Source organism: Nerophis ophidion, linkage group LG02, assembly GCF_033978795.1.
Source record: "Nerophis ophidion isolate RoL-2023_Sa linkage group LG02, RoL_Noph_v1.0, whole genome shotgun sequence".
NCBI lineage: Eukaryota > Metazoa > Chordata > Actinopteri > Syngnathiformes > Syngnathidae > Nerophis > Nerophis ophidion.
Window position 1 is genome coordinate 1,707,016 of NC_084612.1, and position 71,740 is coordinate 1,778,755.

At 41.5% G+C, this 71,740-nt stretch overlaps 4 protein-coding genes across 6 annotated transcripts in view; 3 read left to right on the forward strand and 1 right to left on the reverse strand.

The window, feature by feature from the left end:
- Nucleotides 1–5,815: 5,815 nt before the first annotated feature.
- LOC133569594 (C-type isolectin Sp-CL4-like) lies at nt 5,816–6,862 on the forward strand. Its single transcript, XM_061922049.1, has 6 exons — nt 5,816–5,896; nt 5,959–6,039; nt 6,113–6,243; nt 6,319–6,450; nt 6,520–6,631; nt 6,706–6,862. Exons 2-6 carry the CDS (start codon nt 5,976–5,978, stop codon nt 6,771–6,773), a joined length of 507 nt encoding a protein of 168 aa, XP_061778033.1. The 5' UTR covers nt 5,816–5,896; nt 5,959–5,975; the 3' UTR covers nt 6,774–6,862.
- Nucleotides 6,863–16,522: 9,660 nt separating this feature from the next.
- Nucleotides 16,523–17,570, forward strand: LOC133569601 (C-type isolectin Sp-CL4-like). Its single transcript, XM_061922060.1, has 6 exons — nt 16,523–16,604; nt 16,667–16,747; nt 16,821–16,951; nt 17,027–17,158; nt 17,228–17,339; nt 17,414–17,570. Exons 2-6 carry the CDS (start codon nt 16,684–16,686, stop codon nt 17,479–17,481), a joined length of 507 nt encoding a protein of 168 aa, XP_061778044.1. The 5' UTR covers nt 16,523–16,604; nt 16,667–16,683; the 3' UTR covers nt 17,482–17,570.
- Nucleotides 17,571–23,788: 6,218 nt separating this feature from the next.
- On the reverse strand, nt 23,789–52,201 carry katnb1 (katanin p80 (WD repeat containing) subunit B 1). 3 transcript variants are annotated; one of them, XM_061875737.1, is made up of 21 exons: nt 52,065–52,201; nt 50,644–50,771; nt 47,908–48,023; nt 47,676–47,806; nt 47,479–47,596; nt 45,310–45,410; nt 45,190–45,231; nt 45,038–45,121; nt 44,846–44,961; nt 44,640–44,711; nt 40,370–40,520; nt 40,118–40,293; nt 39,900–40,048; nt 39,779–39,829; nt 39,653–39,714; nt 34,367–34,594; nt 31,963–32,112; nt 31,814–31,890; nt 31,669–31,743; nt 31,492–31,608; nt 23,789–29,835 (listed from the first exon to the last, which is right to left on the reverse strand). In XM_061875737.1, the coding sequence occupies exons 3-21, from the start codon at nt 47,945–47,947 to the stop codon at nt 29,694–29,696; spliced, it is 2,082 nt and encodes a 693-aa protein (XP_061731721.1). In that variant the 5' UTR covers nt 47,948–48,023; nt 50,644–50,771; nt 52,065–52,201; the 3' UTR covers nt 23,789–29,693. The 3 variants fall into 3 exon arrangements, with proteins under 3 accessions (XP_061731721.1, XP_061731730.1, XP_061731712.1); XM_061875746.1 differs by lacking the exon at nt 50,644–50,771 and having other exon boundaries at nt 47,908–48,014; XM_061875728.1 differs by lacking the exon at nt 50,644–50,771.
- A 6,183-nt stretch (nt 52,202–58,384) lies between these two features.
- The window catches only part of cog8 (component of oligomeric golgi complex 8), a 16,824-nt gene continuing 3,468 nt past the window's right edge, over nt 58,385–71,740 (forward strand). The window contains exons 1-4 of the mRNA XM_061875755.1: nt 58,385–58,908; nt 67,295–67,502; nt 67,575–68,399; nt 70,724–70,892. Coding sequence (XP_061731739.1) covers nt 58,580–58,908; nt 67,295–67,502; nt 67,575–68,399; nt 70,724–70,892 — 1,531 coding nt within the window. The 5' untranslated portion in view covers nt 58,385–58,579. The remainder of the gene's footprint in view (nt 58,909–67,294; nt 67,503–67,574; nt 68,400–70,723; nt 70,893–71,740) is intronic.

A 71,740-nucleotide genomic window follows, 5' to 3' on the forward strand; every position in this document is an offset into this window, starting at 1 on the left:
AACACAAGAGGTAATAAAGGAAAAAACTAACAATTGAAATAAACAGACTACTATCCAATAAAAATAATAAGCAATCCTGTACAATATACAAAACACTATAGAAATACAAAATACTGTACAATATACAAAACAAGACGAGAGTACCGAAGTAATAAATAACAGAGCGGTGAAGCGAACATGGTTTCCGACCACATGTCAACCGACAGGTTTCGGTGCGAAAATTGTGGTAATAAGTCGGCTCTTACCGTAGACATGAGCGGAGCTTGCGTCCTCCTGCAGCTGCGGACTCCCTTACCTCCTCCCACCGGAGACACTGGCGGTCACCACACCCGTGGCCACACCCCTCCGACTTTCAAGTACCATATAATCTCACTAAAACAGTAGTAACACAATAAGCAGATAAGGGATTTTCCGGAATTATCCTAGTAAATGTGTCTAATAACATCTGAATCGCTCCCACTGCCCTGTCTTTTTTTAAATAAATTGAAATAAACAGACTACTTTCCAATAAAAATAATAAGCAATCCTGTACAATATACAAAACAATATAGAAATATAAAATACTGTACAATATACAGAAGAAGACAAGAGTACCGAAGTAATAAATAACAGAGCGGTCAAGCAAACATGGTTCCCGACCACATGTTAACCGGCAAGTTTCGGTGCGAAAATTGTGGTGATAAGTCGGCTCTTAGGGAACACATATGGAGTGAAATAAATAACACAAGAGGTAATAAAGGAAAAAACTAACAATTGAAATATCCAATAAAAATAATAATAAGCAATCCTGTACAATATACAAAACACTATAGAATTACAAAATACTGTACAATATACAACACAAGACAAGAGTACCGAAGTAATAAATAACAGAGCGGTGAAGCGAACATGGTTCCCGACCACCTGTCAACCGGCAGGTTTCAGTGCGAAAATTGTGGTAATAAGTCGGCTCTTACCGTAGACATGAGCGGAGCTTGCGTCCTCCTTTACCTCCTCCCACCGGAGACACTGGCGGTCACCACACTCGTGGCCACACCCCCTCCGACTTTCAGGTACCATATAATCTCACTAAAACACTAGTAACACAATAAGCAGATAAGGGATTTTCCAGAATTATCCTAGTAAATGTGTCTAATAACATCCGAATCGCCCCGACTGTATATACAGTAGTCTTTTTTTTTTCTAGTCCTTCACTCTCACTTTCCTCATCCACAAATCTTTCATCCTAGCTCAAATTAATGGGGAAATTGTCGCTTTTTCGGTTCGAATCACTCTCGCTGCTGGTGGCCATGATTATAAACAATGTGAGGATGTGAGGAGCTCCACAACCCGTGATGTCACGCGCACATCATCTGCTACTTCCGGTACAGGCAAGGCTTTTTTATTAGCGACCAAAAGTTGCGAACTTTATCGTCGATGTTCTCTACTAAATAATTTCAACAAAAATATGGCAATATCGCGAAATGATCAAGTTGACACATAGAATGGACCTGCTATCCCCGTTTAGATAAGAAAATCTCATTTCAGTGGGCCTTTAATACAAAATATCAGGGTTTCTGCAGGTAAATCTATTTTAATGCATTTAAATGCCAATTTTTAATGTCACTTTTAACAAATTTAATACCCATGTCCTACTACAGATAGTTATTGTATATAGTCAAAAGCTTACAATTGTCTGTATAGATCGGAGGTCAGCAACCCATGGCTCTAGAGCCACATGCGGATCTTTAGCGGCGCCTTGGTGGCTCCATGGAGCTTTTTCAAAAAATGTATGGAAATGGAAAAAAAAATGGGCTGAAAAATATATTTTTTGTTGTAACATGGTTCCTGTAGGAGGAAAACACAACACAAACTTTCCTAATTGTTAGAAAGCCCACTGTGTGATATGTTTGTGTCTATGCTTCACTGATGAGAGTATTAGGCGAGCGCCGTTTTGTCCTACGAATTTCAGTGGCCCTTGAACTCTCTGTTGTGTGGACTGTGACTCAACAGTTTGAAAGACGTGTTTTATGCCACTCCTTTTTTCGGTCTCATTTTGTCCACCAAACGTTTTATACTGTGCGTGAATGGAAACAGGTGAGCTTTGTTGATATAATTGACTTGTTATGGAGTGCTAATCAGGCATATTGACATCATGTGTTGCCATCGTTATAACACTTATATAAGTCTTTTAATTTTCTTTTGCGGCTCCAAACGGATTACTTTTTTGTATTTTTGGTTCAATATGGCTCTTTCAACGGGTATGGACAAAATTGTAAGCATTTGACAATGATCATTTTGAATAGTTGACAAGGTTTACATTAACTGTTACTCTCTAGTGAATTAAAATTGGCTCACAATACTTGTTAATCTGACCATTTGTTTTTATTTATTTTTCTGTCGTGGTCACAGCAGCTGCCAGTTGCGGTGGCGTCGTGGCGACAGCATTAGTTGCTTTGTTGGTCACACCCAAAAAATGTGGTCCCGTTTATTGCTGCCAGCCTGCCAATTTCTGATTATTAGCTAATAGCATTTGGGATTTCACCGCATTCAAATTAAAAAAAAAAATCCTCTAAGGTCTTAATTTTTTAAAATCTATATAATGACCCACGAAACCCCTGACTGATAGGCTGCAGCACCCCCTGCAACCCCAAAAGCGACAAGCGGTAGAAATGGATGGATGAATGGATGAAAAAACAACAACTCACAATCGTTTGATAGAAATAAAAAAATTCTGCATAGGGACCCAATTAAGCCTGGCGTGGCCATAGTTGGGGTGGAGCAGTATTGGTGTGTGGTGTGTGTGCACAAAAAGGATGGGAAAACTCCGCCCCTTTTGAGTTTCATTTCAAGAGCTTCGGCAAAACAAAAAACTGCAAACTCCTTTGGTACACATATACTCCTCATTAGCTTCTTTACTTATTCGGGTGTTACCGATTTAGTGGTCAATTGTAGGGAATATGTACTGAACTGTGCAATCTAACAATAAAAGTTTCAATCATTCATGGCTCCAACACGAGAGATGTCAATTGAAACACATGAGATGATGATTAAACTTCCTCAAGAAGGTAAATCATCGCGCAATGTTGCAAAAGATGTTCAGTCAGCTGTCTAAAACTTGGACCAAGAACAAACACGGGAAGGTTGTAAAAGGTAAGCATACAGGTAGACCAACAAAAACGTCAAAACATGTACAGCAAAACAAATGGGCGGTAACAAGTGTCACCGTTTGTAAATGGGATGCAAACACAGAAAATCTCAAATAAAAGCATCAACACCTAAACATAAAAAACAAAAACAAAGTTATGATGTGCTATGGAAAGGCAATCGTGGACTATGGATTACTAAATGAAAGTCATATTCAGTGTTAGAATAGTTATGTATATATAATCACACAACTCTTATGCTTAAGGGCTGTTGCTATAGTTAGTATCAATTGTGCTGAAATTGTATTTTTCTTTGTCTGTGCAAAGCTGGCAATCCAAAAGATTGCAAGGCAGTCTCGTATCAGTGTCTGTGTCCAAGAACAGCCTGCTGACTGCCAAGGCCAACAGAATAGGCCTAATATGATCAAACTTTCTTGTTCTTGTCAAAAGTCTAGCAGACGCATTTTGTACCAACTGTAATCTTTTAATGCTAGACATAGGGAGACCCGAAAATAATACACTACAGTAATCGAGACGAGACGTAACGAACGCATGGATAATGATCTCAGATGATACAGGACTACCTCAAGGGTAAGCGGAAAGTCTGACAATCTATTCACAAGCAATGCATGCAAGTATGTCCAAATTCGACCCTCCAGGAGAAGGACAAAAGTCCCGGTATACTTAGATGACATATTATTACCATCACCGGATAAGAAAACCTGTAGAAAAGATACATTAGCGTTATTAAATCATCTACACAGTGAATGACATAAAGTAAGCAAAACAAAAATCCAGTTATGCAAAACAGAAGTAAAATATCTAGGAGATTCTCTAAACAAAGATGGACGCACTATTGTGGGAAACAGAAAAACAGCATTATCACAAGCACCAAAACCACAAACAAAGAAGCAAATTATGTCATTTGTAGGATTAACCAATTAATGTAGAAGTTGGATACCAAATTACGCTGAAATAGTTGCTCTATTAAGTAAATTAATGTCTGAAAAAGATCTAAAAATGTCATCACCTGTAGAGTGGAATTCATAAGCTGAAGCAGCATTCTGTGAGATAAAACTAGAACAGGATGTGCGGTTGTTACAGCCTCCTCTCTGAGCTGCCACCTTATCGTGGTCGAGGAGTTTGCGTGTCCCAATGATCCTAGGAGCTATGTTTTCCGGGGGATTTAAGCTCCCTGGTAGGGTCTCCCAAGGCAAACTGGTCCTAGGTGAGGGACCAGACAAAGAGCAGCTCGAAGACCTCTATGATGAACACAAAGAAAGGACTCAGATTTCCCTTGCCCGGACGCGGGTCACCGGGGCCCCCCTCTGGAGCCAGGCCCGGAGGTGGGGCACGATGCGGTGCGCCTGGTGGCCGGGCCTGTTCCCATGGGGCCTGGCCGGAAACAGCCCGAAGAGGCGACGTGGGTCACCCCTCCAATGGGCTCACCAACCATAGCAGGGGCCATAGAGGTCGGGTGCAATGTGAGCTGGGCGGCAGCCGAAGGCACGGCACTTGGCGGTCCGATCCTCGGCTACAGAAGCTAGCTCTTGGGATGTGGAAGGTCACCTCACTTGGGAAGGAGCCTGAGCCAGTGCGCAAAGTAGAGAAATTCCGTCTGGATGTAGTCGGACTCACTTCAACGCACAGCAAGGGCTCTGAAACCACTTCTCTTGAGAGGGGCTGGACTCTCCTCCACTTTAGCGTGAGAGGCGACGTGCTGGGGTGGCAATTCTTGTTTCCACCTGGCTCAAAGCCTACACCAGGCAGATCGGTGCGGCGTCTTCAGTAATGCAGACGTTGTACCGATCCGTTGTGGTGAGGAAGGAGCTGAGCCGGAAGGCAAAGCTCTCAATTTACCGGTCGATCTACGTTCCCATCCTCACCTATGGTCATGAGCTTTGGGTCATGACCGAAAGGATAAGATCACGGGTACAAGCGGCCCAAATGAGTTTCCTCCGCCGTGTGGCGGGTCTCTCCCTTAGAGATAGGGTGAGAAGCTCTGTCATCCGGGAGGAACTCAAAGTAAAGCCGCTGCTCCTCCACATGGAGAGGAGCCAGATGAGGTGGTTCGGGCATCTGGTCAGGATGCCACCCGAACGCCTCCCTAGGGAGGTGTTTAGGGCATGTCCGACTGGTAGGAGGCCACGGGGAAGACCCAGGACACGTTGGGAAGACTATGTCTCCCGGCTGGCCTGGGAACGCCTCGGGACCCCCCGGAAGAGCTAGACGAAGTGGCTGGGGAGACTTCCCTGCTTCAACTGCTGCCCCCGCGACCCGACCTCGGATAAGCGGAAGAAGATGGATGGATGGATGGCATGTTGAAGCCGATTTGAAACGGGTCTCTAAAAGTGACGGACGGGTTTCTGGAATAAACATGTAGAATCTGGATGTGCACTTCTTCCACTGCATGTTCCATTTGCCATCCACCCAACATGCTCCACTAGTGCTGGTGGACTCTGCAAACTCATTAACAGTTCCGATGTGTGATTTAGGTTGTTGCTGACGCACACAAATTCCCAGGCTCTCGTGCCAACAAGGTGGCTTTTTTGGCAAAGCTCAGCTGCTCGGACGCTTGTCACAACAAATATTTTGTCTGTATTTGCCTGATCAAATATGACTTAAGATCAAAAAGGTGGCGCCATGTTAATGTGAACAATCTTCATATGTAACAGTGGCATGCCCTCAGGCGTCACGGTGAGTATTTAGGAGTGGAGAACTTGGGGTGAAGTTGAAGACGGTGGAGCGAGATTGAACACCACACATCTCTGGTGAGTAGAAGAGAAAGACGGCAGAGGTCGATGCAGTGCAATTAACATTGTTCCGTTCGCAGGTCGGCCATTCTGAGACATGCCTTCTGCTGTGACAACTATCCTCCTGATGGGGGCGCTGATGGTCGCCCCTGCTTATTCTTGTAATAAACAAAGCGTCAGTAATATTTCCTCAGACCAGCAGCGGGTAAAAGCTGACAGTATTTTGTGTCACAGGGACTCGTGAAGAGGTGGCTGCCCTTTGTGCCACCATGGAGCTGCAGCCATGTGATGCTGGGGAGTACCGCCTGAACGATGACAGCTGCGTCAAATTCTTACCCTCCCAAATGAATTTCCGGGAAGCACAGGTGAGACACCAGCAAAGAAAAGCGGCCACAGTAAACATCTTCTGGTCCTGATCTTCTACTTTGTCCATCTATCAGGAAGGGTGTCAATTAGTCGACGGTGCTGTGGTCGAATTGACAAACGCTGACGAGCACAAAAAGCTGGTGTGTATGATGTTTGCTGCGTTTCCGTTTCGATTGCACTACTGGTTGGGTGCCACAAGAGGACCGGTAAGCAGCCAACACACCGGTGATGATCATTTAATGAAGAGATGTTCAGCTTGTTTGTCTTCACTTCAGGATGATTTTGAATGGGTCCGTCGAGGTGAACCACTGAAGACTGTTCCTTGGCGTGAAGGTCAGCCTGATAACTTCGAGGACAATGAGGACTGCGTGTGGATGAACTCTGGCTGTAAGTTGAACTAAACATCTCGCATAACGTCCGTCTCAGCATCACACTGAATGTTGTCTCCGGTCTTTGTCCAGCTTGGGGTCCATTCAACGACGGGCCGTGCTCGGAGTTAAGCTCTGTGCCGTGTCAGATCCCAAAGTGATCGTTTGCTTCTCCGAGGGCACTGTTTGTCTACTCAAGAACACAAACACGCTTTTACTTTCATTTCAATAAACTTCAAGCATCAGACAATTTGTTTCTGGTTCTGCTTTCATTTGACGTTAACGTTTTATCTATTGGGTGCAGAATGTAAAATTTAAATCAAACTTTTCGAGCCAATGTATTTTGAATCTTTAGCTCACCTTTCTCGCTTGCAGCTCATTTTCTTTACATGTGAGGGATACATTTAATGAGGAATATACAATAAATGTGAAATCTAAATGTTAAATATACATTTTGACTACAAACATTAAATATAAATGTTAAGTCTAAAATTGCAAACTCCTTTGGTACACATATCCTCCTCATTAGCTTCTTTCTACTCAACATTTACAAGAGATTAAGTTTGTTTATGCGTCGTCTGTTCTCTGTGCCAATGCTCTAGGTCAGGGGTCGGCCACCTTTACCACTCAAAGAGAACAATTTGACCCGTTTCACAAAGTAAAGAAAACAATGGGAGCCACATAACTCTTTTGAAATTATAATGAAACAATACTGCATACAGAGTTTTTTTTTTGCTTTATGCTATGTATAAACCAGGGGTCTCAGACACGCGGCCTGCACCTTAATATGACAATTTAATGTTAGTGCGGCCCGCGAGTTATATATGAATGCCGCTTGACCGTCCCAATTTTCTTGGGAGACTCCTGAATTTCAGAGTAATTATTCTCTCGCAATGTACGCTGGTGTTCACCCAATGAACAATAATAAGGGCGTACAATGATGTCACTACCGCTAGCGCCCTCTACAGCTTGTACAAATAGCTTGCCAGCCCAAAGAATTGTTTGACGAGGCTTTTGCAGACACACGTAAGAGACTGCAAGGCATCCTTATTCCACAGCAATACAGGTTACACTGAGGGCCCTTTAAATAACTTTAGCACTCTTACTAATATGCGCCACACTGTGAACACACACCAAACAAGAATGACAAACACATTTCAGGAGATAATCTGCACTATAACACAACATAAACACGACAGAACAAATACCCAGAATCCCATCTATTCTGACTCTTCCGGGCTCCATTATACACCCAGCTACCACCAACCCAACCCCCACCCCCACCCCTCCGTGCGTCGGTTGAGGTGGGCTGGGTTGGGGAGGGGTATTAGGAAATAATTGAATCATATTTGACAGTTGTCCTTTAGTTTCACAAAGGTCACTGTCAGTAGGTTTTGGTTTTGAAGGAAAACTAGGATTTTTACAAAAAGTGTGTGAATAAATCAGATCTGACATGACACAAAACTATATTCATCCCAAAAGGCAACACTAAATCAAATCAAGGAAATAAATTGTGTTAGTAACAGTTTCCTTTTAGATCAAACAGTTAAAATGGACAAGTCGCCACCTCAACATCCACACTCACATTCAACATATCAACGTCTCAGCATCTTGTCTTTTTGTTGGTTTGCTTATAATGTGTTTGATTTTTCTGTAAAGGGCCCTCGGTAGAAATGTTTGGACTAGCCTGGTTTAGAATGAAGAAGCAAAAGAAAAAAAGCCCACACCAACGAAAAGACATGGTACATTTGTATACGACCATTGATTAAAAATTGTAAGAGACTGCAGATAGGCGCAGGTAAACTGTCATTTTCTCCGGCTTCAAACAGAGAACTGAGTCCTTCATTTTGTCAAGAAAAGAAAGAACAACAAAATGATATGCCTTAATAATAATAATAGATTTCATTTGTAAAAGCACTTTACATTGAACAAACATCAAAGAGCTACAGTGCATTTAAAAAATAAACAACAACAACGCTAGAACCACAAATAGCTGCCCCCAACAAGTAAAATAAATAGTAAAAAAATAAAAACTAGAATAGCCTAATAGCTAAAACTAGCACGCATATATCTAAAAAAAGGTTTTTTAAAAAGAAGGGTTTTTAAGCCTTTTTTAAAAGAATTCACAGTCTCTAGTGCCCTCAGGTGGTCAGGGAGAGCGTTCCACAAACTGGGAGCGGCGGAGCAGAAAGCCTGGTCTCCCATAATTCGGAGCTTTATCTTCAGAGGTTGTAGAAGGTTGGTTAGCCTGTCCGTGTGGTAGTTGTAGCTATTAGGCTGTTCTAGTTTTTATTTTTTTACTATTTATTTTACTTGTTGGGGGCATCTATTTGTGGTTCTAGGGATGTTGTTGTTTTTTTGTTTCTTTTAAATGCACCGTAGCACATTGAGGTTGTTTGTTCGATGTAAAGTGCTTTTACACATTAAGTAAAAGCACTTCACATCGAACAAACAACCTCAAAGTGCTACAGTGCATTTAAAAAAACAAAACAACAACGCTAGAAACAAAAATAGCTGCCCACAACAAGTAAAATAAATAGTAATAAATTAAATATTAGAACACCCTAATAGCTAGAACTAGCACACATATCTATATAAAAAAAGGCTTTTTTAAAAAGAAGGGTTTTTAAGCCTTTTTTAAAAGGCATCCACAGTCTATGGTGCCCTCAGGTGGTCAGGGAGAGCGTTCCCCAGACTGGGAGCGGCGGAGCAGAAATACCGGTCTCCCATAGTTCGGAGCTTTATCCTCGGCGGTTTTAGGAGGTTAGCCTGTCCGGAGCGAAAATGTTTAGTGGAGGACTTGGGGGCGAGCAGTTCTGTGAGGTAAAGGGCGGCATTTTCATGCCTTTTTCTTCTTCTTCATTTTCAAATTGGAAGTTACGGTTTCCAGTAGAAGTGTGTACAATTCTTCAGATGTTTGGGCATGTGTTGGACAGCCAGGCCACAGTACTGTCATGTGCCCCATTTGGAAGACGGTAAAGAGGTCAAGATATTATGATGTGGTCAATTTGATTGATTGAAACCTTTATTAGTAGATTGCACAGTTCAGTACATATTCCGTACAATTAACCACTAAATGGTAACACCCGAATAAGTTTTTCAACTTGTTTAAGTCGGGGTCCGCGATAATCAATTCATGGTATTAATCATTTCATGGTCAACCTGGTGTTCCTCTGCACCACATTCCCAAAACACCATTTCTGCATTAATGACTGGAATTGTCAAAAAGATGGGGTCGCAGGTTACTGCGGAGTCGTTCTCCCAGGAAGGCAGACGGACTACTCGGGACATGGCGTTTTGGTAAAAACATGATTTAATTTTAACAACAAAAAGTTACAAACGAAAAGCGCTCACAGAGGAGGCACAACTTGGGCTAAGGAACAAAACTAAGGCATAAACAGACTATGAACATAAACCAAACAAAACTTACTTGGCATGGCATGAAGCAGGAAACTATGGCAAGGCAGGAATAAAGTCAGCACAGAGCAAGAAAAGGTCACAATGACGCCAGGCCGACCAACAGAAAAAGACATGCTTAAAGGGGAACATTATCAGCAGACCTATGTAAGTGTCAATATATACCTTGATGTTGCAGAAAAAAGACCATATATTTTTTTAACAGATTTCCGAACTCTAAACTGGTGAATTTTGGCGAATTAAACGCCTTTCTATTATTCGCACTCGGAGCGATGACGTCACATAGGTAGTCAATCCACCATTTTCTCAAACATATTACAAACACCAAGTCAAATCGGCTCTGTTATTTTCGTTTTTTTTTACTGTTTTCCGTACTTTGGAAACATCATGCCTCGTCGGTGTGATGTCGAAGGGTGTAACAACACCATCAGGGACGGATTCAAGTTGACTTACGTGGAGTGTGCATCGATTAGCACGGCATGCTAATCGATGCTAACATGCTAATTAGGCTAGCTGTATGTACATTTGTACATACAAATTTAATGCCACAAATGTAATGTACACCCACATTTAATGCCAAACAAACACTTACCAATCGACGGATTTAAGTTGCTCCACTGTCACAAGATGCGAAAGTCCCGATCGTTTGGTCTGCACATTTTACTGGCGATGCTAAGGCAGACATGGCACAGCGATGTATGGATATCCTGCAGATGCATTTCCAGCGATAAAGTCAACGAAATCACAAAGTTGAGTTTTGCTGATGTTATTGACTTATGTGCTAATCAGACATATTTGGTCACGGCATGACTGCCAGCTAATCGATGCTGACATGCTATTTAGGCTAGCTGTATGTACGTTTGTAGCCATATTTGCATCCAGCCTTTCCCTGCACCCACATTTAATGCCAAACAAACACTTACCAATCGGCGGATTTAAGTTGCTCCAGTGTCACAATATGCGAAAGACCTGATCGTTTGGTCTGCACATTTTACCGGCGATGCTAAGGTAGACATGGCACAGAGATGTATGGATATCCTGCAGATGTATTTCCAACGATAAAGTCAACGAAATCACAAAGGTGAGTTTTGTTGATGTTGTTGACTTATGTGCTAATCAGACATATTTGGTCACGGCATGACAGCAAGCTAATCGATGCTAACATGCTATTTAGGCTAGCCGTATGTACATTTGTGGCTATATTTGCATCCAGCCTTTCCCTGCACCCACATTTAATGCCAAACAAACACTTACCAATCGACGGATTTAAGTTGCTCCACTGTCACAAGATGCGAAAGTCCCGATCGTTTGGTCTGCTGTGATAGCAAAATTACTTATACTCGATTAAATAGATGATGTTCTTTGAACTGGGTTATACTCGTTTAAATAGATGATGTTCTTTGAACTGGGTAACAAAAGTTGTTTATTGGGCTCAGGAATGTGACACTTCGCAAGAGATCTCTTATCTGATCAAGCTCTGTCTCCTGTGTCTTTGATGTGACATGTGTACTTTAGTTGACCTGAGCATATGTGTCATCTATTCTTGACCCCCCTCTGGGCTAAATTGGGCCCCTTTCCTGAGTGACCCCCCCGGGCAAACGACACCCTCTCCCCTTCACAGGACTTTGGGTATTCATTCCACTGGTGTACTGTATGTAAATGAGCATGGAGGGTGGGACTTCTCAGAATGTATAATTGTCATGTCAAATTCTAAAGGAGGTAGAACAAGCTGGAACGAACGGATATGTCGTTCTGGTTTGGTCTCGCTTTGCAAAGCTTGTTATTATTTGTTTGTTACTTTAATAAATAATTTTAAAGCTATTTGTCCCTAAAGGATCGTCTTTAAGAAATTTCCACGACACTGCACATTTTACCGGCGATGCTAAGGCAGACATGGCACAGAGATGTATGGATATCCTGAGACACTCAATCGTTGGTTAGAAGGCGAGCGCCGAATAGCGTCAATAGCTATTCGCGCAATAGCTTAAGTTTCTTCTTCAATTTCATTTTCGCTATCTGCCTCCAAACTCCAACCATTCATTTCAATACATGCGTAATCTGTTGAATCGCTTAAGCCGTTGAAATCCGAGTCTGAATCCGAGCTAATGTCGCTATGTTGCCATGTTGTTTGTATTGGCATCACTGGATGACGGCACAGGAAAATGGACGGTGGCTTCACAGATAGCGAAAATCAGGCACTTTAAAGCCTTTTTTCGGGATATTCCATGAGGGGTAAAAATTTTGAAAAAAACTTCGAAAAATAAAATAAGCCACTGGGAACTAATTTTTATTGGTTTTAACCCTTCTGAAATTGTGATAATGTTCCCCTTTAAGTAACAGTGACACGATTACACAGGTGCGTGTGTCCAAATGAGCAACAGGTGAAACCAATGGGTAACCATGGAAACAAAACAAGGGAGTGAAAAAAAACAGGAACTTAAAGAGTCCAAAGGTCAAACAGCACCTGGTATTCCTAGGCAGTCTCCCATCCAAGTACTAACCAGGCCAGACACTGCTTAGCTTCGAGAACTAACGAGATCGGGGATGCTCAGGGTAGTATAGCCATACAAAATCATGATCAGACATGACAGAAATAGTGCGATGGCATTTTGAAGCCGATTTGAAACGGGTCTCTAAGAGTGACGGACGGTAGAGATGCGCGGATGGGCGATTATATCATCCGCATCCGCGTCACCAAAATCGTCATCCACCCGCCGTCCACCCGCACCAACTTTTTATCGGGACCGTACCCGCCCGCTGAATTACATCAGAGGTTGGACACCTTAACCACTCACAGAGCTTTTAAAACTGTTTCACAGAGTAATGATGACAATTGGAGCTGCTAACGTTCTCGCGACTAGTCAATAACGTTCATCCTGATGACAAGAATATGGGCGTGCTGTGAAGCCATTGCCTTAGACACCTTCAACAACATGTACTAACCGATTGTTGGTCCAGCAATGTGTTGTTTGCAGCTTCCGCAATCACATGTATGAGATTGAAAGGCATACTGGGTGATACAGAGTACACTGATGGTTGTGATATAAACAACTTTAACACTTAATTAGCAAGATGGCGGCGCCCGGACGGGCTGCGACACTGCGGTGCTCCTGCTAAAGATGGAACATTTGGCGGAAATGCCGGACAGTTCTGCAGACTTCATGGCTGGCTCACATCGTGGTCACTCCGTGATCACGTACGACCGCCAGACACTTCTGGATGTGGACATATCGGGCCGTTTTGGACTGATAGACGCGTGCGTGCTAAACATGCTAACTAGCATGGGGATACGTCGGCGGCTACATCCAGCGGCCTGTGAAGCAGCGGAGTCTAGTAGCAGCGGGGGCCGTCTACGGAGCAGACGCCAGCGGTGTGATCGGAAACGCGGATGTCGAGCGGGGCTAAAAACAAAGCAGAAGGCTAATCCCCACAGAACACCACTTCCCTCCATTCTGAAGACGGATTTAGATGAAAGATGCGAGACTACTGGTCTGGGTAAGGAGTCTGTTAAATTAGAACAAGTTTTTTCTGCTTTGAGTGTTTCAGAGTTGGACATGTGTTTTACTGAGGTGGCTAACTATGATGCGTGCAGTTTATCAAAGCAACAAACAAACAATCGGAAAATCCCCGTTACTGAGGTGGCTAACCATGATGCGTGCAGTTTATCAAAGCAACAATCAAACAATCGGAAAATCCCCGTTACTGAGGTGGCTAACTATGATGCGTGCAGTTTATCAAAGCAACAAACAAACAATCGGAAAATCCCCGTTACTGAGGAGGCTAACCATGATGCGTGCAGTTTATCAAAGCAACAATCAAACAATCGGAACACTCCCGTCGTATCAATTCCTAGATATGGTCGTAACTATACTAAATGCACTGGGCATAATAAACACAACATCATCAATATTGCTACTACGGATAATTTGATCAAAAATTCCCTAAAACAGCCCACTACCTATAATATAGGTTTTTTAAACATAAGATCATTGTCTTCTAAAACGTTGTTAGTTAATGATATCATCAGAGACAACAATCTTAACGTCATCGGTCTCAGTGAAACCTGGCTTAAACCAAACGACTTTTTTGCGCTAAATGAGGCATGTCCTCCTAACTTTACACATGCGCATATTGCCCGTCCGCTTAAAAGGGGTGGGGGGGTCGCACTAATATACAACGAAAACTTTAACCTTAGTCCTAACATAAATAATAAATATAAATCGTTTGAGGTGCTTACTATGAGGTCCGTCACACCGCTGCCTCTACACCTGGCTGTTATCTACCGCCCCCCAGGGCCTTGTTCGGACTTTATCAATGAATTCTCAGAGTTCGTTGCTGATCTAGTGACACACGCCGATAATATAATCATAATGGGGGACTTACTAAAACGGCCTTCTTTCATCTCCGTAACATCGCTAAAATTCGCTCCATTCTGTCCACTAAAGACGCTGAGATCATTATCCATGCGTTTGTTACGTCTCGCCTCGACTACTGTAACGTATTATTTTCGGGTCTCCCCATGTCTAGCATTAAAAGATTACAGTTGGTACAAAATGCGGCTGCTAGACTTTTGACAAGAACAAGAAAGTTTGATCATATTACGCCTGTACTGGCTCACCTGCACTGGCTTCCTGTGCACTTAAGATGTGACTTTAAGGTTTTACTACTTACGTATAAAATACTACACGGTCTAGCTCCATCTTATCTTGCCGATTGTATTGTACCATATGTCCCGGCAAGAAATCTGCGTTCAAAGGACTCCGGCTTATTAGTGATTCCCAAAGCCCAAAAAAAGTCTGCGGGCTATAGAGCGTTTTCATTTCGGGCTCCAGTACTCTGGAATGCCCTCCCGGTAACAGTTCGAGATGCCACCTCAGTAGAAGCATTTAAGTCTCACCTTAAAACTCATTTGTATACTCTAGCCTTTAAATAGACTCCCTTTTTAGACCAGTTGATCTGCCGTTTCTTTTCTTTTTCTTCTATGTCCCACTCTCCCGTGTGGAGGGGGTCCGGTCCGATCCGGTGGCCATGTACTGCTCGCCTATGTATCGGCTGGGGACATCTCTGCGCTGCTGGTCCGCCTCCGCTTGGGATGGTTTCCTGCTGGCTCCGCTGTGAACGGGACTCTCGCTGCTGTGTCTTAGATCCTCTTTGGACTGGACTCTCGCGACTGTGTTGTATCCATTGTGGATTGAACTTTTACAGTATCATGTTAGATCCGCTCGACATCCATTGCTTTCCTCCTCTCTAAGGTTCTCATAGTCATCATTGTCACCGACGTCCCACTGGGTGTGAGTTTTCCTTGCCCTTATGTGGGCCTACCGAGGATGTCGTGGTGGTTTGTGCAGCCCTTTGAGACACTAGTGATTTAGGGCTATATAAGTAAACATTGATTGACTGATTGATTACTAATATGCGCCACGCTATGAAGCCACACAATACAAGATTGACAAACACATTTCGGGAGAACATCCTCACAGTAACACAACATAAACGCAACAAAACTAATACCCATAATCCTTTGTATTCATCAGACTTCCTGAATATATTTTACACCCCCGCGCCCCCAACCCCGCCCACCTTACCGACGCACAGGGTGTGTCATGAATACAAAGGATTATGGGTATTAGTTGTGTTGCGTTTATGTTGTGTTACTGTGAGGATGTTCTCCCGAAATGTGTTTGTCGTTCTTAATTGGTGTGGCTCAAAGCGTGGCGCATATTACTAAGAGTGTTAAAATTGTTTATATCACAACTATTAGTGTATTCTGTGTCACCCAGTATGCCTTGCAGTCGTGTGAGTGTTGTGCGGAAGCAACACCCAACATGATGCTGGACTGACAAGCAAATCGTACATGTTGTAGAAGGCGATAAAGCCAATGGCTTCATAGCACGCACTAATATTTAATATCTGGGTGACTGCCGGCAATAATTCAAGAGAATAACAGCGTCTCCTATTGACTTATTCGCTTTATGACACAGGTCTTAAATGGCCCTTTGAATGGCAAAGGATACCGATCCCAGAACAACGTATATCAAATGTCTCCGGATGGTTCAACCGCCACCCGCCCGAATCTAATTAAAATCAATTTTTTCGTCATGTCAACCGCCCGACCCACGAGACCGCAAACCGGACGGGTTTCTGGAATAAACATGTAGAGTCTGGATAGGCACTTCTTCCACTGCATGTTCCATTTGCCATCCACCCAACATGCTCCAATAGTGCTGGTGGACTCTGCAAACTCATTTGGCAGTTCCGATGTGATAACTACAAATTGTTTTCTTGATTTAGGTTGTCGCTGAGTTGCTGACGCACACAAATTCCCAGGCTCTCGTGCCAACAAGGTGGCTTTTTTGGCAAAGCTCAGCTGCTCGGACGCTTGTCAGAACAAATATTTTGTCTGTATTTGCCTGATCAAATATGACTAAAGATCAAAAAGGTGGCGCCATGTTAATGTGAACAATCTTCATATGTAACAGTGGCATGCCCTCAGGCGTCACGGTGAGTATTTAGGAGCTGATAACTTGGGGTGAAGTTGAAGACGGTGGAGCGAGATTGAACACCACACATCTCTGGTGAGTAGAAGAGAAAGACGGCAGAGGTTGATGCAGTGCAATTAACATTGTTCCGTTCGCAGGTCGGCCATTCTGAGACATGCCTTCTGCTGTGACAACTATCCTCCTCATGGGGGCGCTGATGGTCGCCCCTGCTTATTCTTGTAATAAACAAAACGTCAGAAATATTTCCTCGGACGAACAGCGGGTAAAAGCTGACAGTATTTTGTGTCACAGGGACTCTTAAAGAGGTGGCTGCCCTTTGTGCCACCATGGAGCTGCAGCCATGTGATGCTGGGGAGTACCGCCTGAACGATGACAGCTGCGTCAAATTCTTACCCTCCCAAATAAATTTCCAGGAAGCACAGGTGAAACACCAGCAAAGAAAAGCGGCCACAGTAAACATCTTCTGGTCCTGATCTTCCACTTTGTCCATCTATCAGGAAGGGTGTCAATTAGTCGACGGTGCTGTGGTCGAATTGACAAACGCTGACGAGCACAAAAAGCTGGTGTGTATGACGTTTGCTGCGTTTCCGTTTCGATTGCACTACTGGTTGGGTGCCACAAGAGGACCGGTAAGCAGCCAACACACCGGTGATGATCATTTAATGAAGAGATGTTCAGCTTGTTTGTCTTCACTTCAGGATGATTTTGAATGGGTCCGTCGAGGTGAACCACTGAAGACTGTTCCTTGGCGTGAAGGTCAGCCTGATAACTTCGAGGACAATGAGGACTGCGTGTGGATGAACTCTGGCTGTAAGTTGAACTAAACATCTCGCATAACGTCTGTCTCAGCATCACACTGAATGTTGTCTCCGGTCTTTGTCCAGCTTGGGGTCCATTCAACGACGGGCCGTGCTCGGAGTTAAGCTCTGTGCCGTGTCAGATCTCAAAGTGATCGTTTGCTTCTCCGAGGGCACTGTTTGTCTACTCAAGAACACAAACACGCTTTTACTTTCATTTCAATAAACTTCAAGCATCAGACAATTAGTTTCTGGTTCTGCTTTCATTTGACTTTAACGTTGTGTCTACCGGGTGCCCAAAGTAACATTTTAATCACACCCTTCGAGCTAAAGTATTTGGAATCTTTAGCTCGCCTTTCTCGCTAGCAGCTCATTTTCTTTACCCTCGGGCAGACGCTATAGGGTGTTACAGTTGTGATCAAAATTATTCAACCCCACACAAATTTGGTGTTTTAGCAAGTTGGACATCTATTCCGTATTTTGTTTATAGTCATATCAAATAAAGATGCATTAAATAGACAAATGCAACTTGAAATACATTATATTTTGTAACATACCAAACAGTGTCATTTCTCTTAATATCTCATTGACAAAATTATTCAACCCCTAGAAGATCATATCTCTTAACAACAGAATTTGAATAAGGTCTTTTCAATCAGGTGTTGAAAACACCTGTAGATGTGATTAGAACCATAACGAGCAACAATTAAACTGATTGAAAAAGACTGACGCTCAGCTTCTTGTAGATGGTCAATGGTGTATTTACAACATAGTGAAGTCCAGGGAGTGGTCAAAGAAGTCAAGAGAGAAGGTAATTTCTCTTCATAACAAAGGATATGGCTATAAAAAATAGCAAAGACATTACACATTCCAAGAGACACAGTTGGGAGCATAATTCGCAAGTTTAAAGCTAAAGGCACAGTGGAAACACTACCTGGGCGTGGTAGAAAGACGATGCTGTGTGCGTACAGTGGTGAAAAACCCCCGGGTAACAGCTGAGGCACTACAACAGGACATTGCAGATGGGGGAACGCAGGTTTCGTCCCAGACAATAAGGCGCGCACTACGAGATGAAGGCCTCCATGCCAGAACTCCCAGGCGCACCCCACTTCTGACTACCAGGCTAAGAAAAAATAGACTCCAGTATGCCAAAAATCGTTTGGACAACCCCCAAAGGTTTTGGGAAACTGTTCTATGGAGTGATGAGACAAAACTGGAACTCTTTGGGGTTATGAATATGCGTTATGTCTGGAGGAGAAAAAAATGAAGCTTACAAAGAGAAGAACACCTTGCCTACTGTTAAGTATGGTGGGGGGGTCAATCATGCTCTGGAGCTGTTTCTCTGCCTCAGGTACCGGGAATCTCCAGCGCGTTCCATGCATTATGAATTCTATTTCTTACCAGGATATATTAGCTGCAAATGTCATGAAGTCAGTGAGGAAGCTGAGGCTTGGGAGACGTTGGACCTTCCAACAGGACAACGATCCCAAGCATACCTCCAAATCAACATCAGAGTACTTGCAGAAGAAGGGCTGGAAGACTCTGGAGTGGCCTTCACAGTCGCCAGACCTAAATCCTCTAGAAAAGCTGTGGTGGGACTTGAAGAAGGCAGTTGCAGCACACAAGCCCAAGAATATGAATGAACTGGAGGCCTTTGCCCAAGAGGAATGGGCTAAAATACCTGTAGATGCTTGCAAGAAGCTTGTGTCCGGTTATGTATCACCTTTGAAGGATGTCATTACTGCCAAAGGGTGTTCTACTAAGTACTAAAGATGCATGGAACTAGGGGGTTGAATCATTTTGTCAATGAGATATTAAGAAAAAATTCCTTTTTTGGTATTTTGTAAAACAGAGTGTTACAGTTTAAGTTGCATTTGTCTATTTGACATATCTTTAGTTGATATGACTATAAACAAAATACAGAATAAATGTCCAACTTGCTAAAACACCAAAATTGTGTGGGGGGTTGAATAATTTTGATCACAACTGTAAAAGCGGGCACAAATAGACTACAAAACAGTTTTCACCCAAGACCCATAGTAGCATTAAATAGGCACTGAGTGAGCACAATGTGTCCATCATGTCCTCATGTCTTTTTATTTTTTATTTTTTTCCGACTATAATGTGCAATAGTGTTATATGTGTGTGTGTATATATATATATATATATATATATATATATATATATATATATATATACACACAGTTGGGCTAAAAAGTATTTAGTCAGCCAGCGATTGTGCAAGTTCTCCCACTTGAAATGATGACAGAGGTCTGTAATTTTCATCATAGGTACACATCAACTGTGAGAGACAGAATGTGAAAAAAAAATCCAGGAATTCACATTGTAGGAATTTTAAATAATTTATTTGTAAAATAAGTATTTGGTCACTTCAAACAAGGAAGATCTCTGGCTCTCACAGACCTGTAACTTCTTCTTTAAGAAGCTCTTCTGTCCTCCACTCGTTACCTGTATTAATGGCACTTGTTTGAACTCGTTATCTGTATAAAAGACACCTGTCCACAGCCTCAAACAGTCAGACTCCAAACTCCACTATGGCCAAGACCAAAGAACTGTCGAAGGACACCAGGAAAAGAATTGTAGACTCGAACCAGACTGGTAAGAGTGAATCTACAATAGGCAAGCAGCTTGGTGTGAAAAAATCAACTGTGGGAGCAATTATCCACTGATAATCTCCCTTAAACTGGGGCTTCACGCAAGATCTCATCCCGTGGGGTCAAAATGATCATGAGAAAGGTGAGCAAAAATACCAGAACCACACGGGGGGACCTGGTGAACGACCTGCAGAGAGCTGTTACCATCAGTAACACACTACGCCGACAGGGAATCAAATCCTGCAGTGTCAGACGTGTCCCCCTGCTTAAGCCAGTGCAAGTCCAGGCCCGTCTGAAGTTTGCCAGAGAGAACATGGATGATACAGCAGAGGATTGGGAGAATGTCATGTGGTCAGATGAAACCAAAATAGAACTTTTTGGTATAAACTCAACTTGTTGTGTTTGGAGGAAGAAGAATACTGAGTTGCATCCCAAGAACACCATACCTACTGCGAAGCATGGGGGTGGAAACATCATGCTTTGGGGCCGTTTTTCTGCTAAGGGGACAGGACGATTGATCCGTGTTAAGGAAAGAATGAAGGGGGCCATGTATCGTGAGATTTGGAGCCAAAACCTCCTTCCATCAGTGAGAGCTTTCAATGGTTGACCAAATACTTATTTTCCACCATAATTTACAAATAAATTCTTTAAAATTCATACAATGTGATTTCCTGGATTTTTTTTCACATTCTGTCTCTCACAGTTGAAGTGTACCTATGATGAAAATTACAGACCTCTGTCATCATTTGAAGTGGGAGAACTTGCACAATCGATGGCTGACTAAATACTTTTTTGCCCCACTGTACATAGATACACATCTTCTTTTCTATCTTTTTTACTATTTAAATTACCAAATTGTGTAAGCACCTTAGGGCAGGGGACGGCAATCCAAAGTGTTGAAAGAGCCACATTGGACCAAAAATACAAAAACAAATCCGTCTGGAGCTGCAAAAAATTAAAAGCCATATTACATACAGATAGTGTGTCATGAGATATGAATTGAATTATGAGGACTTAAAGGAAACTAAATACGCTCAAATATAGTTACAAATGAGGCATAATGATGCAATATGTACATACAGCTAGCCTAAACAGCATGTTAGCATCGATTAGCTTGCAGTCATGCAGTGACCAAATATGTCTGATTATCACTCCACACAAGTCAAAAACATCAACCAAACTCACCTTTGTGCATTCATGAACAATGTTTAAAGTTTGGTGGACAAAATGAGACAGAAAAAGAAGTGGCATAAAACGTCTTAGAAAGTCGGAGAACGTTATACAAGTAAACAAACTACGGTGAGTTCACGGACCGCCAAAATTAGTAGGACAAAACGGCGCTCACCAAATACTTGAATCAGTGAAGCATGTTTGATATAAACAGTGCGTTTTATAGCAATTAGGGAGGTTTGTGTCATGTTTGTCCTCCTAAATAAAGCAAATTAAAACAAAAAATGTTTTTTTCCCCTCATCTTTTTCCATATATTTTTGAAAAAGCTCCAGAGAGCCACTAGGGCGGCGCTAAAGAGCTGCGGGTTGCCGACGCCTGCCTTAGAGGATCTGCTCCAATTTCGTTGTTCTTTGAACCTGTTCACTGCAATAATGGCAATAAAACTATTTTATTCTATGTGAGGGATACATCTAATGAGGGATGTACAGTAAATGTGAAATCTAAATGTTAAATATACATTTTGAATTTAAACATTAAATATAAACGTTCAATCTAAATCCTAAATCTTGAATGTAAATGTTAACTCTAAATCTTAGGCTATGTCTAACCCTTTAAAGCAGGAGTAAAGAACCTATGGCTCTAGAACCAGATGTGGCTCTTTTGATGTCTGCATCTGGCTCTTAGATAAGTATTAGCTGACATTGCTTAAGTAATGAATAATTCCGTTGGTAATCAGTGTTAAAAATAACGTTTAGAATATAAAACATTCTCATGCACCTTAATCCATCAATCCGTTTTCTTCCGCACCGGTTCATTAATGGTAAGAAGTATTTTATTTAATATTGGTTAACTTCAGAATAACAATGTTAATAAAAAGAATAAGAGACTTATTATACTCTAAAAATGTTGGTCTTAAAAATGCACACATTTAGTTGTATTTAGTGTTAAAAAATATTGTACGGCTCTCATGGAAATACATTTTAAAATATTTGGCTTTCGTGGTTCTCTCAGCCAAAAAGGTTCCCGACCCCTGCTTTAATCAATCAATCAATGTTTACTTATATAGCCCTAAATCACTAGTGTCTCAAAGGGCTGCACAAACCACTACGACATCCTCGGTAGGCCCACATAAGGGCAAGGAAAACTCACACCCAGTGGGACGTCGGTGACAATGATGACTATGAGAACCTTGGAGAGGAGGAAAGCAATGGATGTCGAGCGGGTCTAACATGATACTGTGAAAGTTCAATCCATAATGGATCCAACACAGTCGCGAGAGTCCAGTCCAAAGCGGATCCAACACAGCAGCGAGAGTCCCGTCCACAGCGGAGCCAGCAGGAAACCATCCCAAGCGGAGGCGGATCAGCAGCGCAGAGATGTCCCCAGCCGATACACAGGCAAGCAGTACATGGCCATCGGATCAGACCGGACCCCCTCCACAAGGGAGAGTGGGACATAGGAGAAAAAGAAAAGAAACGGCAGATCAACTGGTCTAAAAAGGGAGTCTATTTAAAGGCTAGAGTATACAGATGAGTTTTAAGGTGAGACTTAAATGCTTCTACTGAGGTGGCATCTCGAACTGTTACCTAAGCCACGTGTCAGCCACACTGAACCATCGTTTAAGGCAGGGGGGTCCAAAGTGCAGCCCGGGGGCCATTTGCGGCCCGCAGGTAGTTTTTTAACAACCCCACAGCACATTTTAAAAATACTATGGAAAAAAATTCAAAACATAAAAAGTGGTATAAAAGAGCAAACAGGTGAAATGTAACAAGAACATGTTGCAATGTTTATGCAATTTTTCTTTAAAAAAAAAAAAGTAGTGAATCAAAATCAAATATGAATTATTGACCAATTCAAGGCTCCAATTACGTCACATTAAATATTCCACTTTGAGATATTTTTTGGGGCGAATGTTGGATATTTTGTGTTTGCCATATAAAAAACTGAACTGTTTTTTTTTTCTTTTTGAGTGGCCTAAAACGAACAAACAAAAAACATAAACAAAAAAAAATTATAATTAACGGATGGATCTGAAGTTGATCTCGAGACCATTGTGTTAAAAGTAAACAGTAAAAAAAAAAAAATTATAATTTATTTTTTAACACTTTAAGGAGTAGGACCCTTTTGGATCAGTGTGTTATGTTTTTAAGTGTCATTGCACAAAAAATAATAGTGAATTAAAATCAATGGTGTTTCCGGCTCCAATTATTACATAATCTCAAACATTCTACATAAAAATTTTATTGGGTGAAAATATTGCATATTTTGTTTTTGTTTTTTCAATACAAAAACATGGTTTTCTTTGACAAAAAGAGCATACAACTGAAATCTTTAAAAACATCATATTGACAGATAGTGTTGATCTAGGTCAGGGGTAGGGAACCTATGGCTCTAGAGCCAGATGTGGCTCTTTTGATGACTGCATCTGGCTCTCAGACAAATCTTAGCTGACATTGCTTAACGCGATAATTACGAATAATTTCGCTGGTAATCACAGTGCTAATAACGTGCAAAATATAAAACATTCTCATGCATTTATATCCATCCATCCGTTTTCTACCACACCTGTTCAAGAAGTCGCATTAATGGTAAGAAGTATTTTATGTCACCATGAGGGGGGGTTGCAGCTTGCTGCGGGGTCGTTCTCCCAGGAAGGCAGACGGACTACTCGGGACATTGCATTTAGCTAAAAACATGATTTAATTTGAACAAAAAAAATATACAAACAAAAATCGCTCACAGCGGAGGCACAACTTGGGCTGAAGAAAAAAGCTAACGCATAAACAGACTAAGAACATAAATCAAACAAAACTTACTTGGCATGGCATGAAGCACGAAACTATGGCAAGGCATGAAACAAGTCAGCACAGGGCGACTGACTGGCAAAATACTGCCTCTGATTAGTGCTCGGGAAGCATTTTGTCCACCAGAGACAGGTGGACAAAATGAGTAACCAAGGAAACCAGACAAGGGAGTGGAAAAAAAACAGGAACTTAAAGAGTCCAAAGGACAAACATCACATGGCCAAACAAAAACACGATTAACAGACATGACATTTTATTTATTATTGGTTAGCTTCAGAATAACAATGTTATTAAAAAGAATAAGAGACTTATTATACTCTAAAAGGTTGGTCTTACTTAAAAATGCACACATTTAGTTGTATTCAGTGTTAAAAAATATGATATGGCTCTCACGGAAATACATTTTGAAATATTTGGCTTTCATGGCTCTCTCAGCCAAAAAGGTTCCCGACCCCTGATCTAGAGATTTAAAACTTGAATAAATATTAATACTGAATAATGACACATTTTTAACATTTTATTTTTACCAAAACCCTTTGGGGTCCCCGGGATCCAGCCTGAGTGGAGGCCTGAATGTATATTTTTTATACATATATTGTATTGGTTTTTTAAAATAAATGGCCCCCGCTTGCTTTGATTATTCAGTGTGCGGCCCTCAGTGGAAAAAGTTTGGACACCCCTGGTTTAAGGTAACCCTCCTTGGATCATTTTTTACATGGGTAAGTGCGGCGTGTATTCCTTGAATTAGGGGTGTCAAACTCAAATACAGAGTGGGCCAACATTTAAAACTGAACAAAGCCGTGGGCCGAGGTTGAACAAATGGACCTTTTAATTTATCATGTTTTTGTTTGGCCATGTGCTGTTTGTTTTTCGGACTCTTTAGTTCCTGGTTGTGCACTCTTGCTTGTTTTCTTTCCATGTCTACTCATTAGTTTCACCTGTCTCACGCTTTGCACTCACATACCCGTCACTAATCAGGTCGGTATTATTCAAGCTTGCAGTTGCCAGGCAGTCGGCCTGGCGACATTACCTCCTGGACACCCATGCTATCTGATATCTTTTCTACTCATGCCATTGTCATGCTGACATAGTTTTCTTGCTGCTCGTTTCTTGCCACGTGAGTTTTGTGTATTTCTTCTCACAGTAAGTGTTTATTTGTTTCATGTTCATAGTTTTTTTGCCCAAGTGCTAGTTTTTGTTCACTAGTCAAGTTTGTTCTTCGCCTTTGTGCGCGCCGTTAGTTTTGTACCTTTTGTTAGAGTTGAAATAAAATCATGTATTTACCTCCAAGCCATGTCCGATCGACTTTACTTGCATCTCGGGAAAACAAACACCCCAAAGTCCACGCCCTGACATTAATAGGGACTGAAACGAGTTTTGCAAGGCTTGTATAACTTTACAGTGACATGCAAAATCAAGTTTCAAATTATAATAATATTTAGAAAATATCAACGGCATATCAAATAAAATTTAAATACAAATTTAATGCGTCTTTTCTATTCGCAGCCTTCTGGGGTGAATATTAAAATACACTTTTTCCACAGGCTAATAATAAATTTGAAAATAAAATAATAATGAATGAATCAACATTCAAGCCTTGAAGTAGCAAGAGAAAGTGCATGAATAAAACTGTCATGTCTTGTGATCATGTTCTGTTTGTTTTTGACTCCATTACTTCCTGTTTTTGCGCACCCTGGATTGTTTTAGTTTCCATGACAACTCATTAGTTTCACCTGCCTCATTTGTTTGAACTCACGCACCTGTTCTTAATCATGTCACTATTTAAGCCTGTCCTTTTCTGTTGGTCGTTCTGGTGTCATCACTCTTGTTTTTGCTCTGTCCATGCAATAGTTGGTACTGATGTTCATTGTTCATGCTGCCTTGCTCAGGCCACAGTAGGTGCTGTTTGTTTTATGTTCTTAGTTTATGTTTAAGTATTAGTTTCGTTCCCTGCGTTAAGTTTTGTGCCACCACTGTGAGTGCCTTTTGTTTGTAGCTTTTGAGTTAAGATTAAAATCATGTATTTACCTTCACGCCATGTCCCGTCACCTTCTTTTGCATTCCGGGAAAACAAACCCCACCGTAGTCCACGGTCTGACAAAAACGTTAATTATGGCTCAGTTTGCTCTAACACTGAATATGGAACGAGCAACGCTTACATAGCTTATTAGCGCAAAATCAACTTTCACAAATCAAACGAAAAAACATCAATGGCATATTAAATCAAATTTAAATAAAAAAATTAAGGCCTCTTTTCTATTTGCAGCCTTCTGAGGTAAATATCAACATTAACTTTTTCCACAGGCTAATAAATTAGAAAATAAAATAACAATGAGGTGGGCGGAGTTGAGGTGTGTGTGGGGGTTGGCGGCGGTGGGGGGTGTATATTGTAACATCCTGGAAGAGTTAGTGCTGTAAGGGGTTCTGGGTATTTGTTCTGATGTGTTACGGTCCGGATGTTCTCCCAAAATGTGTTTGTCATTCTTGTTGGTGTGGGTTCACAGTGTGGCGCATATTTGTAACAGTGTTAGAGTTGTACATACGGCCACCCTCAGTGTGACCTGTATGGCTGTTGACCAAGTATGCCAAGTATATTTTGTATGGAGGAAAAGCGGACGTGACGACAGGTTGCAGAGAACGCCAATATTGTTGTCCGGGTGGAAATCGGGAGATTTTCGGGAGGGGCACTGAACTTCGGGAGTTTCCCGGGAAAATCGGGAATGTTGGCAAGTATGAGTATATGCGGTGTTACAGCGGCGGTGCCGCTTAATAAACCCGGCGGGCCAGCTCTAATGTTCATTTGATGTTGACTCAAGGGCCAAATGAAATTACACGGCGGGCCAAATTTGTCCCGCGGGCCAGAGTTTGACCCCCATGCCTTGAATCTTTGGCTGTTAGCTCTGTGTGGACTCATTGTTTATATATATATATATATATATATATTACACACATATATATATATATATACACATATATATATATATATACATATATACATATATATACACATATATATATATATATACATATATATACACATATATATATATATACATATATACATATATATATACTTTTTTTTTTTATATATATGTATATATTTTATGGTTAAAAAATGTGGTTCCTTTTAACTTGCTTAGGAACCTTATGCTTCCCCTTTAAATTACTCATGTTTTTTCATTTATTTATTATATTGTTTCGTATGAATGTCTCTCACTGCAAACCAAATATACCTGTGGGTACAAATTTAAAAAATCCAATCTAATCTAGCTCTTTCTTTGGATGCTTAACCCTCAGGGACACAGGCTGACTTTCTTTTGTTCTTTTAGCAAATTGTTGTTGTATTTAGGCCATAATTACTGTTGTGTCACTCCATTATGAAATTGAGTAGACATTTGCGAGGTTGGAATGCAGATTTAAACCTGTGACTATCTGATCAAAAAGGCCTTCACAGGGGTCAAAAAATGACATGCTTGATATTTTTCTAAGTGTGACATTGAAGATAAACTTCCGTTACAAACCAATTCGCAAACAGCGATTATGAGATTTTGATCCTAATAATTTTATGCGTAATTTTCGCAATACATGAAGTTGCCCTTTATTCTGGCTTGAGCACCTGCCCCGTAGAATTTCTGTGCATGTGCCTGCTGGTAACTGTGGAACGTCAAAATTCACACCCTCGGGAATCAAGAATGCGGTATACATATTTAATAAGCGCGCTGATGTGAGTTTTCAGTTTGAGACCCTGCCAGGGGTTTGTTAGTGGTCAAAAGACTTGATTGTGCTGCGATTAATTTGGCAAACATTAGCTAACTCAAAAGAACGGTCCAAAAAAAGAGAAGGGTTCTGGCAAATACAAAGCCCAAAACCAGTGATGTTGGCACATAGTGTAAATGGTAAATAAAAACAGAATACAATGATTTACAAATCATTTTCAACCTATATTCAATTGAATATACTGCAAAGACAAGATATTTAATGTTCCAACTGGTAAACTTTGGTATTTTTTGCAAATATTAGCTCATTTGGAATTTGATGCCCGCAACATGTTTCAAAAAAGCTGGCATAAGTGGCAGAAAAAAACTGAGAAAGTTGAGGAATGCTCATCAAACACTTATTTGGAACATCCCACAAGGGAACAGGCTAATTGGGAACAGGTGGGTGCCATGATTGGATATAAAAGCAGCTTCCGTGAAATGCTCAGTCATTCACAAACAAGGACGGGGCGAGGCTCACCACTTTGTGAACAAATGCCTGAGCAAATTGATTAAGAAAAACATTTCTCAACCAGCTTTTGCAAGAATATAGGGATTTCTCCATCTATCATCAAAAGGTTCAGAGAATTTACAGAAAGTGTTGCATGTAAGCGGCAAGGCCGAAAACCAACATTGAATGCCCATGACCTTCGATCCGGCGGTACCGCATCAAAAACCAACATCAGTGTGTAAGGGATATCACCACACAGGCTCAGGAACACTTCAGAAAACCACTGTCAGTAACTACAGTTCATCTTTTAGTGCAAGTTAAAACTCTACTATGCAAAGCGAAAGCCATTTATCAACAACACCCAGAAACGCCACCATCTAAGATGGACTGATGCAGTGCTGTTGGGTATAACGAGTCAACTGTTCAAATTGTTTTGGAAAAAGTGGACGTCGTGTCCTCCAGACCAAAGAGGAAAATAACAATCCAGATTGTCAAAGGCGCAAAGTTCCAAAGCCAGCATCTGTGATGGTGTGGGGGTGTATTAGTGCCCAAGGCATGGCTAACTTACACATCTGTGAAGGCACCATTAATGCTGAAAGGCACATACAGGTTTTGGAGCAACACATGTTGCCATCCAAGCAACGTTATCATGGACGCCCCTGCTTATTTCAACAAGACAATGCCAAGCCACGTGTTACAACAGCGTGGCTTCATAGTAAAAGAGTGCGGGTACTAGACTGGCCTGCCTGTAGTCCAGACCTGTCTCCCATTGAAAATGTGTAACACATTGCCAAGCCTAAAATACGACAACGGATACACCGGACTGTTGAAAAACTTAAGCTGTACATCAAGCAAGAATGGGAAAGAATTCCACATGAAAGGCTTCAAAAATGAGTCTCCTCAGTTCCCAAAACGTTTACTGAGTGTTGTTAAAATGAAAGGCTATGTAACACAGTGGTAAAAATGCCCCTGTGCCAATTTTTTTGCAATGTGTTGCTGCCATTAAATTCTAAGTTAATGATTCTTTGCAAAAAAAAAAAAAGTAGTTTCTCAGTTAAATATCTTGTTTTTGCAGTCTATTCAATTAAATATAAGTTGAAAAGGATTTGCAAATAATTGTATTCTGTTTTTATTTACCATTTACACAACGTGCCAACTTCGCTGGTTTTGTAAAACAATGACTGAAGCTCAGGAGTAGAAGTTGTGAAAGCCATACCTCTGCTTCAATGATATTTCCCTTAATTTCTTCCACAGTGACTTGTTAAGAATAAGGCGATGACGGTGGGGACGCACCCTGATGGGTGGTGAAGTCCCGGGAGTGTTGTACTCACGTAGACCGAGAGCCATTCAGAAGTCTTCAGTGACAAAAATCACTTTTTTTTAAATCAAGTCCTCCTTTGTTTGTATGTAGAAGACTTGATTCCAGGCTCTCCCAGGCGAGGACTTTTGTCCACAGAGAAAAGTCATCTTCAGACTTGAAGAAACACCCCTGGTCCTGGTCAGCAAAATGTTTTTTTTTTTTTACTTTATTGAAAGAATGCAAAGCTCCCGAAAGTTTTTTTTTCTTTTCTTCAAAGCGCATCATCCAGCGGCCCCAAGAGCAGCTGCAACTCCCTGAAGGCACAACCATGGCGGCCGACTTGAGACGCCTTGTTCTTCACCACGTTGTTGACGTTCTTCAACTGCCTGTAGCACATCCTGCACTTATGGTGTCTGCGGAGTTACATGAGTCACCGTCAGTGTAGGGGTGGACAATTATTCAAATTCTTATCAACGATTTCGGCTTCTCACAATCATAAAGTTAAAAGTCAAAGTACCAATGATTGTCACACACACACTCGGTGTGGCGAAATTATTCTTGTGATGTAAATCATCATATACAGTGGGGCAAAAAAGTATTTAGTCAGCCACCGATTGTGCAAGTTCTCCCACTTCAAATGATGACAGAGGTCTGTAATTTTTTTATCATAGGTACACTTCAACTGTGAGAGACAGAGTGTGAAAAAAAATCCCAGGAATTCACATTGTAGGAATTTTAAAGAATTTATTTGGTCAACCATTCAAAGCTCTCACTGATGGAAGGAAGTTTTGGCTCAAAATCTCACGATACATGGCCCCATTCATTCTTTCCTTAACACGGATCAATCGTCCTGTCCACTTAGCAGAAAAACAGCCCCAAAGCATGATGTTTCCACCCCCATGCTTCACAGTAGGTATGGTGTTCTTGGGATGCAACTCAGTATTCTTCTTCCTCCAAACACGAGGAGTTGAGTTTATACCAAAAAGTTCTATTTTGGTTTCATCTAACCACATGACATTCTCCCATGTGCTCTCTGACAAATTTCAGACGGGCCTGGACATGCACTGGCTTAAGCAGGGGGACACGTCTGGCACTGCAGGGTTTGATTCCCTGTCGGCGTAGTGTGTGACTGATGGTAACCTTTGTTACTTTGGTCCCAGCTCTCTGCAGGTCATTCACCAGGTCGCCCCGTGTGGTTCTGGTATTTTTGCTCACCGTTCTCATGATCATTTTGACCCCACGGGATGAGATCTTGCGTGGAGCCCCAGATCGAGGGAGATTATCAGTGGTCTTGTATGTCTTCCATTTCCTGATAATTGCTCCCACAGTTGATTTTTTTCACACCAAGCTGCTTGCCTATTGTAGATTCACTCTTCCCAGTCTGGTGCAGGTCTACAATTCTTTTCCTGGTGTCCTTCAACAGCTCTTTGGTCTTGGCCATAGTGGAGTTTGGAGTCTGACTGTTTGATGCTGTGGACCGGTGTCTTTTATACAGATAACGAGTTCAAACAAGTGCCATTAATACAGGTAACGAGTGGAGGACAGAAGAGCTTCTTAAAGAAGAAGTTACAGGTCTGTGAGAGCCAGAGATCTTCCTTGTTTGAAGTGACCAAATACGTACTTTCCACCATAATTTACAAAATTCCTACAATGTGAATTCCTGGATTTTTTTTCACATTCTGTCCCTCCCAGTTGATGTGTACCTATGATGAAAATTACCGACCTCTGTCATCATTTTAAGTGGGAGAACTTGCACAATCGGTGGCTGACTAAATACTTTTTTGCCCCACTGTAAACATGTGATAATTATAAAAACAAAAAAACAAAACAATAATGGGCCTGGCATTGTACATGCAGTTTTCTGAGCTTGTTATGGTGAAACAGATGGGGAGCGTACAGTATGAGTGAAAACAAGATCACGTCTCCTAGAAGTTTGGTACTTCACCGTGGTTGCTACTAGAGATGTCCGATAATATCGGAACACCGATTTTATCAATTTCACCTAAAAATAATTCTACATCACTGGAGAGACAATTATTAAAGTGGACGGCAGTATGGGGGCAGCTCACCGCTCCTCGCGTGTAATGTCCACGCCCACCGACGGCGTTGCCCTGAGCGTGTCGGAGATGAGCGGCCAGAAGTATTTCATGATGATCTTGAGCGAGGTGCAGCCGCACTGCATGTAGCTGACACACAAACACAAATGTCAGCAGCAACGCACGACCTGTAACCTTTGCCTCGCTCACCTCTCGTATTTACTCTGCAAGAGTTTGTCAATCTGAGGAAGACTCGTCATGCACACGTCCAGTTTCCACAGTGTCCTGACCACAACAACAACAACAACAACATGGCAGCCATGTTTACTACATTGTGTGTGTGTGTGTCACTCACGGCTGCATGTTGACAATGCTGAGGACATCCACGACGATGCACAGGTCGTTCATGGAAACTGCAGCGTCCAAAGCGCACTGTGCAATCAAAAAGTCACGACCGAACAAAAGAGGCGGGCGAAGAGGGAGCGGTAGGACGAGCGACGCTACCTTGATGCCCTCGCGGGCCCACACGCCTCGCACGCTGTCCAGGTTCTTGTGTCGGCTGCTGAGCATCACGCACATGGTGTCGTGGCCTTTGCGGATCTGACTCAGCGCCTCGTCGTCGCTCAGAACCGGCGCTCTCTTGTCCTGCGATGACTTTGGAGGAGAGACGTCATTAAAGGGGATCTGCTATTTTTTTTTTTTTTTCAATTATCATTCACAATCCTTATGTATGACAAGAACACATATATATTTTTATTTATTAATGCATTCTAAGTCATAAATAAATGTTAGAAAAAGTCAGCTATGGAGCCAACGAAAGTCGCTCTATTATACCTAAAAAGTGCTCTAAAAAATATTCCATAAATCACCACTAACGTTTCATATATAATCTGTAAAATGTAACAGGCACATTCATAATAACATGTAATATTTGCGTAATTTGCTTATTTTAGGCATACAGTGGTGTATTTAATTTTACAGACACATCACAACTTCTGCTTTACCCTCCGACAACAACAAAAATAACAACTAATCATGGGAGACAATGAGAGATAACAGATAAATGATGACTTTGGGACAATTGACGATCTAGAACAGGGGTCCCCAAACTACGAATCCGGCCTGCCAGTGTCCAATATCCGGCCCGCGGGAAGTCCCAAGTTAAAAAAATTAAATAATTAATTAATTTTAAGAAAATAAATAATAAAAAAAAAAAAAATATATATATATATATATATATATATATTTATTTATTTTTTTTTTTTTTCAAATCTGTCATTTCGAATTCATTTTCTACAGCTTGACACTCTGTGTCTCCTAGCCACTCAGGCAAATCATATTGTTTAAAAATGCATTTTCCCATCAAAAACATGACATCAAAACATTTTTAACCCAATGCGGCCCCCGAGCCAAAAAGTATAGGAACCCCTGATCTAGAATCTTGTATTTTTGAGTCTGAATATAAGGAGGATGAGCTACAATTTTAGAGGCTGTGTGCTAAACATTTCCAGCTTAAGTGAAACACTAAGCATCATGCAGCTATATTGCTCAGTGCTAAACAAGAAATACAAACTACCAACACAATGGAACAGGGGTAGGGAACCTATGGCTCTTTTGATGACTGCATCTGGCTCTCAGATAAATATTAGCTGACATTACTTAACACGATAAGTAATAAATAATTCCGCTGGTAATCACAGTGTTAAAAATAACATTTAAAATACAAAACATTCTCATGCATTTTAATCCATCCATCCGTTTTCTACCGCACCTGTTCAACAAGTATTTTATTAATTATTGGTTTGCTTAAAAATAACAATGTTATTAAAAGATGCGCGACTTAACATACTCTAAACATGTTGGTCTTACTTATAAATGTACGTATTTAGTTGTATTCAGTGTTGAAAAAAAAATATATATATATGGCTTTCATGGAAATACATTTTAAAATATTTGGCTTTCATGGCTCTCTCAGCCAAAAAGGTTCCCGACCTTTGTGCAGTAACAATATCTTACTGCACAATGTCTGTTAAGTTAAAGTACCAATGATTGTCAAACACACACTAGTTGTGTTGAAATGTGTCCATCCCCTTGAACACCCCTTGGGAAGTGAGGGGAGCAGTGGGCAGCAGCGGTGCCGCGCCCATGAATCATTTATGGATATTTAACCCCCAATTCCAACCCTTCATGCCGAGTGCCAAGCAGGGAGGCAATGGGTCCCATTTTTTGATTGAACTCCCAACCTACCGATCTCAGGGCGGACACTCTAACCAGTAGGCCACTGGGTAGGTTGTTACTGGGATACCGACTGATGGGATGTTTATATCTTCCTGTTTAGATAAAAAATTAATCTTAATCCTCACACAGGTATATAAAAAAAAGGGCCCCAACGAGCGTCTTTTCATGTCTTTGTCGCTATCTTTGGGTCAAGGTCAAAGTTGACCAACTTCTCGGTTTATATCCACAACCTTCTACTATCCAGGTGAGAAGCATGATTTATAATCTAGCGTTGACTTTCACCAACACAAAGGTCATGCAGCAGCTCACCGGCTCAATACGGCTCATAAGCCAGTTAGCTCTCTGTGGTCACGGCGTCCCTAAAATAGCTGTCTGTTAGTACTAATAATAACAATATCGCTTTAATAATCGGGTCAGGAGATGCAAACAAAGTATCGTTGGCGGTCTTTGGATGTTTCTTTTAGAGTAATAGTCGACTAGCATTAGCTGCATTGTTAGCAGCCTCGTACTTGCCCAATTTTACGACTTAGAAAGCATGAAAAATGAACAACATATGTGTTCTGGTCTTACATAAGGATTGTGAAGGATAGGCAAAAGTCCCCAAAAAGTGCAGTTCCCCTGTAACGCACAAATGTATGCACGGCAGATGCCCATAAAGATGGCGACTCACAGGAAGGAAGTCGGCCACATTGAGGCCGATCGGCTCGTTCCTGCTGATGGGGAAGATTGCAGGATGCGGTTGGACGTACGTCTGAAGAGGCGGCGGCGGTGGTGGTGGTGGCGGCATGCTGCTGGCAGGGGCTGGGAACACCTGACCCGAGGGGGCGGGGTTTTTGGTGCAGGTGACCACAATTGGCTCCACCCTCTGGATGGGCGTGGCCGTGGACAACGGCGACACCTGTCTCACGCAGACACACACACCATCGTCATTAGCAGAATAACTAATAAATTAACTCTGGCGATCAATCAAAACATGCTATTATTAACTGTGAACACGAAATGAATTCATCTCATGCATTACATGACAACATGGCGTCTGACGGGCAGTTGCACACTTCTTTCCTTTCTAAGGGAACAGCTGGAGACACCGTGATTAGTCAGAAACACTCTATCACATGTTCTTACTGAAAAAGCAGATATGCTTAAAGGCCTACTGAAACCCACTACTACCGACTATGCAGGCGAGCTACTTTTCAATTGACCAAGTCGAGGAGATCTACCTCATTCCTATTTATAATTTATATTTATTTATTTATGAAAGAGACCTTTTTGTTAACAAGTTAATGTTGTTTAATGATAATACAAGCATGTTTAACACACATAGATTCCTTTCTTTCATGAAGACAAGAATATAAGTTGGTGTTATACCTGATTCTGATGACTTGCATTGATTGGAATTAGACAGTGGTGCTGATAACGTCCACATTTTCTAATGGAGGAAAAAAAAGTCCTCCTTTCTGTCCAATACCACATGAAAGTGGTTGGATTTGGCATCTCATTTGTCCAACTTGCATACTCGTTTTTAAACACTTTGTTATGAGAGTAGCATATGTGTGTGGCCCTTTAATGTCTGGCAGCAGGTGAGTGACGTCAGTGAGAGTGCGGGTGGGCAAGCAAGTGAGAAAGCGGTCGCTGAGGGCGGGGTAGAAATACATTGGCATCAAACTCCGTAGCTTGCTAGCTTGTGCACGCTAGCTTTCTGAGACTCTTATTTTGTTAGCACAGACAGGATGAAACAGGTCTTTTATGGTGAAGACAGGAACTGTGCAGTCGGTCTTTAGAGTTTTGACAGTAGGTACGGAGTCTCTAGAAATAAAATGTGTTTCTCTGCGTCCGCCCTGTTAGTGATTTTTTTCTTAAATATGAGCTCGCAGCAGCCAGCGTCATCTCACAAGATCCTCGGGTGCCGAGAATGTCAAACAACTGACGAAAGTGAAGTCTTGGTATGATTGATGATTGCTCATTTTTATGTCTATTTTTTAATGCCTGGCTTGAAATCGACTGACACACCCTCCGAGATCGACCAGTCGATCGCGATCGACGTAATGGGCACCTCTGATGCAGAGTGATAGTTTATATATCAATGATGAAATATTAACATTGCAACACATGCCAATACGGCCGGTTTAGTTTACTAAATTGCTATTTTACATTTCGCGCGGAAGTATCATGCTTAATCGTCGCGGTATGATGACGCGTGCGCGTGACGTCACGCATTGTAGAAGACATCTTGTTCCCGCACCGTTCCCAGCTATAAGTTGTCTGTTTCCATCGCATAATTACACAGTATTATGGACATCTGTGTAGCTGAATCTTTTGCAATTTGTTCAATGAATAATGGAGACGTCAAAGAAGAAAGCTGTAGGTGGGAAGCGGTGTATTGCGGCCGCTCTTCAGCAACACAAACACAGCCGGTGTTTCATTGTTTACATTCCCGAAAGATGACGGTGAAGGTTTACTATGGAACAGAAAGGTCAAGCGAACACGGTTGGATTGGCCCACACACACAAAGTACAGTGTTTATGCAGCGATCATTTCGAAAGATCGTGTTTCGAAGAGGGTCCCTAACGAATGTCAGAGATGGGCATCGCCACCACCCGTCGATTGGTGCTGAAGAAAGGTGCGGGGCCGACCTTCAGGTTGTACGAGTACGACCATATGATCTCACTAAAACACTAGTAACACAATAAGCAGATAAGGGATTTTCCAGAATTATCCTAGTAAATGTGTCTAATAACATCTGAATCGCTCCCACTGTATAGTCTTTTCTTTTTCTAGTCCTTCACTCTCACTTTCCTCATCCACAAATCTTTCATTCTAGCTCAAATTAATGGGGAAATCGTTGCTTTCTTGGTCCGAATCGCTCTCGCTGCTGGTGGCCATGATTGTAAATAATGTTCAGATGTGAGGAGCTCCACAACCCGTGATGTCATGCGCATATTGTCTGCTACTTCCAGTACAGGCAAGGTTTTTTTATCAGCACCAAAAGTGGTGAACTTAATGGTCGATGTTCTCTACTAAATCCTTTCAGCAAAAATATGCCAATATTGCGAAATGATCAGGTATGACACATAGAATGGACCTGCTATCCCCGTTTAAATAAGAAAATCTCATTTCAGTAGGCCTTTAACTTTCTGCAAAATATTGGTTAACTTTTATAATTGATGGTTGAAAACTTTCACAGTGTACATTTCTACCCGACTTGCTTATATTTGTCTCCGACTGAGCGCTCACCAGGGGTGTCCAAACTTTTTCCACTGAGGACGCACAACGAAAAATGAAAGCATGCAGTGGCCATTTTCATAATTTTTGTTTTCCAAACGGCAGAAATTTTTGTTTTCCAATATACTACCGGTATTTGTTGTAACCATTAGAGCTCCCCTCAATTTTGATGAATGATAAAGGTCTTGAGGACCCAAAAGAGTCTCAGTCCTTATTAGAGTGTTAAAAACAAGCCATTTTTTCCCCCGTAGATAATTTTCAGATCTATCCATTGACGTACATATTTCTATTTTTTTTGTCCCTTTTTGTATAAGAAAACCTTGTTCTTTTTTAGCAAACACACAGAACATGAAAAAACCTAACTGAAATCAATCGCTTCCTGTAAATAATCAATGAGTTTCTTACACCTTGCTACTGGAATTTTGGACCACTTTTCTTTTCAAATTGCTTCAGGTCTCTCAGATTTGAAGGGTGTCTTCAGTTTTTAGATCTCTTAACAGATACTCTATAGGATTTAGGTCTGGACTCATTGATGGCCACTTCAGAACTCTCCAGCGCTTTGTCTTAAGCCATTTTTGTGTGCTTTTTGAAATATGCTTTGGGCCGTTGTCCTGCTGGAAGACCCATGACCTCTGATGGAGACCCAGCTTTCTGACACCGGGCCCTACATTATGCCCCAAAATTCTTTGGTAGGCCTCAGATTTCATGATGCCACGCACACCAAAAGCAGTAAAGCAACCCCAAAACATCAGTGAACCGCCACCATGTTTGACTGTAGAGATGGTGTTCTTTTCTTTGAAGGCCTCATTTTGTTTTGTGTAAACAGTGTGATGATGTGTTTTACCAAAAAGCTCCACTTTAGTCTCATCTGTCAGCAGGACATTGTCCCAGAAGGATTTTGGCTTCCTCAGGTAAGTTTTTGCAAACTCCAGTTTTGCTTTTTTATGTCTCTATGTCAGCTGCTTTGTCCTCCTGGGTCTCTTACTATAGCGTGCCTTTTCATTGAGATGGCGACGGATATTGCGAGCTGACACTGTTGTAGCCTGTGTCTGCAGTTCAGCTTGAATTGGTTTGGAAGTGAATCAAGGTTCTTTATCCACAATTCTAACAATCCTTCGTTGCAGTCTTTCATCAATTTTTCTCTTCCTTCCACGCCCAGGGAGGTTAGCTACAGTGCCATGGGTTTTAAACTTCTTGATGCCATTGCGCACAGTAGACACAGGAACATTTAGATCTCTGGAGATGGACTTGTAGCCTTGAGATTGTGCAGGCTTTTCCACAATCTTGGTTCTCAAATCTTCTGAGAGTTCCTTGCTCTTCTTTCTTTTCTCCATGCTCAAAGTGGTACACACAACACAAAAGGTCGAGTAAACTTTTGTCCATTTTAACTGGCTGCAAGTGTGATTCCTATATTGCCAGCACCTGTTACTTGCTAAAGTTTATATTAAAGGAGCACCACATGCTTAGAAAACAACTATTTCTTATTATTTTGAAAAGGTGCCAATAATTTTCTCCAGTACATTTTTGGAGTTCTCTGTAAAATAATATCAGATTTGGCTTTTTTGAATGATTTTTTTGTGTTGTTCCAATGCAAACAAAAGAAAAAAAAAACATGTGAATAACAACCTCTTTTTGGGAGAAGTGGTGTATAATCTGACAGAAATGCAGGGGTGCCAATATTATACAGAATATATATATATATATATATATATATATATATATATATATATATATATATATATATATATATATATATATATATTTATTAGGGCTGCAAATCTTTGGGTGTCCCACGATTTGATTCAATATCGATTCTTGGGGTCAAGATTTGATTCAAAATCGATTTTTTTTTTCAATTCAACACAATTCTCAAATCAAAAATGATTTTTTTCCCGATTTAAAAGGATTCTTTATTCATTGAATACATAGGATTTCAGCAGGATCTACCCCAGTTTAATGACATGCAAGCAGAGTAGTAGATTTTTGTAAAAAGCTTTTATATTTGTAAAGGACAATGTTATATCAACTGATTGCAATAATGTAAATTTGTTTTAACTATTAAACAAACCAAAAATATGACTTATTTTATCTTGTGAAAACATTGGACACAGTGTGTTGTCAAGCTTATGAGATGCGATGCAAGTGTAAGCCACTGTGACACTATTCTTTTTTTTTTTTTTTTATAAATGTCTAATGATAATGTCAATGAGGGATTTTTAATCACTGCTATGCTGAAATGTTAACTAACATTGATATTGTTGTTGATAGTATTCATTTTTGTTTCACTACTTTTGGTTTGTTCTGTGTGGTGTTTGTGTCTCCTCTCAATGGCTCTGTTTATTGCAGTTCTGAGTGTTGCTAGGTCAGGTTTGGTTTTGGAATTGGATTAAATTGTTATGGTATTGCTGTGTATTGTTTTGTTGGATTGATTAAAAAATAAATAAATAAATAAAAACTAATTAAAAAAAAAAAAAAAATTTCAAAATGAGAATCGATTCTGAATCGCACAACGTGAGAATCGCGATTCAAATTCGAATCAATTTTTCCCCACACCCCTAATATATATATATATATATATATATATATATATATATATATATATATATATATATATATACACACAAAAATAATCCTTTAATACAAATGAGAATTGATAAAGAAACAAACCTTTAAGCAGAATCGAAAGTGGAATTGTAAAATTCTTATTAATTCCAATTCCGATACATTGACTGACCTGCAGATTGTCGGGAATAACGGGCAAGTTGTTGACATGTTGTCCAAACGATGACGACAGTTCTGAAAAGAGGAAAGATGAGCGAGTTCAAGAAGCCCAGAAGATGTCACCGGAAGCTGGACTCACCATCCTCTGGGGGGGCGGGGAAAGGTTCTGCCATCTTGGGAGGAGTCCGAGCTGGGGACAGAAGAATTTCGTGTGGGAATTTGACCTTAGTCAGGAAAAAAAAGTGTGACCTTTCACCTACAGATGGCGTTCTTGGGCTGGAAGATTTCCTTGTAGTCTTCCGCATTGTGGATTTCAGCCGAAGAAACTTTCTCGTCCGCTTCATCCTCGCTAGGGCTCCGCCTCTCGCCTTCAGGACTCCGCCTGTCAGCATCTGAGCTGCGCTTCACCCTGATGACGACAGTGCAAATATTCCAAACCCTGTTTCAGCAAACATCGCCCGTCCCGCCCTCCTCGCACCCTTGAGCCCGGCAGTCGGTCGCGGGTCGCTCGTAGCTGCGGCGTAGCGCCACTCCCTTGGGCTCCGACGACGGCTGCTGGTTCTGGACGACTCCTGGGAGCGTGGGGGTCGTCTTGACGCGCTTCAGGTCCACCACGTAGGACGCCACGCTGCTCAGCTGGTGAGACGCGCCGATCTGGCGGCAGAGGAGACGGCGTGAACCGTTGTCAATAGTCATTTTTTGAGGAACGGAGAGGGTCGAAACTACGCACCAGCTGCTCGTTGCAGACGGCGAGGTCACACACTCGGCCCCACCCTACCGCCACAGAGTCCAAGCAGCGGTCGGGCTCCCAGCCGTAAACACGCAGAGAGTCTGTAGAGCCGCTAAACAGGCAGCTTCCGTCTGGACTGAAGAGGATACACCTGTGACACCCAAGGTCAGAGGTCAGGTCTGTTAGAGGAATATTTTCCACCTTAATCGGAATATATAATCACTAGTTTTGGCCTTCGTTCTGACTGAAGACATACACACGATGATCTCACCCTGCTCGTTATTGATGCACTCTCACACACATATATTGTTTTTAAAGGTGTCATGGGGGACTAGCCTGTAGAGTGTGAAGGAGGAGAATGTGTGTGTGCTAGGCACACGTGTCAAGTTAACTCAGTTTTGTTGCCATTACACATTCTGTGTGGACAAAAGTATGAAAAGACGGCCAACTGTTTGCAGGGTTTCCCCTAGAATGCCAAGATACCTGTGGGGGCGTGGTTAGGGGCGTGGCAGGCATGTGACTTGAACTTAATTAAAAAGACTGAAAATAAGCCGGGGGTCTGAGGGCCGTGGTGCCCTGGTGCGGGAACAAGGGTGGGGTATGTTGTCTGGCCCATGTACTTGGAACACAAGAAAAAATGTTCAATGTACTTGGTCTTTCTAGGGATTTCTCCAATTCTTTTAGACAATTTTTATTTATCAAAAACAACTGGCAAAAAATCTATTTCTAGTGTTAATGTAGACTGTAGTCGTGATTAGAGACTCTTTACGGCAGGGGCGCTCACACTTTTTCTGAGAGGCGAGCTACTTGTCAATTGACCGAGTCGAGGAGATCTACCTCATTCCTATTTATAATTTATATTTATTTATTTATTTATGAAAGAGACATTTTGTTAACAAGTTAATGGTGTTTAATGATAATACAAGCATTTTTAACACACATAGATTCCTTTCTTTCATGAAGACAAGAATATAAGTTGGTGTATTTGATTCTGATGACTTGCATTGATTGGAATTAGACAGTGGTGCTGATAACGTCCGCATTTTCAAATGGAGGAAAAAAAAAAGTCCTCCTTTCTGTCCAATACCACATGAAAGTGGTTGGATTTGGCATCTCATTTGTCCAACTTGCATACTCGTTTTTAAACACTTTTTTATGAGAGTAGCATATGTGTGTGGCCCTTTAATGTCTGGCAGCAGGTGAGTGACGTCAGTGACTGTGCGGGTGGGCAAGCAAGTGAGAAAGCGGTCGCTGAGGGCGGGGGGAGAAATACATTGGCATCAAACTCCGTAGCTTGCTAGCTTGTGCACGCTAGCTTTCTGAGACTCTTATTTTGTTAGCACAGGCAGGATGAAACAGGTCTTTTATGGTGAAGACAGGAACTGTGCAGTCGGTCTTTAGAGTTTTGACAGCAGGTACGGAGTCTCTAGAAATAAAATGTGTTTCTCTGCGTCCGCCCTGTTAGTGATTTTTTTCTTAAATATGAGCTGGCAGCAGCCAGCGTCATCTCACAAGATCCTCGGGTGCCGAGAATGTCAAACAACTGACGAAAGTGAAGTCTTGGTATGATTGATGATTGCTCATTTTTATGTTTATTTTTTAATGCCTGGCTTGAGATCGACTGACACACCCTCCGAGATCGACAAGTCGATCGCGATCGACGTAACGCCCACCCCTGCTTTACGGTATAGCTCGGTTGGTAAATTGGCCGTGCCAGCAACTTGAGGGTTCCAGGTTCGATTCTCGCTTTCGCCATCCTAGTAGCTGCCGTTGTGTCCTTGGGGAAGACACTTTACCCCCCTGCTCTCAGTGCCACCCACACTGGTTTAAATGTAACTTAAATATTGGGGTTTCACTATGTAAAGTGTTTTGAGTCACTAAAGAAAAGCGCTATATAAATATAATTCACTTGACTTCACTACTTCTGTCGCTCCAAGTCCGCGAGGAAAAGCGGGCTACAGGGAGCGTGACGTCGCACTTGCTTCGTGCTTCCATAAAAGCCGCCAGACTCATCTTAAATTTTGAATATGGCTGTTCATGGGTATTTCTCGGATACATTAAAGTATGTCCACCTCGCGGACATGCTGTTTCCGTATTGTTTACGTCATCACAACATTCGGTTTCGGCAGCTGTGTTGCGGTGATAAAGTATGTCATTTTTCAGCGGCCAAATTTTCGGTGCATCACAATAGTCACACACTAGGTGTGGTGAAATTACCCTTTGCATTTGACCCATCCCCATGTTCATCTCCTGGGAGGTGAGGGGAGCAGTGAGCAGCAGCGGTGGTCGGGAATAATTTTTTTGATTTAACCCCCAATTGCAACCTTTGATGCTGAGTTAATGGGAGGTAGTTTTATAGTCTTGGGTATGACTTGGCCAGAGTTTGAACTTATTACCTACCGATCTTAAGGCGGGACACTCTAACCACAAGGCCACTGAGCAGGCCTAGTCAATAGCAAAAAATAAACTGTATATATATTTCCATTAAGACTGTAACAACCTGCTGGTGATAATGTCTAAGTTGGTGTGTTATATTTTTCCCACGGTCGGGTGAACGCACCGTGTTGGCGGAAAATGAAGAAGGATCTGCGTTTCCATGACCCCCAGAAATGCGCGAAACCTAAATATCGCAAAAAGTAACTGGTAATGAAAACACCCACATTTCGAAAAACCTCTCAAATATCGCTAAAACATTTTTGCGCTCTCATGAAGTGGTTTTTGAGAGGTTTCAATATTAATGTGTTTCACAAAAGCATGATGGAATTTGTTTTCCCGCATTTAGAGGTCACCTAAACATCAAACCGGTGGAGGGCCAATGCAAGACAAATAGGGTAGACGGGTCATCTTGGTCTTGCTTCTGATCGGTCGGCCGGGGGGAGCGAGGTGGTCCGGCCGACCCGCAAGCTTGTAGAGAACCATGTACCCGAACAATGTCAAGGGGCCCGTAAGGACACTCGCTGCCTTTAAGCGATAACCCGTTGCCTTTGTTTTCTACTGACATCAGCGCACCAACGACGGCTGCAATATCTTCCTCCAAGTGGAGTATGGCGGGACGAGATTTTACAAGAATTACGACCCTTTAATTAATTGGTTCTCAACCTTTTTTCAGTGATGTACCCCCTGTGAACATTTTTTTATTCAAGTACCCCCTAATCAGAGCAAAGCATTTTTGGTTGAAAAAAAGAGATAAAGAAGTAAAATACAGCACTATGTCATCAGTTTCTGATTTATTAAATTGTATAACCGTGCAAAATATTGCTCATTTGTAGTGGTCTTTCTTGAACTATTTGGAAAAAAAGATATAAAAAATAACTAAAAACGTGTTAAAAAATAAACAAGTGATTCAATTATAAATAAAGATTTCTACACATAGAAGTAATCATCAACTTAAAGTGCCCTCTTTGGGGATTGTAATAGAGATCCATCTGGATTCATGAACTTCATTCTAAACATTTCTTCACAAAAAATACATTTTTAACATCAATATTTATGGAACATGTCCACAAAAAATCTAGCTGTCAACACTGAATGTTGCATTTCTTTTCACAGTTTATGAACTTACATTCATATTTTGTTGAAGTATTATTCAATAAATCTATTTATAAAGGATTTTTGAATTTTTATTTTTAGAATATTTTTTAAAAATCTCATGTGCCCCTTGGCATACCTTTAAGTACCCCCAGGGGTACACGTACCCCCATTTGAGAACCACTGCTTTAATGGAATAAAACGGCTACAAGTCGCAAATATACTTTCTCAAAATATCTCTTTTATTTAGCAAAAAACTGCAATGGAAACACAGCTAGTGCTGCGTTCTGGGAGTGAAACACGGAGATAGACGTGTGTATACGAAGGAAATACTTTTTGGGATTTGGCCGGTTGTTAGCATAAGATTGGCAATAAAAGCTAAAAAGAGCCTCAGACTTTGCGAGTCTTCTTCTGGACGCTTCAATATATTACTTTATTTTGTCTTCACGTTAAAAAAAACTAATTTTTAAGGTGTGGCCGCTAACATGTTGCCATGGAGCACCGCCACGATCAAATACATTAAGAGGAAACCCTGAACTGGTTCGACTTTGACTTTGACTCAGCGCTGGTATTTGTTTTGTTTGTATTTACTACTGTTTTGTAGAATACATTGTTAAACTTCAGTTCTAGTCACTTCAAATCATTTTAGACACCCTTACGACAAAAAAATCTGGGAGGAGTCACCCCTCTCAAAAGGGAAAGTCCCAATATCCCAACAACCGACATTCTCATCAGGACTCACCTGACCGGACTGGTATCGCCCTTTAACGAGGCCACCATGGAAAACTTCTCCAGGTCCCACAGCTTCACGGACCTGTAGCACAAAATGGATGTCATGTCATGTCATGTCATGTCATGTCATGTCATCTCATGTCATGTCATGTCATGTCATGTCATGTCATGTCATGTCATGTCATGTCATGTCATGTCATGCAAAAAGGCCGTCACCTGTCGGCGCTGCCGGACGCCAGGAGGTACTCGTTTGGATGAAACTGGATGGCGGTGACAGCGGCGTCGTGCGCGTTGAACTCGCTGATGGTCTTGGCCTGCATCAGGTCCCACAACTGTGGCGCAAAAAACGTCGACGGGTCAACGTCCCGCATTCACGTCGGTCCCACACCGCCTTCGGGAAACGCCTACCTTGATGGTGCGGTCGTCCCCCGCCGACGCCAGCCATTTCCCATCGGGGCTGAAAGCCAGACTCCTGACGGCCTGCGTGTGGCCCTGTGGGACACCGTGCGGCGGTCAGGTGACACCGGGAGAGCGAGAAGACATGACGCCGAGTGTCTTACCTTGTAACTGTAGAGGTGGCCGTTCCTCCGCATGTCCCACAGCTGACATCGTCCATCACATGGCGTGGAATATTACATGGTCAAATCAGTACACAAACACACAAAAAGGGGTGCACACACCTTGATATTTGTGTCCGTGGAGCTGGAGGCCAAAAAGTACCCAACAGGATGAAATCCCAAACTGGTGATGTTTGCTTTGTGTCCAGCCAGAGTGCGCAAGACTGCACAGACAAGGAGTGGTCAAAGGTCACTAGGCGTCCCATGACAGCCAGTTGAAAGGACTATAACATATTTGCAAATATATAATATATATATATACATACAAATATATATATGTATATATATATACAGTATACAAACCCCGTTTCCATTGGAGTTGGGAAATTGTGTTAGATGTAAATATAAACGGAATACAATGATTTGCAAATCATTTTCAACCAATATTCAATTGAATGCACTACAAAGACAAGATATTTGATGTTCAAACTCATAAAATAATAATTAACTTAGAATTTCATGGCTGCAACACGTGCCAAAGTAGTTGGGAAAGGGCATGTCCACCATTGTGTTACATCACCTTTTCTTTTAAAAACACTCAAACAATTGGGAACTGTGGAAACAAATTGAAGCATTGAAAGTGGAATTCTTTCCCATTCTTGTTCTAAGTAGAGCTTCAGTCGTTAAACAGTCTGGGGTCTCCGCTGTCGTATTTTACGCTTCATAATGCGCAAAACATTTTCGATGGGAGACACGTCTGGACTGCAGGCGGGCTAGGAAAGTACCCGCACTCTTTTTTTTACCAAGCTACGCTGTTGTAACACGTGCTGAATTTGGTTTAGCATTGTCTTGCTGAAATAAGCAGGGGCGTCCATGAAAAAGATGGCAGCATATGTTGTTCCAAAAGCTGTATGTACCTTTCAGCATTAATGGTGCCTTCACAGATGTGTAAGTTACCCATGCCTTGGGCACTAATGCACCCCCATACAATCACAGATGCTGGCTTTTGAACTTTGCGTCGATAACAGTCTGGCTGGTTCGCGTCCCCTTTGGTCCGGATGACACGATGTCGAATATTTCCAAAAACAATTTGAAATGTGAACTCGTCAGACCACAGAACACTTTTCCACTTTGCATCAATCCATCTTAGATGATCTCGGGCCCAGAGAAGCCGGCAGCGTTTCTGGATGTTGTTGATAAATGGCTTTCACTTTGCATAGTAGAGCTTGAACTTGCACTTACAGATGTAGCGACCAACTGTATTTAGTTACAGTGGTTTTCTGAAGTGTTCCTGAGCCCATGTGGTGATATCCTTTAGAGATTGAGGCCGGTTTTTGATACAGTGCCGTCTGAGGGATCGAAGGTCACTCTCATTCAATGTTGGTTTCTGGCTATGGAGTGATTTCTCCAGATTCTCTGAAATTTTTGATGATATTATGGAGCGTAGATGTTGAAATCCCTAAATTTCTTGCAATTGCACTTTGAGAAACGTTGTTCTTAAACTGTTTGACTATTTGCTCACGCAGTTGTGGACAAAGGGGTGTACCTCGCCCCATCCTTTCTTGTGAAAGACTGAGCATTTTCTGGGAAGCTGTTTTTATACCCAATCATGGCACCCACCTGTTCCCAATTGACCTGCACACCTGTGGGATGTTCCAAATAAGTGTTTGATGAACATTCCTCAACTTTATCAGTAGTAATTGCCATCTTTCCCAACTTTTTTGTCACGTGTTGCTGGCATCAAATTCTAAAGTTAATGATTATTTGCAACAACAAAAAAATGTTTATCAGTTTGAACATCAAATATGTTGTCTTTGTAGCATATTCAACTGAATATGGGTTGAAAATGAGTTGCAAATCATTGTATTCCGTTTATATTTACATCTAACACAATTTCCCAACTCTTATGGAAACGGGGTTTGTATGTATATGTATGTATATATATATATATATATATATATATATATATATATATATATACATATATATATATGTAAACACACAATATAGTGTCTTCATATTATTAATTTTCTATACTAAAATAAGGACTTTCGTCAAGAACCAGAACCAATTTTTCACGTTTACATTGTTTCCTTACAGGGAACTTAGCTTCACTATACGCACTTTCCGATTTTCGAGCCATGTTCAAGAACCAATTAAGTTCGTAAATCGAGGTTCCATTACACTTAAAAAGCCGTTGTATTCTGTGTCAGCGCTTTTCTCGTACATTAGTGCAACGGTAAGAAAAATGTGCCGCCTTTTTGGAGGCAGCGTGATGGCAGCTGGACTCACTTTTGGCGGCCTCCAGGTCCCACACTCGTATAGACCCGGACTGAGAACCGGTGGCCAGCAGCTCCTCTGACGAGTTGAAGTGAAGACATTCTACTGGCTTCTTGTGACCGCTCAGACTCTGAGCACAGACACACACACACAAACACACTCTTGAAGAGGTTCTGGTGTGGCGTTGGACAGGGTGAGTGATGAAGTACCATGATGCAGTTGGCCTTGCTCACAGACCAGATGTTGACTCTGCAGTCTTCACCACCGCTGGCCAGCAGACGACCGGAATTTTTCCCCAGAGACACACAGGAGACTCGACTGCTGTGAGCCTCAAACTCCTCTGCCAGCACAAAAACACACACACACACACACACACGTCAGCTGAAGGTGTGTACACGACACATATTGATGTGGAAATGGCGGACAGGAAGGGACACTCACGCAGTCGCCATGAGATCTTCGTGGCGCTGGCCACAGCCATGAATGTCCCAGCGGTTCAGACTAATGACTGGAACACACTGGAACTCACTGGAAAGTCAGGAATTAGCCTGGTCCACCTGAACAGACAAGTTGTCATCATTTTTTCAATTGACGCACAAATTCACCTCCATTTTCAATTACAACTGCTCACTTAAAAGAGGCTGGTTGCAAGCTTTCCAATGTGTTTAACGATTATATTATGGCTTTTAGCATGTAATGACATAACTACTCCCGTACTGTTAAGTAAATATTGAATTGAATTATATTTATATAGCGCTTTTCTCAGGTGACTCAAAGCGCTTTACATAGTGAAACCCAATATCTAAGTTACATTTAAACCAGCGTGGGTGGGACTGGGAGCAGGTGGGTAAAGTGTCTTGCCCAAGGACACAACGACCGTGACCAGGATGGCGGAAGCGGGAATCGAACCTGCAACCCCCAAGTTGCTGGCACAGCCGCTCTACCAACCGAGCTAAACCGCCCCGGTAAATATTCTCCCTCCATTTGGCAAAATGGAGTTTGGCTTTAGTTTGCGCGAATAGGATAAACACAATGATCTTACCCTGTTTCTTATCTTCTCTTTGGCGGAGAGTTTGAGTGGGCAAGACTGTGTGTGTGTGTGCGTGTGTGTGTGTGTGTCCAACACTCCAAGTTAACTTTCGGTTTCGATCTCCACCCAGGCAAAGCAGTAAGACGGGCAGCTCGGTTCTCTCTCCAGCGTTGTTTTTTTCTTTCTATCAATTAATCAAAGTTTACTTGTATAGCTTTTAATCGCAAATGTCTCAAAGGGCTGTTCTACTATTTGTATTTACTCCTATGCATAGCATAAATTGTCTAGCTTCCATTCTAATCGCTTTATTTAGACAGTTCTTAGAATTAAATAATATGGGAGGACTTTTCCCTGGAAAAAGGAAGGGTCCAATAATACGTCAACCGTAATATAATGCTTAAAACACATTGGAAAGATAGCGCCATCTAGGCACCCACATAAAGCTTGCAACCGGCCTCTTTTAAGTGTGCAGTTGTAATTTACTTTGCGCTAATTGTAGTGATTAGCGCAAAGTAAACTACAATTACAGTAATAGCTAGCATTAGCTATCATTGAATTTAAAGTACAGGCCAACAGTTTGGACACAGATTGTCAATGAAGGCATCAAAACTATGAATGAACACATGTGGCGTTATGCACTTTTAAAAAAATTTACTGAAAACATGTTTTGTAGGGGTGTGGGAAAAAAATATTTTCGAATACGAATCGAATCGAATACGTGGTGCGATTCAGAATTGATTTTTTTTTTTTAACAATCAAACAAACCACTACACAGCAATACCATAACAATGCAATCCAATTCCAAAACCAAACCTGACCCAGCAACACTCAGAACTGCAATAAACAGAGCAATTGAGAGGAGACACAAACACGACACAGAACAAACCAAAAGTAGTGAAACAAAAATGAATATTATCAACAACAGTATCAATATTAGTTATAATTTCAGCATAGCAGTGATTAAAAATCCCTCATTGACATTATCATTAGACATTTATAAAAATTAAAAAAAAAGAACAATAGTGTCACAGTGGCTTACATTTGCATGGCATCTCATAAGCTGGACAACACACTGTGTCCAATGTTTTCACAAAGATAAAATAAGTCGTATTTTTTGGTTCGTTTAATAGTTAAAACAAATTTACATTATTGCAATCAGTTGATAAAACATTGTCCTTTATAATTATAAAATCTTTTTTAAAACATCCACTACTCTGCTAGCATGTCAGCAGACTGGGGTAGATCCTGCTGAAATCTATGTATTGAATGAACACTGAATCGTTTTGAATCAGAAAAATATCGTTTTTGAATCAAGAATCGCGTTGAATCGAAAAAAATCGATATATTATCAAATCGTGACCCCAAGAATCGATATTAAATCGAATCGTGGGACACCCAAAGATTCGCAGCCCTAATGTATTGTATTCTATTTTCTTCAAAATAGCCACCCTTTGCTCTGATTACTGTTTTGCACACTCTTGGCATTCTCTGGATGAGCTTTAAGAGGTAGTCGCCTGAAATGGCCTTCACTACACAAGTGTCATAGTTTGGATGCCTTCAGTGACAATCTACAATGTAAATAGTCATGAAAATGAAGAAAAACGCATTGAAATGAGAAGGTGTGGCCAAATTTGGGGCCTGTACTGTATATTATTTGTAACAACAAGACTTGTGTATGTGATAGTTTATATATCGATGATGAAATCTTAACATTGCAACACATGCCAAAACGGCCGCTTTAGTTTACTAAATTGCAATTTTAAATTTCCCGCGAGGTATCCTGTTGAATGATGACGCGTATGATGACGCGTGCGAGTGACGTCTCGGGTTGTAGCGGACATTTTTATCCAGCCCGATCCAAGCTATAAGTAGTCTGCTTTAATCGCATGATTACACAGTATTCTGGACATCTGAGTATCTGAATTTTTTGCAATTTGTTCAATTAATATTTCAGAACTCAAAGTAGAAAGATGGAGGTGGGAAGCTTTTAGCCTTTAGCCACACAAAAACAGCCGGTGTTTCCTTGTTTAAAATTCCCGAAGGTGAAGCTTTGCTATGGATCAGAGCGGTCAAGCGAACATGGATCCCGACCACATGTCAACCGGCAGGTTTCGGTGAGAAAATTATGGTAATAAGTCGGCTCTTACCGGAGACATCAGCGGAGGTTGCGTCTTGCAGCAGCTGCGTGGCTCCCTTCCCTCAGAGAAACTGGCGGTCACTACACCCGTGGCCAAACCCCTCCGACTTTCAGGTACTATATAATCTCACTAAAACACTAGCAACACAATAGGCAGATAAGGGATTTTCCAGAATTATCCTAGTAAATGTGTCTAATAACATCTGAATCGCTCTCACTGCCCTCGCCTTTTTTTTTTCTTTCTAGTCCTTCACTCTCATTATCCTCATCCACGAATCATTCATCCTCGCTCAAATTAATGGGGAAATCGTCACTTTCTCGGTCCGAATCGCTCTAGCTGCTGGTGGCTATGATTGTAAACAATGTGAGGATGTCAGGAGCCCTACAACCCGTGATGTCACGCGCACATTGTCTGCTACTTCCAGTACAGGCAAGGCATTTTTATTAGCGACCAAAAGTTGCGAAGTTTATGGTCGATGTTCTCTACTAAATCTTTTCAGCAAAAATATGGCAATATCGCAAAATGATCAAATATGACACATAGAATGGACCTGCTATCCCCGTTTAAATAAGAAAATCTCATTTCAGTAGGCCCTTAAGCCTGAACGACATGCAATTTTTATTCGCTATAATTAATATTGTAAAAATATATGTAGGAAATATACCGTATTTCCTTAAATTGCCACAGGGCATATAGTATGCGCCTGCCTTGTATTACTGCCGGGTAAAACTCACTTCGCAAATTAATTAGCGCATGCTTAGTATTACCGCCTGGTCAAACCCGTGACGTCACGAGTGACACTTCCCCTGTCATCATTTTCAAAATGGAGGAGGCTGATTTCAATACCGGTAATTTGAAATCGCACAAAGGGAAGAAGATTAAGAGGTATTCAGTAGGATTTAAGGTCCAAGCTTACATCACACTCAATTTTTTACTGCATGCCTTTGGTAAGTGCCGGAGTGAGAAGAGGTTTTAAAAGAATTAGCGCATGCTTACTTTTACCGCATGCCTTTTGTAAGCACAGGAGTGAGAAGAGGTTTTAAATTCATTAGCGCCCGGGCGGCAATTCAAGGAAATACGGTATGTCCCTTTAAACCAGTAATTGTAACATAAGCTTGTCGGAGGCATTGTTGTTATGCTTTTTATGTTTTAGAATAATGTAAATCATCAAACTGAACACAATTACAAAACACACGTTGTTAACAATGTCGACTGATAATTGGCGTTGAAAGGATTACACGACAAAAGCGTAGCTTGTTTAGAAGAAGAAAATAAAGATTCGAAGCTTGCAGTTTGGGAAGCTAATGCAAACAAGCTAATAAGAGGTTCAACAACAACAAGCGGCTTGCTAGCGAGTTAGCACTCGAAGGCCAGCTGTCAAAGAAGCTAAATGGACAAAGTGGAAGTCGGGAAGGTTTTATAGTGTTCACCTGTTCAACTGCAAGTGCAGTGGAGCAGCGCAGAGGTCAAGGTTCACTTGCTACAAGCCAGCTGACGACTTGTTGAAAAAAAAAAGTTGTGGCTGCTGAAGACGCGCAGCTTAGCAACTGAACCTTTCCGGTGACGTCACACCTCAACTGACTTTTCGCTACAACTTGTATTCGCATTTTTATGTCCATTCATTTTTTTTCTTGATTCTACTTTTACACTGTTAATTTCTTTAAAAAATATTATATGTATGGGTTGATTATATAATTGTATTTCCATAAATGGAATTTAAAAAATGAATAAAAAATTGGTTTATTTTAATTTAATTTTAAAATGTAGAATATAAAATAAAAACAAATCTTTGGTGTCGAAGGGCAATAACTACATCCAAAAACGGTTTGGTTTTATATTTCATTTAACTAAAAACAAAACAAAAAAACTGCAGTTAACAAGGACGGAAAACCAGACCATATACCGGAAGTTGTATTTTCAAAGTAAACGCGAGCATAAATACTACGGCATCCATCCATCCATCCATTTTTATACCACTTATTCCCTTTCGGGGTCGCGGGAGGCGCTGGCGCCTATCTCAGCTACAATCGGGCGGAAGGCGGGGTACACCCTGGACAAGTCGCCACCTCATCACAGGGCCAACACAGATAGACAGACAACATTCACACTCACATTCACACACTAGGGCCCATTTAGTGTTGCCAATCAACCTATCCCCAGGTGCCTACGGCAGTGGTTCTCAAAATAAATAACACTTGCGATTTTTGTTTTGTTAATTGAGTATTTCATACGTTGTTCCATATCATACATAAAGTGAATAATTTACATACACATCACCAGTGAATACTCAGTGGCCTAGTGGGTAGAGTGTGAGTTCAAATCCAGGCTGAGTCATACCAAAGACTATAAAAATGGGACCCATTACCTCCCTGCTTGGCACTCAGCATAAAGTTTGGAATTGGGGATTAGATCACCAAAAATTATTCCCGGGCGCGGCACCGCTGCTGCCCACTGCTCCCCTCACTTCGCAGGGGGTGATCAAGGGTGATGGGTCGAATGGACACCTATCCACACTTAGTGTGTGTGTGACAATCATTGGTACTTTAACTTTGAACTGTCTCTTGCTCAATATCAATATTATTATTTCACAAAAAAGAAAATCAAATTTAGTTAAGAAAAGAAAATAATAAATTAATATTTCAAAAGGGTAATGGGAAGAAGCATAAACTTTTTGAATCCCCCTATATCAGTGGTTCTCAACCTTTTTTCAGTGATGTACCCCCTGTGAAAATGTTTTTAATTCAAGTACCCCCTAATCAGAGCAAAACATTGTTGGTTAAAAAAAAGAGATAAAGAAGTAAAATACAGCACTCGGACATCAGTTTCTGATTCATTAAATTGTATAACAGTGCAAACTATTGCTCATTTGTAGTGATCTTTTTTGAACTATTTGGAAAAAAATATATAAAAAATAACTAAAAACTTGTTGAAAAATAAACAAGTGATTCAATTATAAATAAATATTTCTACACATAGAAGTAATCAACTTAAAGTGCCCTCTTTGGGGATTGTAATAGAGATCCAATCTGGATTCATCCACTGAATTCTAAACATTTCTTCACAGAAAAATAAATCTTTAACATCAATAATTATGGAACATGTCCACAGAAAATCTAGCTGTCAACACTGAATATTGAATGGTTGCATTTCTTTTCACAGTTTATGAACTATATTCAAATTGTGTTGAAGTATTATTCAATAAATATATTTATAAAGGATTTTTGGATTGTTGCTATTTTTTAGAATATTTTGAAAATATCTCATGTACCCCTTGGCATACCTTCAAGTACCCCCAGGGGTACGCGTACCCCCATTTGAGAACCACAATACTACGGCACCCATGTGTCTGCACAGAAATTATTTTAGACATGGAACAACAAGGACTGAAATATACATAAATATATCTACACACATATCAACAGAAACGAAAAAAACGGACTAAACGGATAAATGACATATTCCGACACCGAAACCGGAAGTATCTATTTTAAAGACAGGCCTGTAAGAAAAATAAGATATTTTTTTCACCTCCACTTTCATCAGATTTCTTAATATATTAGTCTTCGTTTTGCCATGTCTAAAATAATGTATGTGTAGTGCTCCAAATACATTTTAACCGAAGTAACTTTCACGGGCTTTTTCTTTGAAAATATAATTTCCGGAGTCAGAATGACAAATATTCTTTTCGGTCTGTTTTTCGGTTTCCGTTTATCTCGGGAGTGAAAGTGTTGTTAAATGAAATATAAAAAGAGAATTGAACTATTTTTAGATGTTATTGTTCTTTCATATCAAAGAAATAAAATGTTCATTCATATGAAAAAAAATTCCCAAACTCCAAATTACGCAAGCCACTGTTACCAATACCATGAATTGATTAACATGGACCCCGACTTAAACAAGTTGAAAAACGGATTATTACCAATTAGTGGTCAATTGTACAGAATATCTACTGTACCGTGCAATCTACTAATAAAAGTATCAATCAATCAAAACCAGTTAAAAAGTCCTAACTAAATATGCAAAAACAAATATGGATATCACATAAACATTAAAAAATAATAATGTTTTATCACAGGGATGTCAAAAGTAAGGCCGGGTTTTATCCCGCCCGCGGGATGAGTTTGCTAAGTTTAAAAATGAGCTGAAATTTTTGAATGAAAGTAACTGCTGTTCTCAATGTGTCCACTAGATGTCGCAAGAGAAATTATTTGGATCTTTGTAGATGATGCTAAATAGGCAAAACAAATAAACCACATTATGTTAGTGTACGAGTTGAGGAAAATGAGCAAACTACATAAATAACATACTGTAATTTGATTTTGATATAAAAAACAATTCTTGATGGATGGAAAATCAACACCAATGACTTGACTGATGAACGTTAGCACATCATTAATGCAGAAAGTATAAATAACACCAAATAAAGGTAGAATGCTACTAACCGCAATATGTAAGTGTAAAAAAAATTACAAAAACATTATAATTTGTAAAGTTTCAGAATGTGCTTAGTCTATTTTTAAACAATGAAAACAATCTGAAGTTGACTTTTATTTCTAAGTTATCATGCCGTGATTTTACCAGTCCGGCCCACTTGGGAGTGGATTATTCTCCATTGTTCACCCGGGTGGTATAGCGCGGTTGATAGAGTGGCTGTGCCTGCAACTTGAGGGTTCCGGGTTTGATCCTAGTAACTGCCGTTGTGTCCTTGGGCAAGACACTTTACCCACCTGCTCCAAGTGCCACCCACACTGGTTTAAAATTGTAACTTACATATTGGGCTTCGCAATGTAAATCGTTTTGAGTCAGTAGAGAAAAGCGCTATACAAATATAACTCACTTCACTTCATCAAAAATTAGTTTGACACCCCTGTTTTAAAGGCCTACTGAAACCCACTACTAGCGACCACACAGTCTGATAGTTTATATATCAATGATGAAATATTAACATTGCAACACATGCCAATACGGCCGCTTTAGTTTACTAAATTACAATTTTAAATTTCCCGCGGAGTTTCCTGTTGAAAACGTAGCGGAATGATGACGCATGTTTGTGACGTTATTGTTTGTAGCGGACATATTAGCCTAGCACCACTTACGGCTAAAAGTCGTCTCTTTTCATCGCGCAATTACACAGTATTTTGGACATCTGTGTTGCTAAATCTTTTGCAATTTGTTCAATTAATAATGCAGAAGTCAAAGTAGAAAGATGGAGGTGGGAAGCTTTTAGCCTTTAGCCACACAAACACACGGTGTTTCCTTGTTTAAAATTCCCAGAGGTGAAGCTTTACTATGGATCAGAGCGGTCAAGTGAACATGGATCCCGACTACATGTCAACCGGCAGTTTTCGGTGAGAAAATTGTGGAAATAAGTCGCCTCTTACCGAAGATCAGTGGATCCAGCGATCTCCTGCAGCTGCCGTGACTTCTCTCAGAGACTGTGGCATCAAAACACCCGTTGCCACACCCCTCCGACTTTAAAGTACTATTTAACTCACTAAAACACTAGCAACACAATAGGCAGATAAGGGATTTTCCAGAATTATCCTAGGAAATGTGTCTAACAACATCTGAATCGCTCTCAATGCAATCGCCTTTTTTTTTTTTTTAGTGCCTCACTTTAACTTTTCTCATCCACGAATCTTTCATCCTCGCTCAAATTAATGGGGAAATTGTCGCTTTCTCGGTCTGAATAGCTCTAACTGCTGCTGGCTATGATTGTAAACAATGTGAGGATGTGAGGAGCCCTACAACCCGTGACGTCACACGCACATCGTCTGCTACTTTTGGTACAGGCAAGGCTTTTTTATTAGCTACCTTAAAGTTGCGAACTTTATGGTCGATGTTCTCTACTAAATCCTTTCAGCAAAAATATGGCAATATCGCGAAATGATCAAGTATGACACATAGAATGGACCTGCTATCCCCGTTTAAATAAGAAAATCTCATTGGGGCGGTATAGCTCGGTTGGTAGAGTGGCCGTGCCAGCAACTTGAGGGTTGCAGGTTCGATTCCCGCTTCCACCATCCTAGTCACTGCCGTTGTGTCTTTGGGCAAGACACTTTATCCCCGTGCTTCCAGTGCCACCCACACTGGTTTAAATGTAACTTAGATATTGGGTTTCACTATGTAAAGCGCTTTGAGTCACTAGAGAAAAGCGCTATATAAATATAATTCACTTCATTTCAGTTTAGGCCTTTAAGCCTGAACGACATGCAATTTTTATTCGCTATAATTAATATTGTAAAAATATATGTAGAAAATATACCATATTTCCTTGAATTGATGCAGGGCATATAGTATGCGCCTGCCTTGAATTAATGCCGGGTCAAACTCGTGACGTCACGAGTGACACTTCCCCTGTCCATCCATCCATTTTCTACCGCTTATTCCCTTTCGGGGTCGCTGGCGCCTATCTCAGCTACAATCGGGCGGAAGGCGGGGTACACCCTGGACAAGTCGCCACCTCATCGCAGGGCCAACACAGATAGACAGACAACATTCACACTCACATTCACACACTAGGGACCATTTAGTGTTGCCAATCAACTTATCCCCAGGTGCATGTCTTTGGAAGTGGGAGGAAGCCGGAGTACCCGGAGGGAACCCACGCATTCACGGGGAGAACATGCAAACTCCACACAGAAAGATCCCGAGCCTGGATTTGAACCCAGGACTGCAGGACCTTCGTATTGTGAGGCAGACGCACTAACCCCTCTTCCACCGTGAAGCCCCTGTCATCATTTTCAAAATGGAGGAGGCTGATTTCAAAGGAGGATGTGAGGAGCCCTCCAACCCGTGACGTCACGTGCACATCGTCTGCTACTTCTGGTACAGGCAAGGCTTTTTTTATTAGCGACCAAAAGTTGCGAACTTTATCGTCTATGTTCTCTACTAAATCCTTTCAGCAAAATATGGCAATATCGCGAAATGATCAAGTATGACACATAGAATGGACCTGCTATCCCCGTTTAAATAAGAAAATCTCATTGGGGTGATATAGCGCGGTTGGTAGAGTGGCCGTGCCAGCAACTTGAGGGTTGCAGGTTCAATTCCCGCTTCCACCATCCTAGTCACTGCCGTTGTGTCTTTGGGCAAGACACTTTATCCCCGTGCTTCCAGTGCCACCCACACTGGTTTAAATGTAACTTAGATATTGGGTTTCACTATGTAAAGCGCTTTGAGTCACTAGAGAAAAGCGCTATATAAATATAATTCACTTCATTTCAGTATAGGCCTTTAAGCCTGAACGACATGCAATTTTTATTCGCTATAATTAATATTGTAAAAATATATGTAGAAAATATACCATATTTCCTTGAATTGTATAGTATGCGCCTGCCTTGAATTAATGCCGGGTCAAACTCGCTTCGCGAATTAATTAGCGCATGCTTAGTATTACCGCCTGGTCAAACTCGTGACGTCACGAGTGACACTTCCCCTGTCATCATTTGCAAAATGGAGGAGGCTGATTTCAAAGGAGGATGTGAGGAGCCCTACAACCCGTGACGTCACGCGCACATCGTCTGCTACTTCCGGTACAGGCAAGGCTTTTTTATTAGCGACCAAAAGTTGCGAACTTTATCGTGGATGTTCTCTACTAAATCCTTTCAGCAAAAATATGGCAATATCGTGAAATGATCAAGTATGACACATAGAATGGACCTGCTATCCCCGTTTAAATAAGAAAATTTCATTTCAGTAGGCCTGGTGTGGCAGTTGTTCAATGACAGTACCTATTTCATCCGTTAGGTGTCACCAGTCTCAGTGCTAGTGTGCGTCCAGTGAGAGAAGAAGAAGGCAGCAGGCTGAGAAGGCGGAAGAAGAAAATAGTTTGTTTTAACGACATTTTTGTACGTTTTATTCTTTGTATTATTGCCGCGCTGTATTCTCGACCGTGTATGCGGTCAAAAGCACACTTTGAGTTCGGAACAAAAAGCCGTCCAGCATGGCCGCGGTCGACGTGGAGGACGAGAGTATTTTAGCCTCCATTTTCCAGGATAGTTTCCCGGACAGCTGGAGGGACAAGCCGGACTTGGCGGCCTACTTGTCCGAGCTCAGCTCCTTCGGCGTGGACAAGCTGGGCCGAGAAGAGGAGCGCCTGGCGGAGGAGAGGGCCCACATACTGCAGCAGACCCGGGAATTGGCCTTCTCCAACTACCAGACCTTCATCAAGACCGCCGACTGCACGGAGCACATCTACCGAGACTTTGGCCGCGTCGAGTCCAGCGTGTCCCGCCTCCTGGACAAGCTGCCCGCCTTTGGACAACGATGCAGGTGCGAGCTTACACCTCAACCAGGGCTCCAAAGTAGGGCCAAAAATACTATTTTTAAAGAAACCATGAACAACGTGGAATAAAGGCCCACTGAAATGATATTTTCTTAGCAGGTCCATTCTATGTGTCATACCTGATCATTTCGCGATATTGCCATATTTTTGCTGAAAGGGTTTAGTAGAGAAGTTTGCAACTTTTGGTCGCTAATAAAAAAGCCCTGCCTGTACCGGAAGTAGCAGGCAATTTGCGCGTGACGTCACGGGTTGTAGGGCTCCTCACATTGTTTACTATCATAGCCACCAGCAGCTAGAGCGATTCGGACTGAGAAAGCGACAATTTCACCATTAATTTGAGCGAGGATGAAAGATTTGTGGATGAGGATAGTGAGAGTGGTGGATTAGAAGAAAATAAATAAATAACTTCCTCCCACTTCCAAAGACATGCACCTGGGGATAGGTTGATTGGCAACACTAAATTGGCCCTAGTGTGTGAATGTGAGTGTGAATGTTGTCTGTCTATCTGTGTTGGCCCTGTGATGAGGTGGCGACTTGTCCAGGGTGTACCCCGCCTTCCGCCCGATTGTAGCTGAGATAAGCGCCAGCGCCCCCCGCAACCCCGAAAGGGAATAAGCGGTAGAAAATGGATGGATGGACGAGGGCAGTGGGAGCGATTCAGATGTTATTAGAAACATTTACTAGGATAATTCTGGAAAATCCCTTATCTGCTTATTGTGTTACTAATGTTTTAGTGAGATTATATAGTCATACCTGAAAATCGGAGGGGTGTGGTGACCGCCAGTGTCTCTGAGGGAAGCCACGGAGGAGCCAAGAAAGTCGCAGCTGCCTCTTTGACAGCTGCAGGAGGAACGACACAAGCTCCGCTCATGTTTACGCTAAGAGCCGGCTTATTAGCACAATTTTCTCACCGAAACCTGCCGGTTGACATGTGGTAGAGAACCATGTTCGCTTGACCGCTCTGTTCCATGGTAAAGCTTCACAACAAACAAGGCAACACCGGCTGTGTTTGTGTTGCTAAAGGCGGCTGCAATACACCGCTTCCCACTTACATCTTTCTTCTTTGATGTCTCCATTATTATTTGAACAAATTGCAAAAGATTCAGCAACACTGTTGTCCAGAAACTGTGTAATTATGGGATTAAAGCAGACGACTTATAGCTGGGATCGGGCTGGAACAAATTGTCCGCTACAATCTGTGACGTCACGCGCATCATACCGCGACGTTTTCAACAGGATACTCTGCGCGAAATTTAAAATTGCAATTTAGTAAACTAAAAAGGCCGTATTGGCATGTGTTGCAATATTAATATTTCATCATTGATATATAAACTATCAGACTGTGTGGTCGGTAGTAGTGGGTTTCAGTAGGACTTTAAAGAAACCATAAAACGTGGAATAAAAGAGCAAACAGGTTAAATGTAACTAGAAAAAGTTGCGGTCATTAATCTAATACCGTTTTTAAATTAAAACATTTATAATTGCTCAAATAGTAATAATGAATCAAAATCAAGAGTGTTATGAATTATTGACCTCTTCAAGGCTACAATTACTCCACATCCAAATATTCCACTTTGAAAGGCCTACTGAAATGAGATTTTATTCAAACGGGGATAGCAGGTCCATTCTATGTGTCATACTTGATCATTTCGCGATATTGCCATATTTTTGCTGAAGGGATTTAGTAGAGAACATCGACGATAAAGTTTGCAACTTTTGGTCGCTAATAAAAAAAGTCTTGCCTGTACCGGAAGTAGCAGACGATGTGCACGTGACGTCACGGGTTGTAGGGCTCCTCACATCCTCACATTGTTTACAATCATGGCCACCAGCAGCGAGAGCGATTCGGACCAAGAAAGCGACGATTTCCCCATTAATTTGAGCGAGAATGAAAGTTTTGTGGATGAGGATAGAGAGACCGAAGGACTAGAAAAAAAAAGAAAAGATGAAGGCAGTGGGAGCGATTCAGATGTTATTAGACACATTTACTAGGATAATTCTGGAAAATCCCTTATCTGCTTATTGTGTTACTAGTGGTTTAGTGAGATTATATAGTCGTACCTGAAAGTCGGAGGGGTGTGGCCACGGGTGTGGTGACCGCCAGTGTCTCTGAAGGAAGCCACGTTTCTCAACGAGGCGAAGCGGAGGTAGCCGGTCGGGCCAAGCTGAGGCAAGAGAGTCCGCAGCTGCCTCTTTGAAAGGGGAAAAGGGAAACGACGCAAGCTCCGCTCATGTCTACGGTAAGAGCCAACTTATTGCCACAATTTTCTCACCAAAACCTGCTGGTTGACATGTGGTAGAGAACCATGTTCGCTTGACCGCTCTGTTCCATAGTAAAGCTTCACCTTCGGGAATGTAAACAAGGAAACACCGGCTGTGTTTGTGTTGCTAAAGGCAGCCGCAATACACCGCTTCCCACCTACATCTTTCTTCTTTGACTTCTCCATTATTAATTCGAACAAATTGCAAAAGATTCAGCAACACAGATGTCCAGAATACTGTGTAATTATGCGATTAAAGCAGACGACTTCTAGCTGGGATCGGGCTGGAAAAAAATGTCCGCTACAATCTGTGACGTCACGCGCGCGCGTCATCATACTGCGACGTTTTCAACAGGATACTCCGCGCGAAATTTAAAATTGCAATTTAGTAAACTAAAAAGGCCGTATTGGCATGTGTTGCAATTTTAAGATTTCATCATTGATATATAAACTATGGTCGATAGTAGTGGGTTTCAGTAGGCCTTTAAAGAAACCATAAAACGAGGAATGAAAGAGCAAACCGGTTAAATGTAACTAAAAAAAGTTGCAGTCATTAGTCTAATACTGTTTTTAAAATAAAACATTTGAAATTGCTCAAAAAGTCATAATGAATCAAAATCAACAGTGTTATGAATTATTGACCTCTTCAAGGCTACAATTACTCCACATCCAAATATTCCACTTTGAAATATTTTTGGGAAAAATATTTAACTGTTTTGTGTGGTTGCCATATAAAAAACCCAAAATGTTTTTAAATTAAAACATTTTTAATTGCTCAAAGTAATAATGAATCAAAATCAATAGTGTTATGAATTATTGACCTCTTCAAGGCTACAATTACTCCACATCCAAATATTCCTCTTGGAAATCTTTTTTGGGAAAATTTGGGGATTTATTGTGGTTGCCATATAAAATAGAATAAAAAAATGACAAAAAAGGGAATAAAACTAATTTTGAAAAGTAATAAAAAAGTTACAAAATCTAATTTTAAAAAGTAATAAAAACTTACAATCGACAGATCAGAAGTTAGTCTGCAGAATTAAATGTTGAAAGTAAAAAAGTGTTTGACTTATTTTCATTGGAGCCCATTTTTGGATCCCCAAGAAAAAAATTCAAATAATGGTGTTATTATTCACCTAATTATTGAAAACTATTGGATATTTTGTGTTTTTGCCTTTAAACATGGGTTTCTTTGACAAAAAGTTTATAAAACATAACCATTTTTTAAAACTTATTGTATGGACAGACCCAAAGTCCGCGAAAGCTTTGAAATAATTTTTTTTTTTTTTTTTTTAACCAAATGTATTCATTGTTTTTATTTTGACAGAAAAAAATTTATTAAATTGCATATCTTTTCAACTAGAGATGTCCGATCTCTTAATTACTGATTCCAATATCTACCGATATATACGGTCGTGGAATTAACACATTATTATGCCTAATTTTGTTGTGATGCCCTGCTGGATGCATTAAACAATGCAACAAGGTTTTCCAAAATAAATCAACTCAAGTTATGGGAAAAAACCAACATGGCACTGCCATATTTATTATTGAAGTCACAAAGTGCATTATCATTATTGTTTTTAACATGCCTCAAAACAGCAGCTTGGAATTTGGGACATGCTCTCCCTGAGATAATCCTGATACCCACTACAACTATGGGAAATACTATGCTTTGACTTTCACAAAGAGCATTATTTTTTTATTTTTTTAAACATGCCTAAAAACAACAGGTACAAAAACAATGAAGGCACACAGCTTCAGTCCAGAGTATACTAGAGTAATAAAGTAAACAATAACATAGTCCTCCTTTAGTGCAAGACTGCCTGGTACACTGTAAAACAGGAAATGATAAACTGGTCTCAATCTGCCCTGCTCTAACCTATTCGTATGAGTAACAAAAATGTGCTGCAAGCTAGTGGTGAGTGCTTGAAGTGGCCTACCAGTCACTCAGAGCTTCTGAAATGCTGCGTTGAGACAGGGCAGCTCTGACCACTGCAAGCTGCAAAGTGTGCGCCATGCAGGGCAGACTATCAACACCAAACTCCACCGTAGCTTTTGCCATATTGCGTGGGCTTTCGCCTGGGGTGGTTTTTGTTGTATTTTGTTTTTTCTCGGCTGAGTCTTTAAGCGACAACTGTGTGGTAATACTTTTTTTTGCTGTTTGCTTTTCATCCATCTTCCGCTTTTATTCATCGTGTATCTCCTTATGATTCTTGAAGAGGTGGGAGATCAAATTGCTTGTATTAAAGGAAGACGTCTTGGTTCGTCCTTGCATAACCAACTTTTTGCAGTCATTGCAAATTGCCAGTTTTTTTTCCGTCAGACACACTTTAAAATAACCCCAAACCATAGACATGGTGTCATTAGTCAGTCACGGAGCGAGCTCGCCTGTTAGCCAGGCTACAGCACCGGCAACAACACACTCTCGTTGTTATGCTCCACTCGTGGTGGTTTGATGAGGTCATTTTCAACTTTAATATTTTCATATATTTCAAACTTTTTTTTTTGTCAAAATAACAAACATCTGCTTGACGTATAATTCCAAGTTATGCATCAAATAGTACACTGTACGAATGGCAATATATTTTACGGTAAACTGGCAGCTCAGATGTCTGAATTTTTATTGTAAAAAAACTTTACTTTTACTGTAGTACCGTTTTTTCGTCTATAGTAACATGCTGTTGAAACCACCGTGAATTTCACGGTAAAATTGTGGCGACTGAGATGTCAGTTTTTTTTACAGATTTTTTTTAAATGAATTTATTTTTACAGTGTATGTAAAAAAATAAATAAATAAAGGCATATGCAATTGTGTAATAATGAGGTGAATCTCAATACATTTATATTTATAAAGGATTAACGGCGGCCATAACTGTGATGTGGACCTCAGTGATAGACATTTAAGCATTATATTATAAAATAATAACATATAGATTGTTTTATTAATTATATATTAATATATTGTAGTAATTGAAATAGTTTTTTAATTATTATTTTTACCATTTTTTTATGACAGAGAAATTTGTTGTTTTGAAAATGAAAAATATCATAATGGCCTTCACATAAATAAAATTTTAGCGTGCAGCCTTCAATGGAGAAACACCTTCAAAAAACCTCAGAGGTCCGTGTACCTCCCATTCATTCGATTACGAATTCTCAAATGCAGATCAAAAATTAGGGCCGTTTTTTGATTTTCATTCTATATGGCAGATTTTAGAACGAACAAAAAAGGTTGATTTCCATTAAAATATTGCCAGAAAATTGGATTTTGTGCTGTTTGCCTTTTTATGGATTTTTATTTTTCAAGATAAACACAAAAATGGAATATATGTTCATCCAAAATACAAAAATGCGTGGTTATCTGTGTGATGACAAAATGAACCGGAAGCAGTAATTTAGCATTTCCTTTGCGTTTAGCATAACGCTAACACCTTTGTTAAGCAAGAGTCCTATTGTCATTAAATAGTTTTGTTTTTTGATTTGCTTTTATGAATTGGAAATAGAATGAACGGAAGGTACACGGACCAAAGATGTTAGCGTTATGCTATAAAAATGCTAAACGCGAAGGAAAAGCTAAAAATACTGCTTCCTAGTGCTGCGAAACTTCGGGTCACGATTCGATTATATATCGATTTTTTTTCGATTCGATTCTCGATTCAAAAACGATATTTTTCCGATTCAAAACGAATCTGTATTTATTCAATACATAGGATTTCAGCAGGATCTACCCCAGTCTGCTGACATGCAAGCAGAGTAGTAGATGTTTTTTAAAAAAGCTTTTATAATTGTAAAGGACACTGTTTTATCAACTGATTGCAATAATGTAAATTTGTTTTAACTATTAAACAAACCAAAAATATGACTTATTTTATCTTTGTGAAAATATTGGACACAGACATGCACCTGGGGATAGGTTGATTGGCAACACTAAATTGGCCCTAGTGTGTGAATGTGAGTGTGACTGTTGTCTGTCTATCTGTGTTGGCCCTGCGATGAGCTGGCGACTTGTCCAGGGTGTACCCCGCCTTCCGCCCGATTGTAGCTGAGATAGGCGCCAGCGCCCCCCGCGACCCCGAAAGGGAATAAGCGGTAGAAAATGGATGGATGGATGGTGTTGTCCAGCTTATGAGATGCCATGCAAGTGTAAGCCACTGTGACACTATTGTTCTTTTTTATTATTTTTATAAATGTCTAATGATAATGTCAATGAGGGATTTTAATCACTGCTATGCTGAAATTATAACTAATATTGATACTGTTGTTGATAATATTCATTTTTGTTTCACTACTTTTGGTTTGTTCTGTGTCGTGTTTGTGTCTCCTCTCAATTGCTCTGTTTATTGCAGTTCTGAGTGTTGCTGGGTCAGGTTTGGTTTTGGAATTGGATTGCATTGTTATGGTATTGCTGTGTAGTGGTTTTGTTGGATTGATAAAAAAATTATTCAAAAATAAAAAAAACAAAAAAAACGATTTTTTAAAAATGAGAATCGATTCTGAATCGCACAACGTATTCGAATAGATTTTTTCCCACACCCCTACTGCTTCCGTTTCAATTTGTCATCACCCAGATGAACACACACACACTTTGTTGTTAAGGGGGCCGCCTTAACAATAAAGCGCCACCGCCTAAACTATAGTCTTAAAAAAATATATATATATTTTTTTTGTATTGTAAATTAAGCATGATGAGTTGAGCATATGTCAGCATGTGGACCCACTTAACTCTTTTTCAAACGCTTATTTACAGTAAGTCATTAATTTGACTTAGTCATTATTTGGACTTACTATAATATAAGTAAGTCATTCATTTTTTTTTTTTTAGACTTAAGTTTATTTACAAAGTCAAAATAATGACATACTTAGTATCTCAGGTAACTAGGACTATTTTGTGTTTTGTTTTAAATCCATAAAAAGAAAACCGCACCAAATCACATTTGATGGCAATATCCATCCATCCATCCATCATCTTCCGCTTATCCGAGGTCGGGTCGCGGGGGCAACAGCCTAAGCAGGGAAACCCAGACTTCCCTCTCCCCAGCCACTTCGTCTAGCTCTTCCCGGGGGATCCCGAGGCGTTCCCAGGCCAGCCGGGAGACATAGTCTTCCCAACGTGTCCTGGGTCTTCCCCGTGGCCTCCTACCGGTTGGACGTGCCCTAAACACCTCCCTAGGGAGGCGTTCGGGTGGCATCCTGACCAGATGCCCGAACCACCTCATCTGGCTCCTCTCCATGTGGAGGAGCAGCGGCTTTACTTTGAGTTCCTCCCGGATGGCAGAGCTTCTCACCCTATCTCTAAGGGAGAGTCCCGCCACCCGGCAAAGGAAACTCATTTGGGCCGCTTGTACCCGTGATCTTATCCTTTCGGTCATGACCCAAAGCTCATGACCATAGGTGAGGATGGGAACGTAGATCGACCGGTAAATTGAGAGCTTTGCCTTCCGGCTCAGCTCCTTCTTCACCACAACGGATCGGTACAACGTCCGCATTACTGAAGACGCCGCACCGATCCGCCTATCAATCTCACGATCCACTCTTCCCCCACTCGTGAACAAGACTCCTAGGTACTTGAACTCCTCCACTTGGGGCAGGGTCTCCTCCCCAACCCGGAGATGGCACTCCACCCTTTTCCGGGCGAGAACCATGGACTCGGACTTGGAGGTGCTGATTCTCATTCCGGTCGCTTCACACTCGGCTGCGAACCGATCCAGCGAGAGCTGAAGATCCCGGTCAGATGAAGCCATCGGGACCACATCATCTGCAAAAAGCAGAGACCTAATCCTGCGGTCACCAAACCGGAACCCCTCAACGCCTTGACTGCGCCTAGAAATTCTGTCCATAAAAGTTATGAACAGAATCGGTTGATGGCAATATTTTAATGAAAATCAACCCTTTTTTGTTTGTTTTAAAATCTGCCATATATATATAAAACATTTTAAAAACATCCCTAATTTTGTTGTTTGATTTGCGTTTAAGAATCGGAAATAGAATGAACTGAAGGTACACGAACCCTCAGAGGACACTTTGTTCTTGTCAAAGAAATAGCAAGCACACCTGGTCAGCCATGTTTGTGGTGTACTTTCTGTCAAGTGACGCCATGATGTGCGTGCAGGGTGTTCGTGAAGGAGGCGGAGCAGATGGCGGCCAGTCGCCGCATGAACAGCCTGACGCTGAACCGACACACGGAGATCTTGGAGATCCTGGAGATCCCCCAGCTCATGGACACATGTGTTCGGAACGCGTACTACGAGGAGGCGCTGGAGCTGGCCGCCTACGTCAGGAGGCTGGAGAAGAAGCACGCCGCGCTTCCTGTCATCCAGGTGACGTTCCGCTCCTTCCCCCGCCGTGATGTCGCGACCATTCTAATGTGAAAGTGTCCATGGTGTGTGCAGGGCATCGTGCGGGAGGTGCGGCAGTCGGCCCAGTTGATGCTGGTGAGCCTGCTGCAGCAACTGCGGAGCAACGCGCAGCTCCCCGCCTGCCTCCGAGTGGTGGGCTACCTGCGCCGCATGGACGTCTTCACGGAGGCGGAGCTACGCGTCAAGTTCCTGCAAGCCCGCGGCGCCTGGCTGCGCTCCGTGCTTGACGCCATTCCCGAAGACGATCCCTACACGCACGCCAGCAAGACCGTGGAGGCGTGCAGGGTGCACCTCTTCGACATCATCACGCAGTACCGCGCCATCTTCTCTGACGACGACAACGACGAGGAACCGCCGCCGGGCCGGGCGGTGGTGAACGAGGCGGCCATCTTCCACGGCTGGGTGCTCCAGAAGGTGTCTGACTTCCTGGAGACTTTGGAGCGGGACCTGCAGCGCGGAGTCGGAGGGCGCCTGGACTCCCTGCTGGGTCAGTGCATGTACTTCGGCCTGTCCTTTAGCCGGGTGGGTGCGGACTTCCGCGGGCAGCTGGCGACCGTGTTCCAGAAGGTGGCGGCCGAGGCCTTCCAGAAAGCCACGCAGGAGGCGGTGGAGCAGTTCCAGGAGGACATGAACGCGTACACCCTGGTGGCTTTGCCCTCCGTGCTGGGTGGGACTGCCCCGCCGTCCGCCCCCGGGGTCCAGCCTGGAGCGCTGCAGCCCCCCATGAGCCTCCTGGACTTCCACCCTCTGGCCCGCTTTCTCAACAACATCCTGACTTCCTTCAACGAGCTACGCCTCTGCTGCCCCCTCGGCCTCGCCCGCCACGTCACCGCCCTCCTGCAGGACGCTCTCCGCACGGTAAGATGTCCGCGTCAACGGACAGAAAACAGGCATGTGATTTTTCCGTCTAAAGTCGGAATTCCGTCTTTTTTCATCTCGGGGGGAAAAAAGTGTCGACCAATCAACTACGGCGTAATATAGTATTACGCCGTAGTTGATTGGTCGATATGTTCCTTGTGACCAATCAGGACATCTGTTATGAATGATGACGTTAATACCGCCATTTTCCAAATGTAAACAATGTCGTTTCTCGAGAGAAAGGACGCTTCACGAGTAAAAGAAATTGATAAACATGTCAAAAATAAGTTTCGATGGGACTGGATGGAAAGGGAAATCACTGATACTGTTGGGAAAAAGGAAGTTACGACTTTGTTCGGCGATTTTATTCGGAAAATCGATCGTCCCGGAAAAGTTTTGCGCACGTGGTGTCATGATAATATTGACTATGTATCACCAGGTTTCAAGGCTTTGGAAGTACATGCGAAACGCCAAAAACATAGGAAACAACTTGAAGCAAGGAAAACAAACTTTTCACAAGCTGGTACTTTTGGATGTTAACCGAAAGTGAGCAAACCTTACGGACTTCATCCTTTGTTTACATCGACAACTCTCCCGTCCAAAGGCAAAACCTAGTAACTCACTTCTCGCTGATTTTGAGAAAACAAAGGAAAACCAATCTATCTTGATGCTGTCTTACAAAGATCTACAAAGTCATCAAACGTATAGATGTTTTCTTGAGCTTTCATTTTCTTGGCAATTGAGCAATGGATTGATTCTGCTCTCATGAACGTGTGCCCTTTCTCCTGATATTTTATTACAATCTCGGGTGGGCCCCATTCTGCGTTTGCACATTGGGCAAGAGCCGTGTACAGCGTCCAGTTTTTATTTTGACCTCCACAGTTATCTGCCCAAAAGATTATGCAAGGGGAAGAATCAAGAACAATACATTTAATGAAGGTGCTTGCAACGTCCTGGGCCAATCTTCCAAATATCCCCTCGTGCCATAATATCACATAATCAGGTTGACCGTCGGCCCCCATTCGTGCAAATGTCTCATTAAAGACAATAAGGCGACTGACAAAGAAGCTCCGATTGGTCCCTTGAGATACTAGGTTTTTCTGTTGTATCTACGCGGTTATGTGGTAGTTGCTAGGTCCTACCATGCGCGTAACAGCTTACTTACGGAACAAATTACAATATCGCATACACTAATGTAAAGCATATCACCTAGGAACTCCAAAATTATTATCAGCTCAGTTTTGACCAAAATTGAGTTACTGGGTTTTGCCTTTGGACGGGAGAACTGCCGTAGTACACATGGAGAGGAAAGATCCACCCAAACAACCCACTTCAGTTGCAGACAGGATAGTTAATAATGAGGTAAGCTAAAAAATATTTGCTTGCGAAATACGCATGTTTGCTTTAAATATTAACCAATTATTGCTTTGCGAAATATAAAAGTTTTTTTCTATAAAATAAAAAGCCACGTGAAAATATATTATGAAATTACAGAAATTCAAAGAGTCGCATTATTGATTCCAGTTAATTTATTTGAAATAAATTTGCATGTAATACTAGAGGCAGAAGCTGGCAGTGAAATCCAAAAAAGAAGCTACAAAAGCAGAGACCAAAAGGAAAACGCAGGCTGCTCAGCAATTTGCAAGGAAAAATCCTGTTAGGGCTCTCCGAGCAAGTGTGAAGTGAACTGAAGTAATGTGGTAATACTGTAAGTAAACTGTAGATAATAGTGAATATATTTATATAGCGCTTTTCTCAAGTGACTCAAAGCGCTTTACATAGTGAAACCCAATATCTAAGTTACATTTAAAACCAGTGTGGGTGGCACTGGGAGCAGGTGGGTAAAGTGTCTTGCCCAAGGGCACAACGGCAGTGACCAGGATGGTGCAAGCTGGGATCGAACCTGCAACCCTCAAGTTGCTGGCACGGCCGCTCTAACAACCGAACTATACCGCCGATAACAGTGATCAATGTGACACCTGTGGATGTGAAATGAACACAAGGTGTAAATATTAGTGACTAAATACTGTTGGGACTGAACCATACACATGATTCATCAGGATGATTGGGGTATGTAAGTTCTAGTAAGGATGTTTTTATGTCTTTAAACACTACAATATTTTCTTCAAATGGTGCTGTCTTTGTTCATTTTAGCATGTTAAATTGGTGAAAAACCAGGAGCTTCGGGGGGGCGTTGCACCCCTTTTCCCCCCACCAGGGCACCGCCCCCAGACCCCCGGAAATGTTTTCAGTCTTTTTCCATTGTGGTCAAATCACATGCCTGGAAAAGAAATGACCTACCTCTGCATGTCTCTTCCTGCCAGGTGACGCAGCAGCTGGTGGCGTTCCATCGCGCAGAGGAGTCGGCCTTCAGCGAGCGCGAACGGGAACTCTTCACGCGCATGTGCGGCGTCTACGCCCGCGACCTTCTGCCCTTCATCAACCAATGCCTGAAGACGCTCTTCCCTCCCCAGCAGATGGCGCTGGTCCTTGGTTAGCACACAACACACAAAAATATGTTGATGTGTGAAACACTTTAAAGGCCTACTGAAAGCCACTACTAGCGACCACGCAGTCTGATAGTTTATATATCAATGATGAAATATTAACATTGCAACACATGACAATACGGCCGCTTTAGTTTACTTAATTGCAATTTTAAATTTACCGCGGAGTTTCTTGTTGAAAACGTTGCGAAATGATGACGTCTCGGGTTGTAGCGGACATATTAGCCCAGCACCACACACGGCTAAAAGTAGTCTCTTTTCATCGCATAATTACACAGTATTTTGGACATCTGTGTTGCTGAATCTTTTGCAATTTGTTCAATCAATAATGGAGACGTCAAATAAGAATGCTGTTGGTGGAAAGCGGTGGATTGCAGCTGCCTTTAGCACCGAGACACAGCCGGTGTTTTTGTGAAGCTTTAACACAGAGCGGTCAAGCGAACATGTTTCTCTACGTCAACCAGCAAGTTTTGGGATGGGAAAATTGTGATATTAAATCAGCTCTTACCGGGGACTTCAGTGGATTATGGGACCTCCTGTAGCTTTCTTGGTTGCTCCATTGGCTTCTCTCTGAGATACTGGCGTTCACCGCAGCCATCCGACTTTCAGGTATGACTTTAGAATCTTACTAAAACAGTATTAAAACAATAAGCAGATAAGGGATTTTCCAGAATTATCCTAGTAAATGTGTCTAATTACATCTGAAACAGTACCACTGCCGCCGCTTTTTCTTTTTTTTTTTAGTGCCTCACTTTAACTTTTCTCATCCACGAATCTTTCATCCTCGCTCAAATTAATGGGGAAATTGTCACTTTCTCGGTCCGAATTGCACTT

What these genes read in the sequence shown, in the direction of transcription:
- LOC133569594 (XM_061922049.1), top strand. Translation starts at nt 5,976, where the DNA reads ATGCCTTCTGCTGTGACAACTATCCTCCTGATGGGGGCGCTGATGGTC. An exon ending in GGTCGCCCCTGCTTATTCTT is followed by an intron (nt 6,040 to 6,112) that starts GTAATAAACAAA and finishes TTTGTGTCACAG; the next exon opens with GGACTCGTGAAGAGGTGGCT. An exon ending in CGTGTGGATGAACTCTGGCT is followed by an intron (nt 6,632 to 6,705) that starts GTAAGTTGAACT and finishes GTCTTTGTCCAG; the next exon opens with CTTGGGGTCCATTCAACGAC.
- LOC133569601 (XM_061922060.1), top strand. Translation starts at nt 16,684, where the DNA reads ATGCCTTCTGCTGTGACAACTATCCTCCTCATGGGGGCGCTGATGGTC. An exon ending in TGGGTGCCACAAGAGGACCG is followed by an intron (nt 17,159 to 17,227) that starts GTAAGCAGCCAA and finishes TCTTCACTTCAG; the next exon opens with GATGATTTTGAATGGGTCCG. An exon ending in CGTGTGGATGAACTCTGGCT is followed by an intron (nt 17,340 to 17,413) that starts GTAAGTTGAACT and finishes GTCTTTGTCCAG; the next exon opens with CTTGGGGTCCATTCAACGAC.
- katnb1 (XM_061875746.1), bottom strand. Translation starts at nt 47,947, where the DNA reads ATGGCTGTGGCCAGCGCCACGAAGATCTCATGGCGACTGC. An exon ending in GCAAGGCCAACTGCATCATG is followed by an intron (nt 47,597 to 47,675) that starts GTACTTCATCAC and finishes GTCTGTGCTCAG; the next exon opens with AGTCTGAGCGGTCACAAGAA. An exon ending in CCCCGCCCCCCCAGAGGATG is followed by an intron (nt 39,715 to 39,778) that starts GTGAGTCCAGCT and finishes TCCTCTTTTCAG; the next exon opens with AACTGTCGTCATCGTTTGGA.